The 72,089-nt window shown below is 38.5% G+C and overlaps 1 protein-coding gene across 2 annotated transcripts; it reads right to left on the reverse strand.

Moving 5' to 3' along the window:
- Positions 1–22,257: 22,257 nt before the first annotated feature.
- LOC148019311 (serine/threonine protein phosphatase 2A 55 kDa regulatory subunit B beta isoform-like) lies at positions 22,258–46,931 on the reverse strand. 2 transcript variants are annotated; one of them, XM_087660913.1, is made up of 14 exons: positions 45,532–46,931; positions 33,368–33,471; positions 33,124–33,219; positions 32,837–32,956; positions 31,738–31,947; positions 31,509–31,600; positions 30,648–30,766; positions 25,043–25,166; positions 24,832–24,955; positions 24,308–24,376; positions 23,493–23,584; positions 23,163–23,240; positions 23,002–23,075; positions 22,258–22,923 (listed from the first exon to the last, which is right to left on the reverse strand). In XM_087660913.1, the coding sequence occupies exons 1-14, from the start codon at positions 45,650–45,652 to the stop codon at positions 22,793–22,795; spliced, it is 1,554 nt and encodes a 517-aa protein (XP_087517039.1). In that variant the 5' UTR covers positions 45,653–46,931; the 3' UTR covers positions 22,258–22,792. The 2 variants fall into 2 exon arrangements, with proteins under 2 accessions (XP_087517039.1, XP_087517038.1); XM_087660912.1 differs by having other exon boundaries at positions 31,735–31,947; positions 45,532–46,930.
- Between the last annotated feature and the right edge of the window lie 25,158 nt (positions 46,932–72,089).

The following is a 72,089-nucleotide window of genomic DNA, read 5'->3' on the forward strand; positions in this document are numbered from 1 at the left end:
ATGCTCGGAGAGCTCCCCAACACGAGGAACTAGTTACTGTGCTGAAGCGCAAGCAGAAGTTACCCCCAAATCCATTCAACCCAAAGGACCGATTATTCCACAACAAACCAGGTTGCATTCATAACCCATAATCACAATGGGTGGCCAAATGGAGATAGTCAGATTTAGTATATGAGAAAAGGATTGCTTTTAAGCTATTAACTCTACAACTTCCTAATGAGGGATAAGTTGGTAATGTTAGAAAAGCCCATAGGATAAGTCTCTTGCATAGATTCCAATTAGTTAAAATATACTTAAACTTACAAAAACATGTTAGAGACTTTAATGGTGAGGATACCAAAGTTGAGGTAGATATGAAAGCTTGGATTGATAATATAGATGACTATTTCTCAATTATGGAAAATAGTGAAACAAATAGATCTATGTTAGAATGTTTATGCCATATTGGTGAAACCAAATTGTTGTGGAAATAATGGTGCTTTGATAATGCAATGTCAAAAGGATCAATAACTTGGGATAAGATAAAGATTGTGGAAAGAGAAATATATCTTCCACCATCTTTTGAAACCTTGAAGCTGAATTATTTCTTTTCCCTTCAACAATGTGATCTAATCATGAAGCAATATTACTTGAAGTTTGTTGCCCTTTGAAAGTATGCTCCAAAAATGCCAACAGATTGCAAGGTTTTGCAAACAAGGGTTGAATTTTCCTCATAATCATCATCTTGAATTGATAAGAGCAACCACTTTAGAAGATGTCCTAATGTGAGGTAAGCCCTTGGTCAAAGAAATCAGTAAATATCATAAAAACACTTACATTTCAAGAGGGAATACAAATGATTGTGGTGCAAAATCTACCTCACAATATGGCCATGTTTGCATGATAACATGAACTCAAGGGAAGCGGTGATGTTATAATTATGATAAAGTGGGTCACTTCAAGGAGGAATGCCCAAAAAGAAGGTGCTATAATGGCAATGAGCTCATTCACTTCACATTTGATTGTCCCAACCTCATCATTGGAAAGCTAAGGAGGACTGTTGATGACTAGACCTTGAAGAAGAAGTAATACACAAGCGTTGAATCCAAGCTATATCCTTCGTAGTGGATTAATTTTATTACCCAACAAATATAGATTGGGATATTATCTTTGCAGTTATCCTAACAATAAATTTATAAGTATAGCAAATCACTTTTGAGAATGTATGCCTATATTTTGCCTATTTTCTAAAGGGGGGTGGATGGAATATACCCACCTTAGTACCCTAGTTATTATGTAATATTTAGTGATAAAAGTAATGAAAGATGTTTCTACTTATTGCATATCAATAACTTCAAGAGTAATAACATTTGGGAGTGTTGAAGACTTTCCCTTTATTGATTAATCTGGGATACTCGATTGATTTGTATTTCATATACCTTAGTTTGGTAGGGAGTGCAAAAGATTTGCATTTCACGTGCTCGCTCCACACAAGTGCAAAGGTATTGCATTTTACTTTTTTTGGATTTCTAAGTTTGTAAGGATATGGATAGTCACTACTTTGAGCTAGACCGCTCAAAAAGCACTCAAAATAGCTTTCTTCAAGCTTAAGGAAATCCCCCCTCTCCGTCTATATAAACACACCATGAGGAGCCTCACAGACACACAACTCTCTTAAAAGAGACACCACTCTATAGGTGCGGGCAAAGCTAGAGGGAGAATCTCTCTCTTAGCTTTCTCCCTCTCTTCTACAATTGTGCGAGGGCTCTATCAAAATCTATTGAGCTACTCCCTCTTCTCTATATGTTCAAAGAAGCTTTGTCAAAATCTGCCAAGCTTCTCTCTTCTTCTCCACACGTATGCAAAAGCTTTGCCAAAATCCACCAAGCTTCTCTCCTGTTTCCCACATATTTGTGGAGCTCTATTGAACTTCATCGAGCACCACAACAAAGAATGTAGAAGAAGGCATCAAGGATGTATGCCACATCATGCAAAGTCTTGTTAATCGTATTTGAAATGTTAAATTTTTCTTATTTTTATTTGGATTGAAAGTGTTGCTTTAGTTGAGCTTTTTTATTGATTGAAAAAGATTGTATTGCTTGCTTCGATATGTATGTTTGTAAGAAGCTGGGCAAGAATAAGGATTTAGTGTGTGAATAATATTGATGATATGCCATGTCACACTGACATTGGTATAAAAGGAGAGGACATGTAAATTTTCCTATCTTTTGACACATTAATACATCACTGTCCTTCTTCTCTCACCTTGCTCACAGCTTCAATGGCTTCTTTCTCTTTCCTATCTTTCTCTCTCCTAGTCTAGTCTTTCTCTCTCCTCATCACTCTATTTCTCTCTCTTCTGCATTGTTTCGTCTTCCTTCTACAGTCTTCTCTCTCCTCATTCTCTCTCTCCAGTCCACTTCTTGACAAGTGGTATCAGAGCATTGGTCTTTGATCCATTTTTCCTTCTATTTCAATCCAATTTTTCTCCATCAAAATCAATTTTAGACAAGTACTTGACAAAGACAGTGACTAGTAGAGGGTTGCAGACCATCTATAGTTAGCATGAGACTACATCTTGAGATCTTCAAGGTCAGATATGGAAGTGGGAGGCTAAAGTAGCAGATCTTCATCAAATTTTCATGCGATTTGGAGGTAACTAGGTTAAATGGGAGTTAATCGGGCTTAGTTTGGAGACAAAGTGTGGTTACTTTGAAAAGAGAGGGTTCTCTTTCCCCTTTCTTGGAGCTTCCTGCAGGTTTCATGGAGTCTACCATCAAGATGTTTTCATAACTCTCAAATTCTTGCTCTTCTTGGCCAAGCAACACATGGCATAGTTTCCTTGCTTCAAGATCTTCAAGATGACTATCTATTTGTCATAAAGGAGCTTAGCTATGGAGCCAGAAACAACCCCGAAAAATGTGGCGCATTTTTTGGGCTGATTCCAGCCTGTTCTCTAATGTTCCTACTTCATACTCGGCCTTTGTCACTTCCTCTAATCATTGGCAAATGAAAACACTCAATAATCCTTGAAGATTGTACTCTATTTGTGAATCTTCAGCCCTCCTATAAACCCTAACTATGCAGTCCATGGATAGCCATGAAAGCTTCAGCCCAAGCTTTCATTTCTCAAAAATTTCTTGATGATTCTTCATCAACTCAGTCCATGGGATCATTTTAGTAAGGATTCTTCAACAAATTGCAAGGATTTTAGCTCATGAAGGATATTGGAGCTCATATTGAGGGTTTATTTTTTGGCTTTCCTTCAACAAATTGCAAGGATTTCAGCTCATGGAGGATATTGGATCTCATATTGAGGGTTTATTTTTTGGCTTTCCTTCAAGAGGCTTGAATATTTGGTATTCAAGTGTTCAAGCAAGCTCAAGGAATTGATTCTTTATAGATTTGATCATATTGGAGCTTATATGGACTAATTTTATGGATCTTTCAAGTTTTATGGTTGATTATGGAGAATTCTTCCATTATTTGGATTGGAGTTGACATCTACCATCTTCTTCAAGCTTAATCAAGGTATATTTCTTGCTTAATCTTTGAATCTCTCAATAATCTACTTGCTTATGCTTTTCCACTTGTTAATGAGAGATTATTGATCAATTAATTCTCTGAATTGATCAATAGATCAGAGATTAGTGCTCTTCCTATTAATCCAAACTCATTTCATTGAATTTCAACATTGATTCAATCATATTTCATCATAGATATCCTTTACCAAGTTTGATGCATAACCTTGATTTGATTGTTTGAAATTCTTTTACCCAAGCTGAAATATTGTAAAAGGGTAAGTGCTAGCAATCAATGAGTCACTAAATTGCATTGGTAAGACCCTATTTTTATCCAATCTTTCAAATTTTCCATCCATTTGCATTTCATGAAAGGGGCTAAATGAATATTTCATAAATGCATTTCATGCTGATTGATTAGCATAGAATACTACTGCCATGTTGATATATCCACTGAGGAAAAAGGTGGATGTTGGGGGAGATAGTTAGACAAAAGAGAGGTGACCCTCCCTCACTATTGAAGATCTTGAAGGGGTGCAATCAACCGACCCGGGGGAAACTTTGTCCACCTCCTAGTGATTTGAAGTCCATGTAGGGATCCTATCCTATCATTTTATCCCTCACATAGGTGCAACAACTAGATAATTGAAGATTGAAGTGTTTCCAAAGACTCAAGTACCTTTAGGAGCAAAACAGGGAAAAACAGGGACTTTACAAGACGCTACAGGGAATTTACAAGTCCTTAGAGGTACAAACTTCATTATTGAAATATAGGTGCAGGTACAACAAGGTGCCCACATGTCCTATTCATCCTTCTATAGGGTTTGGTAGCCATTTGGGATTACTATTTTACCTTACAGGGTGGAAACAGGGCATTCACTGGTTAAAATAGTGTGCTGGCATGGATAGCTCGTACTCAAAGATTGAATTGCAAAATTTTTTATCCTAAACCTGTTATAGAGTGCTATAGCTCATCTTAAAGAGGGAATCCTTGGCTTCAATTTGAATCAAAAAAATTTTGAATCAAAATTTCCTAGCCCAAGTTATAGCCATTTTTCTAACAGAGGGTACTTCAAGACTGTACTATTATCGCAGGGCATAAAGAAAAAAAAAGGTCCAAGATGATTATACTCAGTAAATTGGAGATTTTATGTTCGAGAATATACCTCAAGAGAGCCTTGAAGAGCCTCAACAACATGGAGAAATCAATGCACTTAATAATACCTTGTGTGCACATGATCTAAGGCATCACCAACATCATGAGGATTTATTATCAAGAATGGAGCAGATGGTTTTTATCTATTGATCAAACGAAGTCTTCTATTGAGAAATTAGTGGATTCAACTACTCAAACAAAGGCTTCTATTGACAATTTAGTAGAATCTAATGCTCAAATAATGGCTCAATTCTCCCAATGAATGCAAACGCAAATGGGATCTAAAGAAGCAAAGGACAAAGCTTATTCAAACAGTGAGCCCTCAGTCCCACTTCAACCACCTAACCAAAATGGTCAAGGTCATGGGATTATTGGACGAAGGGGTATCCCAATTAGCCAATATGAAGTAGGTGAGACTTCACAAAGGCATGATGACTATTTGGGCAGTTTGAATGGTGCCAACTCCCAAGCTTTTGGGCTGAATACCCAACTCCCTAGAGGTCCTCTACCGACAGGAAGGTTTCATAGCGGTTCTCAACCACCTATTGGGAGATTTCCATCTCATTTTGGGGGTTCAATGCCTGGCACTCATGATCAATCTATTTTGGGACAGCAACCCTTCCATGACAGAGAGCTGAAAGACAAGATAATTTTGGCCAAGTTCAATGGTCAGTCATCTTTGCCATTTGATTTAGAGGGGTGGATCTCTAAAATGGAATCTTAATTTGACATATTTTCTAGAACTGATGACATGAAGATTCATTTTGCTTCCTTGCACTTGGAGGGATTTGCTATACTTGGTGGAGGTATATTAAAAAGGAAAACATACTTGTAGAGAATTGGGAAGCTTTCAAGTCACTTATGGCTGAAGTCTTTGTCTCCCCTCTTGAAAAAGAGAAATTGGCACGAAGATGGTATGGTTTAGAGCAAAGAGGCCTAAGTGTAAGAGAGTACACTGACCAATTTCTCAATCTAACCATGTATATAGAGAGCATTAGTGATGAGGCTAAGCTCCACAAGTACATGTATGGCTTAGAGCCATCCTTATCAACTAATGTCATGGCACAAAAGAGGGTCTTCATTTCAACCTGGTTTTGGACAACCAAAGATTATTTTAAAACAAGGACAAGTTGGTAACATTTATGGAAACAATCATGCGCCAAGTGGAGGCTTAAGAGTGCCAACTTATCCACTATTCAATGCTTCAAGACCTCAAAGTAATTTCAGGACAGCAAGCAATCCTAGAGTTGACTTCAAACAAGGGGACAACAAGCCTCAATCCATTTCAGCCAACATGAATCCTAAGTCAATCCTTATGGACCTTTACAAAGAAAGAAAAAGAAAAGGCTTATGTTTCAAGTATGGGGAAAAGTATGCACATGATCATGCCACAAAGTGTGTATACAAAAATGCCAAAGCCAAACTTCAGAGTATGTTAGTCTTTGAGGATCTTGAAGATGAGATTGATGAAGCTAATGCAGTTGCACCTAATGCTAAAAATGATTATCTTGAGGAAGAAGTTGGGCAAGAGTATTTTTATGATCTAGCCAACTCTTTTCCTTTTGATCCAGGTGGGAGTGTTCCTTTTGATCTAGGTGGGACTTATCATGAGCCACTTGCTTCCACTAGTTGTTATATTTCCATGGATGCTTGAACAGGTTCTAAGAGCCCTAATGCACTCTGTATGAAGAGTAACATTCATGGAAAGGTTGTGTTCATTCTAATAGATAGTGGCAGTATCCATAGTTTTGTAAATAAGTCCATTATGGACAAGCTGAATTGTCTTTCCACTGATTTACATCATCCCATACGAGTTCAAGTGGCCAATGGTGAAGAAGAAATCAGCACACAAATATTCCCACATGTTTCTTTACAATTGGCTGAAATTTTTGAAGCAAAAGTAAACTTGATTACCTTGGAAATGGGCCCTATAGATATTATACTCGGTTGTAATTGGTTGATGACATTAGGAAAATCACTATGGATTTCTCATAGTTATATATGGAGTTTATCTTCAATAGACAGCTCATCCATTTACAAGGAATTCCTAGTAGATCAGATTTTCAGCTTATCACCATTCAACAACTCAAAAGGGAGTATAAGAGGAATTCACATATATTTGTTTTGCATTTAAATAAAGAGATGGAAGATTAGTCCAATAGTTCATCAAGTCATCAAACCTTGACAGCTCTTCTTGAGGAGTATAGGGATTGGTTTGAGGTGCCTACTTCATTACCTTCCAAGAGAGCAGTAGATTGCCCTATTGATTTGGAGCCCAACTCAAAGCCAATCAATAAGCCACCTTACAGATTGTCTAAGTGTGAGTGAGAGGAAGTAGCCAAGCAAATCAAGGAACTCCTGGAGATGGGATTCATCGAACCAAATTTTTCACCTTATGCATCTCCAGTTTTGTTAGTCAAAAAGAAAGATTGATCTTTCAGGATGTGCATTGACTATAGGGATCTTAATAAGATCACAGTGAAGAACATGTATCGAATACCCAGGATTGATGATTTTCTTGATGATCTCAAGGGGGCTCGATTCTTTTCGAAGATTGATTTGAGGTCAAGGTATCATCAGATCTGCATGCGAGAGGGTGATGAAATCAAGACTGCTTTTATGACTGATTGAGGGCTCTATCATTTCTTAATGATGCCATTTGGGCTTACAACTGCTCCAACTACCTTCCAGAGACTCATGAATAAGATTTTGCAACCTTTCCTCTTTCAGTTTTTCTTAGTCTTCTTTGATGACATTCTAATTTACAGTAAGACCCTACAGGATTACTTATAACACGTAAGGAAGGTTTTTGATGTATTGAGACATCACAGGCTTTTTGTTAAGGAGAAAAAATGTTCTTTCATGTACACTGAAGTGGAATACTTGGGACATATTGTCAATGAAAAAGGGATGCATATTGACCCTAAGAAGGTGCAATGTATAAAAGATTGGCCAGCACCTACTACTACTACTTCTCTTAGAGGATTTCTTGGTCTATCTTCATTCTACCGCCGATTCATCAAGCATTATGTGGCTATTGCAGCTCCTTTGACTGACAGGTTGAAGAAGGAAGCTTTCTTTTGGGATGCTCTTGCAGATAGTAGCTTCAATCAGTTAAAGGAACTCCTTGCTTCTGCTCCTATTCTAGTATGCTCAGATTTCGTGAAAGAATTTACCATACAATGTAATGCATGTGGCCATGGCATTGGGGCTGTTTTGTTACAGGAGCATGGAATGGTTGCCTTTGAAAGCCGTAAGCTTACAGATAAAGAAATGGCCATGAATGTTTATGACCAAGAGATGTTGGCTATCTTGCATGCAATAAAGAAATGGCACAATTATTTGTATGGTAGTCAATTCAGAGTCCAAAGTGATCACAGGGTTCTTAAGTATTTCCTTACTCAGTCAATCTTACTCCTAAGTAGCGTAGGTGGGTAGCTATACTGCAAAATTATGATTTTGACATCACTCATATGAGGGGTAAAGACAATATAGTGGTTGATTCTATTTCTCATATGTGGGCTTGCAAAGTTTCAGCAATGAGTGGGCGGCATAATGATTGGATTGAAGAACTACAGGAGGCTTATCTTTTGGATGAAGAGCTCAACCATATTTTTTAGAAATTACATCAAGGTCTCATGGAAGATAATTCACATTATCAGCTTAAAAATGGCCTTATATGGTTAAATGGCAAGATTGTCATTCCTTCTACCTCTTCTTTTACACTGAAAATTATGGAGGAACTACATTCTTCACCTTTAGCTAGACACCTTGGAGTTTTCAAAACCTATGATAGGATCAGTAAAAGTTTCTATTGGAAAGGGCTATGGAAAGATGTTAAGGACTTTGTCATGAAGTGTATGCCTTGTCAACAAAATAAGGACAGCACCCATAAGTCAGGTGGTTTGTTGCAGCCATTACCCATTCCTACAGGTAAATGGACTCACATTGCCATGGATTTCATTACTGGCTTGCCTACTACCAAAAAGCAATGGAATAGTATATATGTAGTGGTGGATAGACTCACCAAGGTAGCCCATTTCATTCTAACCAAGACTCAGTTTCCTGCTTCTCAAGTGGCTAGTCAGTCCATGGAGCAGATTTTTAGACTACATGGATTACCTAGGTGATTGTTCATGATAGAGACTCAAAGTTCATGAGTAACTTTTGGCAGGCGGTATTCATATCCATGGGCACTAAATTGGCTCCCCCTACGGCTTATCATCCACAGATTGATGGATAAACAAAAAGGGTAAATAAATGGTTGGAGACTTATCTTCGTCATTTCTGCTATGATGTCCAAAATTCATGGGATTCTTGGTTACATTTGGCTGAGTTTGCCTACAACAACTCTACTCATGTTAGTATTGGAGTTTCGCCCTTTGAGGCTATGTATGGCTATAAGGCTCCCTTACCCACAATCATCTTTAATGAAAGAATCAACCCTCAAGGGAAAGAGGAGTTGGAAAGAATGCAAACCCTTCTTCAGTAGTGTAAGTTGAATCTTAGGAAAGCTCAAGACCAAATGAAGATGTATGCTGATGAGAAGAGGTGGCCTTTAGAGTTCCAAGAAGGAGAATTGGTTTTATTGAAGGTGCCCAAGTCTAGGTATTCTACTTTGAAAGATGGATCTAGTAACAAGCTTACTCACAAATTTTATGGCCCCTATCGGATATTGAAGCACATTGGAGACTTGGCATATAGATTGGAGCTACCCTCTTCCACAAATATTCATAATGGCTTCCTCATTAGTCAACTCAAGCCTTTCTATGGTGATCCTGTTGATACAATTGATGAGCTGCCTCCTATTGATGAAGAAGGTCTTATTCAGTACATCCCAGAGGCTGTCATAGGTCAGCATGAGAAGAAGCTTTGATCTCGTTTCATCATTGAATATTTGATCAAATGGAGAGGTTTACCACATGAGGAAGCTTCTTGGAGGCCTGATTCTATATTAGATGAGTTTTCTTTCCTAAGGGACACATTGGTGGCTAAAGCCTACTGCCTATGGAGCTAGTTTTGGTGCAGAAACAGGGACATGACAGCATGCTGCTTTAGAACAATTTTTATTGTGCCTAATTTTTATAATTAATACACTTACATGGGGTCAAAGTACTCTTCAAGAGCTACATTTTGACATGTGGCACACCTCATTTGGATACTTCTACTAGAATTTATTGCAGATTTGGTCCAGTAGGGTCTGTTTACACAACAAGCTGTCTACTTCATTCTGGGTTCATCAATTGAAGACTTTATGGCTCCATATACTTTTGAAGCATTCTTGATCATGTATATAGCTGAGGCTTAATTTTTTTCTTTCATTCTAGTCCATATGTCAATCATCTTTCATTCATTTTCCCATTTATAAAGTACTTTGTTCTATCCATCCTTTTCCAGTCTTTATACGTTTGTTTTTTAGGGCAAAAACCTTTGGGATGGGACGGATTGGAAGAAGCTGGGAAGAATAAGGATTTAGTGTGTGAATAATATTGATGATATGCCATATCACGCTGACATTGGTATAAAAGGAGAGGACATGCAATTTTTTTCTATCTTTTGACACATATACATTACTATCCTTCTTCTCTCACCTTGCTCATAGCTTCAATGGTTTCCTTCTCTTTCATGTCTTTCTCTCTCCTAATCTAGTATTTCTCTCTCCTCCTCACTCTATTTCTCTCTCTTCTGCACTCTTTCTTCTTTCTTCTACAGTCTTCTCTCTCTCCAGTCCACTTCTTGACAATGTTTTATGATTTTTCATGTGAATGAATAATAAGATTTAAGAGGATATGTGGTTATTGGATTTGTAGGATAAACAAAAACACGTGTGGCCATTAGATCTGTGGACTCTAACCTAAGGTCCAACAATAATGCTAAAGTGATTGAGATAAACTTGGAAGGACACTGCTTGGTATCCACAACCAAGAGCTAAGTGATGAAAAAGGCCAAGCATGTTGTTACTATATCACCTTAGGCGAAGGAGCTTAAAGGGGCTCAAGCCAATAAATCTGTCTCAATGGCCCCTGTGATAGGGGTGTAGAGCTTCATGATGCCCATCGTTGTTGATTAGAGATGGATGATGTCAAATACTAGTCAAGAGGTGGAGTGACCTTAAGGGTTCAAGAGTCCTTATGAGGAATTGAGGCCTTTTCATGGAAATTGATATCCTTACAGGGATTATAAAAGAATTGAATCCTAATTAAAACAAATCCATTTTTCTTTTATTGTTTATATTATGTGTCTAAATTATGTGCAATAAACCTTGTGTACTGAGATAATAGAAGGAATATGCTTTTATATATTCTCACAATGTGGTAGTATGCTTTGATAATTAGATAACTAAAACAAACCCATCGAGGAAAGTGGGAGGCCTCAATCCTTGACTATTGAGAGTCTATGGTTGGGTGGACTTGATTAGTCAAGTAACTTTCCTAAACATTAGATAGAGCTTTTAGAACACTACTCCCAACTTTGTATAATAGTTACTTAGATGAATACCATTTTTGGGGGTCAAAGCTAAGATTTTACCTTATGGGTAGGGGGATTGAGTTACACTCTCCCCCATCTTTGACTATCTTTGAACCAACTGTGTTGTCCCACTCTCACCTTTGATTGATTACAAAGTGACCGTTCTTAGGTCAGTAATAGACTACTATTAAGGAGGCATTTGTAGTCTAGGAATCGTCATATCGCTCCTTTGTAGTCTAGGAATCCTCGTATTAAGGAGGCATTTGTAGTCTAGGAATCCTCGTATCGCTCCTTTGAGTTGAGCCATTGACGTTTCCCTACAAGATAGACTTGAAGACTACTCAATTAGCAAAGTTTGTGCACCAAATTAGGTTTGGATGGTGCTACTCATAGAGAAGTGTTTGAGCAGCTACTAAACAATGCCTCCTTCAACCTAACTAGGGGTAGGTACATTACACTTAGATAAAGGGATATTTAAGGAAACACTTTTTATATGTTCAAATAATATGGTAGGATCAATTAGACAACTAAAGATGTTTTGGGTGCATATATGGGAAGCAAGTGAGTATCTCCCCCTAGCATAAGTGAGTATCAAATAATATGGTAGGATCAATTAGGCAACTGAAGATGTTTTGGGTGCATATATGGGAAGTAAGTGAGTATCTCCCCCTAGCATAAGTACTTTATGGCTTCTTAGTGGACTTGATTACTTGAGGTTGCTTCCTAACCAAAGTATTAGGATATAGATGAATGGACCTAGCCACCTAAGGTTGTGTCTTAGAACATGATTAACACCATTTTAAGAAACCAAAGTGTGATTATGCTATGACAAAGGAGTTGATGCTTAGCTCTCCCCTCGTCTAACACTCTCTTTGAACCAAAAGTGATGTCAATCCTCTCTTGATCTTAATTGGTTTCAATTTGACGCTTTTAATCGAGTATGAGATTACTATTAGGTGTCTATAGAGATGTGGGAACCCTAGGTCAATCTCATGGTGCAAAACCATGATGTTTTTCTATGGAGCACAACAATCAACAAATGTCATCTCTCTAGCTATATTATGGTAGATATATCTCGTGTGGTATTAGAGTAAAAGATAGCAATAACTTATGGATGTGGACTACCTAATGTTTGACTTTTAAAAACGTCGTCAAAGAACTAGAGATGTTTTGTAAACTCGAGCTAAAGTTATGCTTGGTTGTCATGTGTTTCATGCAAATACTAATGTCAAATGTTAAGAGAATGAGCTTCTCTTGAAACAAGTTAATTTGCTTGAATTTATGGGGGAAAGAAACAATGTTAAGACTGATGCTAAAGTTTAGATTAAAATCCTAGAAGATTATTTCAAAGTGGCAAGAACAAGCCCACCAACTAATCAAGCCATGATATTTAAGTCATAATTGGTTGGTGAGGCATGCTTAAGTTTGCAGGACTAGTGTCAAGTCCACCCTACCACACACAATCCTTCCTCAACTCAAAAGAAATTAAGGAAGTTGTAAGAGGGAGATACCTACTACCCTCCTATTGTTCCATCAAGATGAACAAGCTAGTGTATTGCAACTCCCACATTGCTTGATGGCATGTGAAGGAGTAAGGAAACAAAGCCACAAGAGTAAAGCATGTGTTATAAGTCCACTCAAACAATGATGAAAATCTAGAAATTGACACAACCTTTCAAGATGCATGAGTCTCTAGTAAGTCTCTTAATATTACGTAAACTCGCACATCAAAATCAACACCCATAGTTTTCATTAAGGTAAGGCCATCTAGATTTTTTCAAGGGAAAATGGATGTAGTGGACCCATCTTACTATGTTGATATTATATAATAGTCTCCACAATTATCTTAATAAAAACTATTAACAATGATGTGTGTTTTGTTATACATGAGCTAGATTCTACAATAATAATATTTAGAGATCTTGAGAAAGTAACTAAGATAATTTTAGAGGTTGTTTGCACAATCGCAATGCTTTGAATGGATCTACATTCTAAGCTCCAGATCAAAACTTCTAATTGTTTGAAATTTTTTCTTGTGTGTAGGAATTTTTAAGTGAATGTGAAAGGGCCATTTTTTTCACTTTTGTGTAGTCTCTACTTTGATCTAAATCCCTGAAAAAGAACTTAAATTAGCTTATTTTATGTTCAAATAAAATTTTTGACATGCCATTGCAACCATTATAAATTGAGGCCTATGTAGAGACCACAAATACATCTCTTCTACGTCAACCTTATACACAGTAATACAACAAAAGGAGAGGTTGAGTAAGCCTGAGGGTTAAAGGTCTTGTGAGGCATGGAAGCTCTACCGAAACTAAGCCACGAAGCAAGTATTGAGACATTCGCAAGGAGCACCAAAAACTCAAAGAGATGATGGCCTCATCACTTCAATGTATTGATAATGCTACTCTATCTATAATTTCAAATGGCACATTGGTGTGTGAAAATTTTTTAGCCAAGACATGACATTGAATGTGGACAAATAACGGAGAAGATATAAAGATGACCTGTTTGGCTTCTAGATACATGTTGAAGTAGTAGAGTTTATGCAAGTGACAAGTTTCTAGGTAGTCAATGGTATGTTTTCCACTTGGAAAAAGAAGGGGAATTAGTGAGCAGCCATGTATTGTTAAAAGAGAGGAAAAACATGAAAAAGAGGATTTTGAGAGAGTTTTTTAGTTTGCAAAAGGGAGAAAAATGTGAGAAGAGTGTTTTATATCTCTTGGAGCTGAGAGAGAGAGAGAGAGAGAGAGAGAGAGAGAGAGAGAGAGAGAGAGAGAGAGAGAGAGAGAGAGAGAGAGAGAGAGAGAGAGAGAGAGAGAGAGAGAGAGAGAGAGAGAGAGAGTGTGTGTGTGTGTGTGTGTGTGTGTGTGTGTGTGTGAAGCTTATGGGGCTTAGGGATTTTCGCTTTTAGAGCTCAATGGCAATTCAGATAGAGACAAAGATCTAAAATTGTGTCCACATCCACAATTCCTACATTCTTTGTGTATGACAAGAAGGGATTGTTTCCTTCTCCTTTTCTTTTTGTAGTAGTGAAAGCAAGTTGTCGATGAAGATGCTTGCTCATTGTGTTCTTCTCAATGGTTCAAACTATAGGAATATGTTTTTTTTTTTTTAACAAAAATTTTATGAAGGACAATTTATTGGGGCTCTACTTTTTTGTGACAATGAGAAAAGCAAGTAATGAGATCTTGGACATTACAGGGTTTCAAATTTTATCTACAATTTTGTAATGGCTTTATCAAAGAATAGCTCATTGGAAATGTACCATTTTATGCAAAATTTCAAATCTAAATTTTCAAGAGCAATTTGATAGTCCGATATCCCTATAAATCCAGAAAACCTGCAATTCTATAGTTTCAAGATCCTTGCAATCTTGCATACCTCTAATTTTACAGTCTGAATTGTTGAAAAGTTAAGCAAAGATCTGTCATGAGTAGACTATACAGAAATCGTTTCGATGTATTTGTTATTTTCTCAACTTGGGTGGTTTGTTTTAACTAAGAGATCTTTGTTTTTTGTCTTGTGGTGTGTGGTTGGGATTGTTGAGGCCAATTACCAATTTCACCTACTATAGTTTGGTACCTTCACTAAGAATCTCAGTTTGTTTTAGATAGATAGCAAATTGCATTGGGATCAAAACCCATTCAAATGCAGACTAGCCCATGGCAATGTTTGATTATGAACCATTTACATGTGCTTCAAGAGAGTTGAATGGATGGCTTTCATCAAAAAGAGAGATACAAATGCATACAAGTTAAAAATGATAAATATGCTTCTAGAGGGGTTGGCTAGGTTTTGGTGGGATAACCAATCACAAGAGGTTAAAACTAGCTAGATTGTAGCTAAGACAGGTTTATCCAATAGGTTTGGTTTAGGACCCAAGGGTGTAGTGTTTGTATGTAGTCAGGTAAGTAGATGTGTTGATGTGTCTACTCTTTCCAAGGTTTCAGGTGTATATGATATTGTAGGTAATGTGTTTACATATGAGAGGGTGCTTTCAAGGGTAGAGGATATTCATGTGTGTGAAGAAGTGAGTGTTGATCAAGAGGGTGAGTCTACTTTGCCTTTCAATTGTGAGAGTTTGGATACTATTGCTAGAAGCGACAGAGGAGTGTATGCTAGAAAGTGGTGATGATTGCTTTGATATGCATGATATCCTTGTTGGCAAAACGAATGAAGATGATGGTTTGTGGAATAAATATTGAAGCCATATCATGCATTGGAGCATGATGGCAATTTGGTAGTGATGACACTTGCACATCTTCTTGGACTGATTCAACTAGTACTAAGAGCCAGGTAGACTATAGAGTGAACTCTTTGGATGTTGAGTTGTTGCAAAGCTTTCTCATGCATGTGAAGATCACAAAGCTTTCTCATGCCATGGATGAATGTAATGAAGACATCTTGGACAATTGGAATAGTCTAGCAAATGAGGATCTACATATGGATGGGTTTCTAGATTTCCTTGAATGCACTATTGAATTAACTGATGAGGTTGATTAAAAGGCTAGAAAAAGAGGTTCTGTTGCTTTCAATTTACTGAGCTAGATCATATGCGGTGCGATAGTGAAGAGCATGTCATATCTTGTCTTTGATTGTAAGATATGGGGACTTAAGTTACATATTTAGAAGATATGTTATTTGGTCCAAAAGTGATACATGTCTTTTATGGTACATGGCAACCACTTTGTATGCCATTTGATCTAGGGCAGTGGTTATGAGAAGAAGCTATAAGCAATGTATATACATGTTGCAAAACATGTCATTATAAATAGTAGTTTTGGGTGGCTTTGATGCTCTAAAATTTTGTGTTAATCAAGAAGCTTTTAATTATGAACGGTATATAAAAGGTGTACTTTCACACCTAAGAAACAAGCCTACCAAGTTTGATGGCAAACCAAGTGAGTTTGTGGAAGATACATGCTCATGAAGGTTGATGTATGTAGTAGACTACATGCAACATAACAATACTACATGCTACGTAGAGTTTTTTGGGGCATCATCTTTGTTCCTTTACCTCTAATGTCTTCTGAGAATTTTTAGATTGGAATGTAGGACATATGCCAATTGATCTAAGGTAGTGGTTATTATGGGAACAAGCTATAAGCAATGTATACACATGTTGCAAAACATGTCACTATAAATAGTAGTTTTGAGTGGCTTCAATGCTCTAAAATTTGGTGTTAATCAAGGAGCTTTTAATTATGAATGGTATATTAAAGGTGTACTTTCACACCTAAAAGCAAGCCTACCAAGTTTGGTAGCAAACCAAGCAAGTTTTTGGAAGAAACATGCTCATGAAGGTTAATGTATGTAATAGACTACACGTGGAAATACAATACTACATGCTATGTAGAGTTTTTTGGGGCATCATCTTCGTTACTTTCCCTCTAATGTCTTCTAAAAATTTTTAGATTGGAATGTGGGATACACTACTTTCAGAAAGCTTAATGATCCAAGTTAAGGATCGAAAGTTATGAGCAAATTTATACAAAGTTGCTCTGATTGATAGGTTTTTGAGAGTCAAAAGCATATCTTTGTCAGATGTGGTTTGAGTTTTCCAATAAAGGGTTTCTTCTCACTTGTTCCAAACCAGGGAGTGACTAATCATAGTGTGTGAAAATTTTTTATCAAGAACATAGAATGTGAAAGTATGGAGGATATATAAATATGGTTTGTGTGGTTTCCATACAAAAATTTCCTAAGTGTTCAATGGCATGTTTGCTAGTTAAGAAAAGAAGGGAAATTAATGGGTAGCCATGTATGTGTCAAAAAGAGATTAAAAACATGAAAAAAAGAGTTTTTTAAGAGCTTTTCAATTTTTGCGACAGAAAAAAAACGTGAGAGAAGAGTCTTTGATATGTCATACAACTTATAAAGAGAGAGTGTTTGTGCATGAGAAAAAGCTTACATGGCTAAGGAGTTTTGCTTTTGGGGCTTAATGGTGATTTAGACAAAGCCAAAGCTCCAAAACTGTGTCTGTAACTCACAATTTCAACATTCTATGTGTATGACAAGAAGAGATTGTTTCTTTCTTCTTTTCTCTTCCTACTGATGAAAAAAGTTGATGAAGATGCTTGCTGGTTGTGTTGTTCTTCATCAAGGTTGAAACATAAAGATAAATGTTATATTTTCAAGTAGCAAACAATGTATGATGGATAGCATTATGGGAAATTTGAGGTCAAAAAAAAATCTTCTAAGGGAGTTTGACCAAAATATTCCCTCAAAAAATGAAGGCACGTGAAAATTTTTGTAGATGAACTCCAAACTTGCTAAAGATTGTACTTTTAGAACCTGCTCTTCAAGAGCTTTCCATTAATACATGGGTTATTAGGGTTTGAAAGTGGGAATAGTGAAGCTGTACCAAATGTTCTTTTTTACCTAAGGAATATTATTCTAACTTTTATTGTGCCCCCATTTTAGAGGGAATATTTTGCTTGAACTCCCATACAAGGCTATTTTTTTACCTCAAAACTCTCCTAATGCTTATTGGGGTTGATGGTCTACTATTTTGTAATGGTTATATCAAATAATAGCCTTGTTGGAAATGTGTTGTTTTATGCAAAAATTCTAATCCAAATTTTCAAAGTAATTTGATAGTCTACTATCCCTATAAATCTTGCAAATGTGCAATTATGCAATTCCACAGTTCCAAACATCTTGCAAATTTGAATTGTTGAAAGGGTGAATAAAGATCCATCCTGAGAGTAGGTTATGCAAAAATGGTTTGATAAGTTTGTTGTTGCGTCAACTCAGGTGGTTTGTTACCTTAGAGATCTTTGCCTTTTGTCCTGTGGTATGTGGTTGGGACTATTAGAGATCAATCACCAATCTCAATTGCCACTTCTCTCTTTTTCTCCACCTAAATCTCTAACTAGACATGAAAGATTCACTCTCATGAGTTGAGGCTCTCGTGACGGCCATATACTCCTTGAGTGCTCATTGAGTAGCCAGCATGCACTCAAATTCTTGTAGAATTCTCATCCTTGATGACAAATCAATTAGCTTATGATGGATGACATCCATTGATCACGAAGACAATTTCAATGTATAAGATTTCTAGTACTAAGAAGGTTGTTTGAGGTACAAGTGAGGCATGCACTTTGATAGATAGAAAAGGGAAATTGGTTGAAGTATTCATGATAAAATTATTATTTAGAACCCTCTAGCAAGAATTCATCTTACAATAGAATTGTTGGATTAAGAAATCTTCCTTACATGGTTAGGGGGAAAAAAAACAAACAAAACTCCATCTCTTGTTCAAATAATAGCCTCTAAAGGCCAATGGAAATTGCCTAAAGAGGATGTTGGGGATGATTCTTGAAGGAAAGCTATTACATTTTTCTATTTTACGATAATTAGGTTCCTCTACATTAAGGTGTTCTTAAACACATATGAGGAGTATCTTGTATAGCTCATGACTAATCCTTGACATTGTTTCTCTTCTAGAAGAGGTGCCTTACTTAAGAACATACATTCGAGTATGGAAATGCTCTTGGGACTCTTCAAAAGGGCTAACAAAAAGGTACTGAGTAGAATTGGATTTCTTCATCAATTATTTAGAAGCTTACAAGTCGCCTGTGTAATGATTTGAGGTTGAATAAAATAGGATTGGATATTTGGTGAGAACTAGTTTTCTCCTTAGTTGGATAGTTGTTATTCACAACAATGAGGAAATTGAAAAAAGAGTTCTTGTCCATACTCTTATTATTGTGTTATGTTGAATTGTCGTACTCCTTAAAAAGTGATGTGATGAAATTTCCTTTGTGCAATATCGAATGGATTACTCTTTATGGATTATTAAATGATGTTGCAAAGAGTTGCTTTTGACTTTGCTCCGAAATGATTTTTTTCCAAATAAGTCAAACCAAATTTCCTTGTTTGTGGTTAACTCATAAGAACTTAAGGGGAGGATTTGTTCTTGCTATGAGGCCTATGACTAGTTCAAATGAGAGGATGTTACACGAATAAGTATGAGGACTATACTCTTGATAAAACACAACACTTTATTTTTTAAGACAATTCAAGTGGTGCAACCAATAAATTACATCTTGCCCATATCAATGTTTGTAGTCTTATGGGGAAAGCTGTGATTGATGGATATATGCATCTAAAGTGGAAGGTGTTTGTATCACTATAAGCACACTTCAAAAAGGAGAGCTTGGTATACCATGGAGGACGAAAAAAAAATCTACTATTAAGAACGAGACAGTTAAGATAAGTTATACACATGTATATTCCCATGGGGAAATTTGACTTTCCAAAGAGTTTCATACATCTATGGCTAAAAACACATCAAGTACAAAGGTAATAGTGTCTAGGGAGGCCTCCAATAAGGGCTCTCCAAATACAAACCTCAACCTAATAGTGGATATTTGACTTCCATAACAATCACAATCTATCCTACCATTTTGTACAACCATCCCTTGATGACCACACCTCATTGACCTCATCTTTTATCATCTATCAACATATGGTACATTAAATTTGTTGCATGCTGTCATCAAGACGGTTGAAAGTCCAATCTCACTAAGGACCATACTCCTCAAGATTGAGAAGAGCAATATACTCAACAATATTTTCCATCCTAGACCACACCATCTTGTGATTTTTACATATGCAGAAGTATAACCATTTGTGAGAAATAGCAACTCTCAAATCATATTCAAACCGAATCTACCATACCATTCAATCTATTTGAACAATAATTAATCTCTCTCTCTCTCTCTCTCTCTCTCTCTCTCTCTCTCTCTCTCTCTCTCTCTCTCTCTCTCTCTCTCTACAATGCCATCTTTAACTATATTTTTCAATCATCAAAATACACTCCATTTGTTTCTCCATCACAAACATTTCCACAACAATTTGCTAACTCGTCCCTCTTAACAAATAATACCTACACTAATATTTGTATTTTTGCAATTTTGGTAGCTCTCCCTTTTGTAAAGCTCTATTCACATGCACAAGTAGCAAGAGTTTTCAAAAGCTCTATCACCACCTCCCCCTATGGTTCAAGGGCAACACCTAAAGTGAGGGCAAACTTAAGCTCCTACTATAACCAAATGTACCCAAAATTTTCAACAATCTTCACATCACTACCTAAGCCAAATAGAGAGTCAAGCTCATGGATAGAATATATATGTCAACAAGTTTGAAACTCAAAAGTAAAAAATGTGGTTTTGAAAGCCTCACTTGCCAAAGTGCTCACATGCTTTGTTGAAGTTAAGAGGGGAAGCTTGCGCTAGAGATGGCTAGAACTAGTAAGAAGATTGAAGATGAAGTCAACAAAATGACAAACAAAGACCAAGAGGAGGTGTAGAAGGAAATTGAAACAAGTAGATGAATAGGTACTATGACTTGCACTAACTTTTCTTGTGTTAGTGAAGCAACTTTGCAAAAGCTTGCTATACATATATATGTATAGGAGGCCTCCATAGAGATCATGAAAAAACAAGAGGAACCAAACAATGACACCAAGGATGTTCACAATCAATACATGCCAAAGACCAAACTTAGGCGAATAGTGGAAGGAAAACTAGATTAAATGGTGCTATGAAAAATTACCAAGGCAATAATCTAGCAACTTTGGGGTTTGGAGACACACGAGATAATGTTGAAGTATCTGAAGGGAACCAAATTGTGCATTTTAGATGAACTTACACAAACACAATTCACACACACTGCACGCACATTTCTAATGTGGCATCTCAATGATGTGTTATATCAAGTAGCACTATCACTTGTATTTAAAGGTGACTCATTCTTGACAAGGATTGCTAATAGAGCAAAGGCTTGGGGACCTCCAGAGTGATGCAACAATATCATTCAAACACAAACAATAACAATAGTTTTGGTAAAGCTTTCCATTATTTACGAGTGCTCATTTTACAAAGCCAAACTGCATGACCTTCAAGCCTTGCATTCTAAACCATATCAATGCCCCAAGTGGCTATTATACCATTTCAAATACCATTAACTATGAAGCATTCAAAAGGTCCAAAGATTACTTCTTTAGTTCAGCTTTTCATATGCGAGCTTCACTTTCAACATAAGACCACACTAACCTTGGTAACTCAAGGGTGATTTGTCCAAAACTTGACCTAGTTGAACGACCTTAGATGTAGTAAATGCAAAAGTTATGTAGGAGTCATTGAGAGAAACACAGCTTCCTGTGCTCCACATCGCAAACGGCTTTTCATACTCCATTGTTGAAGCTAAACCCTCGAAAGCTAATTTGGTGAGCTGGACATTGTGCACACCTGTCAACCAAACACATATTAGGTGCAACCACCAAAGATGCCTTGTAGGGCTAATTCAAGAAACTTGAAGCTTCTTTGACTGTGCAAATGGCTCTCAGATTTCTCTGCATAAGTTAAAAGCAAGTCGCATAAGTGTTGTGGTGTGTTGTGTGCAGTTACGAGTTGACCATGAACTTGCATGCACATTGATGCCAAAATTAAAATTTTCATGCCTTGATAGTTTACATGTGAAGAAATTGGCCCAGGTAGTAAGTACCTTGGAAGAGTGAAGTCTAGCACATTACCCAACTGATAAAAGTGAAGAGCAGCTGTACACTGCTATCCAAGCTCATTTGGTAGCTCACAAACTAATACAAATGACAACTTACAACCTCTGCAAATCTGACATACTAGGAGACTGGATTTGATTGCACAATACAAAGGCTTGGGCAACTCTACTCCAAGTATAACACAACTCCGTACCCTTCCTTGAGAGCAACTTTTCCTTGAATTTCACAGTAAAAAGTTAGAACTCTCATCGCCCCAGATTATTTTCAAAATGCCCATACACGCAGAAACATGGATTCAGTAAAAATCTTATTTTAATCAATCACTTTTAGAAAGATGATTTAAGAAGATATAAGCCTTACTTTTCCCACCCATTGTACTCACCATAGGCAAAGGAAACTCACTTTAATGCTTTAAGTTTTGCAACAATATGATGGAGGTTCTAAATTAGTGCACGTCTCATGAAAATTATTATCCGTTTACATGTTAGCTACATTCTACACATTCTCATATGGAGAAGTGTGGCAAAATGAGAGAACAGAAAGAGATCACCTAGCACGAAGGAATCTCTCTTTCAAGGTCAAGTACATGCAACAGGAGCCATTACTAAATCCAATCATGAAACAGCCATCACTTTCTTTGCATGCTATAATGACAAATACATGTTCTCAATCTAAAAAGCTTTAGTATAAGGCAAGCTCTTCAAACAACTCTCTTTGGACTCCTTATTGAAAAATACAACTGCATCTGACTCACTTGAACTTAGCATGCATAGCATTGAGACATTGCCCAAAATTGAGAGAGTCCATGTGATACTAACAAACAAGGTTATGACTAGGCATATTCGCTGCCCTTTCCCAAGGCTACAACAAATTCAGCTCCTTGCATGCTTGAAAGAATCGACATATAACACAGCTTTGCGTGTGCACGCAGGCCTTTCCCCAACCTTGCTGGTAAAGAGGCCAACAAATCATCTCAGAGAGACCCTTCAGAGTCATCATGACTGGGGCCCATTCTACTGGTTAAACTACGTCATGGAGGCTAGACTCACACATCTAGCAATACTGTAAGCTCGCAGGAACGGACCCCACAAAATGTGGAGAAAAAAATTTTGACCCATCCGGATTGAGAAGAGGCATGTCTTATGCATAATACATGTACAAGCTGTTAGATGCAGCACAAGCTATGAGATTTGCACTTGGATGCCATGCCAGATGTAGCAACTTTGAAGAGAAGTATGCTCCATTCAAGTCAGTTCCCGGGCTTTCATTCCCTGCAATATAGCCATCATTTGCAATTTTAAAAAGCCGACATATATAGCTTCCACAACTAAAGTGTGTAGTGAAGGTACCTCTTCGACTTCCACGGCGAGCAAAGCTGGCCAAACCTCTTCCAGTCCTTGAAGGTGTGGTCTGAGCAGGCCGCCTTCAAAACAACCAGAGAGAAAAACACATGCTAATGACGCTCCTTCACAGAAGGTTGACCTTTCCACCAACATTACTTGCATCTTACCGGCTAGGCGTTCTACTGGCTTCCAAAGTAGTGGCCTCCACGCTCCCCGGAACAATGCCAAACACTCGAAAGAGATTACTGTTTCAACCAAGAGAACAGTAAACCAAAACAATTCCTTGGTACAAAGCTTCTCTATGTCTGAACAGTCCACAAGATGCTGTCTGCATTAGATTTGGTCTTTGGCTAGACCATACCAGAAAGGTTTTATTGACATACTCTTACCAGTCTGAAATGACCTACAATGAGGTACTGACGGACTCCAAGAAGTAAAAGTTTTAGATTATCCTCCACACTGCTGCTAGTAAGTATCAAGGAGGCAGTATGGCATACCTGTATGATCCTGTTGCTGCTCTGCTTCCATCCCCACTCAAACAGCATTCAAACTTGTCAAAGATGGAATCGTTTTCATATAGGTCACATAACTGCAACGTTGGAAAAAAACAATAAAAAACAACCATCCATTTACTAGTTCCTGCAAGTGAGAAATGCATGGACATTTCAAAGATAACATTTCTACACCATCATTTTTGTGACTTCTGTCATAATTTTGTACTAAAGTGGGTACATCTGTGGAGCACATGCATCTATGTCCGGTGTCCACACATGTATAAAACATAAGAGAGTATGTAATTACATCTGACATCCTATCATGGAAAGAACACATGCAAACACACTCTTTTTCATAAAGAAGCAAGCGGACACATCCCATGAGAATTTCAGATCATTACCTAATGACACTGAGCCACAAGTTTCAAAAAAAAAAGAACATCAAGGCTATGACATTTCCACTTGCTCCCTTAGGAGTATCAGGTGCCTGTGGCTTTAAGCAAATATCTAAATCATTCTATCTAGAGATTCTAGGAGATTCCAGAAAATAAAATACAAAAGACATAGAACAAGCTAGAATAGCCATTTTAAGACAGGCTTCTGTATAGTCCCAGTCGCTTCTTCATTACTCTTGAATTCACTCTCATGGAAATCCATCCCTGAATCCCCCACTCTATTTCAATTAGAAGTGGTTATATGTTACATGCTATCTCAAGCAGTTTTTGCAGTTAAAAGATGAACTGTTTATTGAAATTGTATCAGAGACCAACCACATGGCACTGGATTTGTTTTGCCACTCATATACATCTAATTAATACCTTGGGGCGTAGATACTCATGCACTTTAAATGTTTCCACAGGAGCAGACTCCATGTTTATATCCCATAGCTGCAAAACAGCCATAAGACCAACACAGGTTGGCAGAGTCAAAACTAGTTAGTAAGTTGCGATGGAAACAGCCATGAGACTGACACACATTCTCGCATAGTCAAAACAATCATGATCCCTACACATTCTCTGACTCAAGACCAGTTTGTAAGTTAAGATGCATAGCATGTGTTTGCGCCATATCTAAAGGAGGATTCAACCACTGATGATGACCAAAACAATTAATCCTCATAATCACACAAGCTGTGTGTCGAAATACATAATGGGCAGAATGCACAGTAGGCATGTTTCACGCTATTTTTGTGCACTGATATAGTTAACAGACATAATTTATCAATGAAATGTGTACGAGAACCTTATTTGAACCTTAGTTAACTTTTATCAAGACATGTCAAACAGGTGTATGTATTTCCACTGGAAAGTCCAAATGCTGAAAGTAAGTGCAATAGCAAAACCTTGAGAGTCATGTAGTCTCTGCTAAGAATATAACGACCACCTCTGGCAAACTTTAAATCTGAAATGGATGCAATAATTTCTGTGAAAAATGACCTTGGCGCTGATCCTTCTGGCTGCTCAAAACTGCATTTGAAACAAAGTTCCCATAAACTAAACTTTAGAAGACTTCAACAGAATGCTAGAGAACATGCAAATATCCAGATCCCTTACAGCTTTGTATGCCTATCACACAAGGCAGATTGCCTCATGTCTACAAGTCGAACAGTGCCTTTAGAGCTGCTGTAAGCTAACGTATTACATTGGGTTGGATGAAACTCTGCAGATGTAATCACCTCTGAACAAATGGAGAGAAAACAGAATCAATTTTGTATCATATAAGAAGTGTCAAAATCCCAGCACACACCTAACTTGGAAAGACAGGCTTCAGCAATAGGATTCAGGACAGTATTAAGAGCTGTTTATGCAAATTCAACATACATGCAGCAGTATATATCTTGACCTATTCTAGAAAAGAGTGTAATTTATGTATTCACGTATGTGCAGATGCTTGTTCATTTGTTTGGGATATAAAAGATGATACTTCCTGTCACTACAGAAAGAGACAAACTTCAGTTCAAAACTGCCACTTACTCTGGAGAAGTAATGAGCACATCGACAACTTAAGTTAAAGGACAGAGACCACTTTCAGAAACATAATTTGTTCCATCTCTACTAATAACTTGTCACAACTACATTCATGTTCAAGATTCTCTGACTTCTATACTTCTTCAAAAGGCGGCAGCAGATCAATACGGCTCCAGTACAAGAAACAAATGGACCAGTACAACAGCTTGGTGGAAGTTGACATTATACCAATGTTTGCTGCTCTTGTCTTCATAACAATTTCTGGTGCATATTCTTAATAGACCTACTGATCTATATATTGCAAATATTCTTGGGCTCCTGATACTATAATTACTGACAATGTCCCAAGCTATGGGATTTAAGATGAAAATGATAATGCACTTGGAACAGGAACTCTGGAGAAAAAATCACATAAAGACAAAACTGGACTGCCATGATCATTGACCATAGTGGACACAACTTTTCAGTTTAAATACACATACTCAGAACATACAAAAACATGTCTGGCCTCTGTACTGTACTGGCTTGTACTTGCTATCATATTTGCAACTATGACTTGCAGTTTGCAGCAGAACCAACCATAGTGCATAATGTCTGCCATACACACTTGATTGCGTCTACATGCCCAAGCCATAGTACAGCATCAGGAAACTAGCATTGAAGTTCAATCATCAACATTCCTCTCTTCCACACTTTGAGACTGATTTGCTAGCATGGTTATAGAGATCATAAATATTATTGGTATAGCTACCGCTAAAGACTGTGCAATGATACTCTGCGAAAATATGCATTAATAAAAGGTGCAAACAAGCAGATTTATTCTACATAAGATTTCCTACATAGGATTTCTGAAATGTGGAATCAATACGATAACGCACCCTGTATTTTGATCGATGCACCACACCTACACTCAAAGCGGGAGCTCATATTGCAAAACAAACCCTCCTGCACCTATGAAGGAGGAGGGCGAAGGGGCAAGCAGGGGAGGGGGTTGCAAATAAGTGACACAAGAATTAAACGGAGTTTCTGCGATACTCATCCAGTTTGGGTGGGCAGAGGGAAGGAAGGTGTTAGCGAACATATGTTTCTATGTCTTCTCTTTGTAAGCTCATCTCCTACCTACTATGAGCCTCAATCTAAGTTATGAGGACATTAGGAGCTCTAACAAAGTCTTTGTCTATCAGTTGATCTCTCCTAGACATAGTACAAGGGACATGTTTTGGGAACGGAAATGGGAATAGGGATGGGAACACGAATTGCCATCCCTTTCACCACAAGAGGGGACTCTAACATGGGGACGAGTAGGATGGGATGAGAACCGGAAGCTAGAAAATGGGTGTCCCGTGTCACTATACTCCTAGACATTTCAGGTGGAGGTCCTTGCCAGTGGCACTCTCTCAGCCCATGTGCATGCCCATGATGGGCAGCATCCCTGAAGAGTCTATTTTCCATCAGCTGGGCAAGCATTTGACTCCATGATCCTTTTCAAATGTTCTCCATGTTCAAAACTTAGGCTACCATCTCCTCTCTATACATGGCCTTACCCAACTCACTTCCGAGGTCTTCATGATCGACCAACCTGTCTTTGTTGAGGATGCTACCTCATGAGCCATTCTTGTGACAAGTTGGCAAGAGAGGGTCGTATCAACTCCATCCTTCCTTTGTGAAGGACCCTCCTAAGCATGTCGCTAGTGTTGCTCCATTCCCATCAATGCACCTCCCATCCAACACTATCTCCTCTAGTGGTTCCCTCACAACCCCATTTCTTTCAAAAGGGGATGATATCAAAGATGCCTTTGTGGAATCACATGCCCTCCTTGTTTGGGAGGTGGATTTCCAAGATCATGAGGAGCTCTTTCGAGGCTAGCAATCTACTTCAAGCCTTTCCTTCATGCAATAATCTCTTTCCTTCAAAATCGAGCCACAATCCACTCCTACTAGCGTACTCATCACCTAGTCCTTAGTCCTTTATGTTCTTTTTTGGCAGGTTTTGGCACCTTAAATCGCTCCCTCGCTATCATCTCTCAATTGGGTCACCAACTTGGCTCACCCATGCCCAACTAGACATCACTTGAGTGATCCATTTCTTGAGAAACCCTTCACCCGCAATTTGCATTTTTGTGTTTCTGCATTTTGCGTTTAGGGTTTGCATTCCCAAAAAGGGGCGCCACCCTAGAATGACTGTGCCTATTTATAGGCCACTCTCTCATCCTCACAGCTGATTCATTCAGTCCATCACCTCCTCTCCAACCTCTCCACTACCCTCGCACCCCTTCAAGAGGACATTGCAGTTCGTGGTTCGTGGCTGTCTTCATCATCCTCCTTGTGCTATGGCACCCTGGTTCCCTTGTATCACATTCACTCCATGATTCAGGTCTTTATCATTCCATTCATCAGAGTTTCTTCTCTCTTCTCCGTGTTTGCCGAGTTCACTCCATGTTCCTCTCCACAAACCCTATTGTCCTGCTAATACATCATCTTTTGACATGGTAGCCTTGGTCACTTGGTTAGCATGGAGCCACCTCCCGAGATCGAGTACGGGCATACCCTTATGGTTCTCGAGACCACACAAAGTCCGACATTCCTCCTATGCATTGCATGTTTTCATCATCTTTGTACTAGGGCGCTTGGGCAAGTGAACAATTTTGCTACGAGGGACACTGTCCAAGTGGCACCTGCTGCATGAGTATTCTTCAACATGTAGCATTGCATCTCCACCTCACTCTTCTCTCGTTTCCCTTTTTGGGCCTGAGAGGGGGTGTTGAGAAAACCTTCACCCGCAGTTTGCGTCTTTGTGTTTCTACATTTTGCGTTTAGGATTTGCAACCCCAAAAAGAGGCTCTACCCTAGACTTACTGTGCCTATTTATAGACCACTCTCTCACTCATTCTTCACAGCTGATTCATTCAGTCCGTCACCTCTTCTCTCCAGCCTCTCCACTACCCTCACACCCCTTCAAGACATTGCGGTTCGTGGTTCGTGGCTGTCTTCATCATCCTCCTTGTGCTACAATACCCTTGTTCCCTTGTATCACATTGACTCCATGATTCATATCTTCATCATTCCATTCATCAAAGTTTCTTCTCTCTTCTCTTCTCTTCTCCATGTTTGCCGAGTTTACTCCGTGTTCCTCCCAGCAAACCCTATTGTCTCGCTAGTACGTCATCTTTTGACACCGTTGAAGGCATATCCACTCCCATTGGCCTATCTTCACCACCCATTGCATCGAGCTTCCATCTCAAAAGGGGGTCACCCTCCTTGGTTGGCTTTCATCATTGACGGACTTCATTGACCATGACACTCTTCCTACCACCTTTGAATCCATCTTTGCTCCTTTAGCCTTCGGCATATTTAGGGCCTAAAAAGGAATGTTAGCAGACATATGTGTCTATGTCTTCTCTTTGTATGGTCATCTCTTGCTTGTGACCCTCGATCTGAGTCACACGAGGACATTCAAAGCTCTGACAGTCTTTCCGTCAGTTCATCTCTCCTAGGTGTTTTACACAAAGGTCATTCCTGCTAGTGGCACTCCCTCAGCTCAAGTGCATGTGCGGATGACAAGCATTCCTCAGCAACCTGTTTTTTCATCAGCTGGGTAGACATTTGAATTGCTAGGCAGGACGAACATTATCAGTATGGGCAGAGGCAAACATGGGTGGCCACATACTGGCTTGGCAGCAACATTGACTGGTTCCACCTGCATTAAATGCAAGTCAGCCAATATGTTGGCAGCACGTCAGTCAACTACATAGTTGCCAAAAACGGGGAAACAAAAGCACATTACAAAGTAGCGAAATGGAGTTTCTGCCTCAACCCAAAATGGCACAACGGGAAAATGGAAACCTGAAAAATGTCAATATAAATGCAAGTGTGTGAGTGTGTGTGTGTGAGTATGTGAGTGTAGTTGTAGCATATTGTCTACTACTTTAGCCTTAACATAATTTATTCCATGCTTACATTGCACCAAAACATAATTAGATGCTTACATTGCCCAGCATACCTGTTACACTCACGATTTTGCAGCTATTGGTTGCTAGCAAGCTGCTTGAGTTAAGAGTTAGTACAACCTTCCTAGTTATGCAAAGCTTATGTGTGACTCCATAAATCCTCTCATTATAGATGACTCTAATGAGGGAAACAAGCATGCAAATGTATGAGATAAAAGTGGAATTTGAAGGCTATAAATGAAATTTGAAACTAAAACACATTGCCTATCAAAAACAAAAACATAGGTAGGTTAAGTTCAACACACCCCCCCCCCCAGGGCACCACCCCAAAGGCAGCCCCCAAGGAATAAAACTTCTTTTTGAAAACCGTTTTTTAAAAACCCCAATAATCCCAAAATGCATTTTGCTTCTGAAAGCTGCTTCAGAATTGCTATTTCAGGCAACTATGGCCAGCTAATAGGGGTATGGCTATCTATTCCCAGTCCCACTCCGCAATGTATTGCATCTTTCAGTCCAACCTCCCCCATCATCATTGTCTTTGTGTTCTATCTCCATCTGGTGGCCTCATTGACATAAACGGACTGCATGAAGGGGCTGACAGTTGCAGCCTTGTGTACTTCATGTTCAGTCAGATTTGTTCCTTCAATTATACTCACAACCAATGCAACCTGAAGGTCAATAAATATCCATGGGAAGCAAAAATTCATCCAACATGCAATCTTCTAAGCCAAACGAAATCCACTATGGTGGCAAATGCTGCCCAGTATTCAGCTCTACAAATTGAGATAGACATCATTGGCTACTTCAAGAAATGCATGCATTGCCAAGAGAGAGAGAATTTCTAGTAATTGACAATCATTTTCCATGATCAATCTGCCCAGCCACTACCTGGGAAAGGATTAGAAATAGAGGAGGAGATGCAATCCGAAGTTTGAGTGCCTTTCAAGGAAAGGTAAAGTTTCACTGCCTATCCATGATAAGTGTCTGGCTTATGCATGAATCTTCTCAACTCAAAGACTGCATATTGAAGATATAACCGCCTATTGCCCAAACAAAACAATCATTCCATTGCCTATCAATAGAGTGAGACGCCAATGGCTTCCAGATCCTCAACTAAAAAACAAAAACATATTTCCACATGGGTAGAGACTAAGCTTGTTGTTTTGTTAAGCAACCCTTGCAGCTTATAAGAAAGAGGGAAGCAAACCAATGAGCAACAAACTGCAATAGACACAAACAAGTACCTGCCAAGTCTTCCATATTTGCTGGCTTAACGTCCACAATATTGAAACTTTGATCGCTTATTTCCAGATTCCAGAGATTGATCCGTAAATCATCAGCTGAGATATATGTTTCTCCATCACTGATACATCAAATAACAGACATAAGCAATTAAGAATAAGTGATAAAGCACAAGTTTGTACTTGGGTGATTGTTCCTTAGACTAAAAATCCAGTTAATTACTGAATAACCACTGGGCCTCGTATACAGTCGGTCAGCAACCTTTTAAAATCATAACAATTACAACCATTTGGATAGCAATTGCCATATTATGGAAGTACAATTGTTGATCTTGAACATAAACTAAAGATTAGCATATCTGCCTTCTAGTTTATATAATGATGATTCTATGCTTATGTGAGGGCCATGGGTAAATTGTTCTAGCTGCTTGGTGAATGCTTGGCTTCCCACAAAGCATAATACGGAATAAAAGAATGTAGTAAACGTTAATGAAAACAAAAGGTGGTTGTTTTCAAGGGAAAACACTAACTAAACATAATAACAAACAGTGTCACTTGGTTTGTGACAATGACTGTTCAAAAGTTCATTTTCGCCATCATATGTTCTTGAATTTCATCACAGTGCACATGCATGTTTTACACCTCAGATATGATAGAAACAACAAGTCAACCTTATGCTATTGTACTACTGTCGAACTAATTCCATGGCTCTATCTGAAGGATCCAATCACTCAAGACATTATAAAGAAATCAAAACAAATAACAGAAACACAGCAAGTCTCAATGATATCTTTTGAGCACATAAACAATCCAATATCCTTAGCTGCCTTACCAAGTAAATGGCTTATAAAGTGTATTCAATACCTGTTGTTTGAAATGGAGTTTATGTGATAATCATGAGCATGGGCAAACACCCTTTTACATCTAGCTACATGAGTAACTTCACTGCTGCTAACCTGCAATACAAACGTAGTCTGGTAAGACAAGCATGTTAACTACTAGAGGATGAGAAAGACAATTGATCCACAAAGTAACATAATTCGGAGGAAAGACCAAACATCTAAGGCAAGAGATTCAGAGTGGGTACAACTACCGTGGGTAGATGGAGTGAGGGGATCCCATCCGATGGAAAGACAAAGTCACTATTTGAGGCTGCACTAGCCCATTGAGAAGAACTCCCATTCATATTCCATGTACTAAACTTGGAGCTCAGGAAGGGGTTGCCTCCTATCGAAGTTCCATTGGCCATCCTTGAAGGATCTAGGTTTGTCTCTACTACTTTTTTCACCCTTTTCTCTGAAACCTGTAAATAAACGGCCCTGCCTTGCTGTCAAATCACAATGAATACATAAATCATTGCAAACCACCACAGCATGTAGGAGAAACTATTGATAGCCTGAACTCATATTACACAGAGGAAGTTGATTATTAAACAAAACCGCAACAAAAACAACAGCCTACACAAAGTCATACAGGGGATCATGCTCCATCTAGCAGCTGACCTGGTTTGAAGACAAGAATGAGGACAAGTATGGGATCCATTGGGGTCATGATGAAAGAAAACAGACAACTGAAATGTGAGCTGGACTCTGAGATAGGATAGTTTATATTTTGCATGTACATGTACCTCAAGATGTAATTAGGAAGAAAAGTGAAGAGCAAGAGGGAAGAGGGTAGAGGAAGGGGAGGAACAGAAAGGGGCAGAGGGAGAGAGGTGGTATAGGGAAAATAGGGTAGGGGAAGGGAGAAAGAAAGAAAGAAAGCTACAGTAATGATTACCAAGGGCGATTGGCCTATGACAGAAATCTGTGTAAAAAAAGATCAACATCCTGAGAGGAATGGGAATGGGATGATGAGAGAGAGTGGAAGAAGAAGATAAAGGAGGAGGAGCAGAAAGAGGAAGGGGAGGAGACGAGGATTAAAAGAAGAGGAAAGGAAGGGAAAGGGGAAAAGGAGGAGGAGGAGGAGGAAGAGGGAAGAAAAAAGAAGTAGAGAAAGTGCTAGGGGGTGGCCAGAAGAAGCTCTTTCAAGAAGGATGGAAATCCCAATACCTGCACCACAACTCCCAACACATTCAAGCGATCCCACTCAAAAGAAACCCAGGGCCTTCCCCTGTACACCCTGCCTTAATGTCAATTCCAGCCACTAAACAGATTGAACCCCACCACCCTCTCAAAGCTGGAAGTAAATACCTTCCATAACTTTATTGTCTTGTCATTTGTTGACAGCAGAAAGAGGGCACCATTGGCACCTTCACACCATCTTATTTTATTGATCTTCTCTTCTATTTCCAAACTCTTTAAATAATCAAACTGGAAACACACAACAAAAAAAAAACCAAACAAAAAGTTATTGCACCACCAAAAATAACCAAGCATAAGAAACAAAGATGAGTTGAACTACCAAGCCCTAAATAAATATACTGCCAAGGCCCAAAATCACCCAATACAACATAAAAAAGATGGTGAACCCATCAAACCTCAGGCTCGTGACTCTGAAACTCTGTCTTGTATCGATACTCCGGATGCCTACTGGTTGAGCTACCTGTCCTTTCCAACTCTCTTCGGCTGCGAGACTGGAAAGAAATCGTGAAAAAGTTCTCATCATATAATCCAAGCCATGATATCATCAGACCAGAACCCTCCTTTTGTGTATGACAGCAATCCGACAAACAACTTATACCACAAACGTGCCAAGCTTAGGCATCATTTATTTAGGCTTACATCTCTACTGTCGGTCCTCTCAAACAGAACAACGCGCCCTCCTCTATCCCCTGTTGCCAAATGCTCACCTGTCTTGTCGAACTCAATTGCAGAAATTATATCCACTGCAAAATGGAAGAAAATTAGATCAGAGCTCAATCTTTGTCTTTATCAAGAGAGTTCCTGAAAAAGAAAGTCCTATGTATTTAAATTTCAGACTTCTTAACACCTTAAAAAAAGAACTAGGAAGCTCTTCCTGTTTCCATAAACAGGAGGAGCATACAGAGTTGAACAAAACAGAAAGTGTATGAATTCGATAAACGGGATAACAGGCCCAGTATCCTGCAGAAAGCTTTAGCAACAAAAACAGCTTCTCAAAATCAGTCACCATTCTCCAATGTAATTGTGCTCTCAATGTCATACCACAGCAAGAAGAGTTTTAAATCTGCAGCTGCCCAAGTTAAGATGTTATGTATTCCAGCTTTTGGCTAGTATTCTATGAGGGATAGTGGCAGTGTTGGTATAGATTGAATTGTGTTTCTGAGGGTTGTTGGTTGAGGCTCTCCTTTTGCATATGCACGTTATGCCATATCAGTTCAATAACCCATCTATAGCAACAACCAGCTATGAATTTTCTTGATTACTGCACAAAAGGCTACGTTTACCCCTCAATCAATAATCATTTCATTTATTGTCTATATAACTATAACAAAGCCTTCACCCACTAGTTAAGATCCTCATTGAAGTTATTTAATATAACTTCTTATAGGCCCTTTTGAAACTCTGATCAAAAGATTAATGAAGCTCTTTTGATAATGCATGAGTAAAAAACCATCGGGTTGGTGATACAATCAGATATTGGTTTCACTTTTGTATCTAGCAACTTAACAGAGACAAGGACAAGAAAAACTTGGATAATCCTACAGATATCTAACCAAGCTTGATTCATTTTAAGTTAGCCTCACAAAATGTCAATGTCACATCGATGAGTCCTTTTGAAACTGTATATCCTTCGATCCAAAGATAGCATTGTTCACAGTTAGTTCTCTTGCTCACTTCCTGCCTGTCAATTAAAAGCAGCCTGTATCTTGCAGCTTGAGCATTCTTTTATCATCATGTGCTTGGTAACCCTATTGCTTTTGCAAAACAGTCGATTATGAGAGATTGCAAGTTGATTCTTATGCCTCACATTACACTGTTACTTGGCCTTCCATTCTGTCCCAGCAGAATATTTGGGTATGGTGGACCTTACATCAGTTTGCGGGGGAGGATGGTGGCTGGCTCAACATTTAAAATGTCCACAAAATTAATGATAAGTATGTGAAGCTACCAAATTATTATGGAAAGGATGGTTGTATTTCCAAAAATGGTAATAAGAGTGTGCACGGGTGACTATAAGCTGCTTACTTATAATGGAAAGGGTGGTAACACAAAACTTGTGACTGCAATCATTTGACATTGGCTTTTAAGAGAGATGCCTGATTGAAAAGTCTCTGTTGCACAAAGAGAAAGCTTTTCCAATAGAAGTGGCAGAGCTGGTATGGAAGTCTTTTCACAAAACACTAGAACTGAAACAGTAGAAAGGATTATGAAAGACTTTCTCAAGGCTGCCAATTCATAACAAGCTGTGATTAAAAAACAGCTTTTAAACTTAAAGGCTGAATTTAACCCTTTCCTCTATCCCTTAATGGAAATATCATTCAAAGTGGCCATATAATATAATATTCATCAAGTGCTGAAGCAAGGGATTTGAAAGGGATGAAGGCAAAACAAAAAAAAAAAAGGAAATGCAAGAAAAGCTCTCTCTCCTTATACCTTCATTATGAACTTGAAAGTGTTGAATCTTTCATAAACCTTAGTCCAATACATTACATGTTTTAACACTCCAACCCCCATGATGCCAACTCATTTCCTGGACATATTTAATGCAGAAGAGACATCACTATCCTCACAACCCTCTGGATAACAAAGATCCTACAGCCACACGTTGAAATGTCATATGACTAGATGTGCACTCCACTATCAACCAACCAAGGCTTCTTGAAAGATAAGAAAGCCACAAGAGAATCATCTACCTAATAAAATGTGAAGAAAAACCAGCTTCATCGCAACAAAAGGGGCAGCGCATGTAGACCCCTTCACTCCATCATTAACACTTGGATGAAGGCAAAAGCACTTTTCCTTTGCACAAGTGATCTTCCCACAGTTGGAACACAAAGTCCTTGGATTTAACCTCTTTGTCATGCTCTAGTACGATGATGCTTTCAATTCGACTTCTTTTCTTCTCCTTTTGTCCTTTTCGGAATAAATGAACCGCAAAAACATGGTTCACTGACTTTGCTCCATCTGCTTTCTAGTGTCAATATCTTAGGAACCAATTTGTCCTAAGTGACCGTGCCCCACACACACACACAAGGGAAGAAAACTAGAATGAAAGATATCGTGCTTCGATAAGGGGAGATGTGACAAAAGGGTCACAGCCATATCCTCTATATCAAAAAACTTCCCAAGTGATGCCAATTCATCACGAATCTCCTCCATCTTGTTGATACAATCCGTCATGGTGGGGAAATGAAACACAAACACTTATCTCACCTTCATCGCCGAGGTGATCCAATGAGCAATGGTTTTACAAGCCTTAATAACCAGTTCCAAATCTCAAGAGGATATAAGAATACACTAAATATATACTAGAACAACATAAATGCCATTCAAAAAAAGTAATGAATGCACACAAGCATTGAGGCAATCCCAAAGAGTTGTCTTATCCACAAAAGTACCTACCTTTGGATCCAAATGGGTTGTGAAGGGGAAGAGTAATTAATTCCCAATGGTCAAACAAATGTATGAGGGCCTCAACTTTGCAACTACAGAGGGAATAGTTTGTAGCACGTGACCACTCTATTGGTAGTGGAGGATTTGACATTGGGGCATGCAATGGACAAGTGTACAAGCTATGTGGTATAAGGGTAGGGCAAAAGAAATGTGGTGCAATGTGAACTTTCATTAGTTTGAAAGTTTGCACCCTGGGATTGATTACATTGAAAGTTTCATCCAATCAGGAGCAACTCACTTAAGTTATAAAGCAAGCCCTAAGCTTTTGTTTGATCTAATGAGCAGCTCACTTATGATTGATGAGCCAAGCACTAATTAGCCCTTAAGCAACAACAAGATTTGATTAGGGACCAATCGGTTACTCATTTAGAAAGCTAAACTTAGCTATTTGGATCTCTCTCTCCTTTGAGAAGCACACGTTTGGAGACAACCATTCTTCTCTTCTTTGCTGCAAAAATTGCAAGTTTCAGCCATGGAACATCAGCTGATAGCGTGTATGGAGTCAGAAGAATAGCCAACTTCTCCTCTCTCCATGAAAAATCCATTGGACAGCTCTATAAATCCAAGGTATGCTCCTATTTTTTACCTATTTCTCCACCCCCCTTTTTTGGGGAAAAACAAGTTATTACAACACTACATGATGGGACCCCCTCTTGTCCTATGAGATCGGATTCAAAAATATTGGCTGTCACTTTTGGAATTTGGGAGGCTCAAGTGTGCATATGCATTTTTGAACACTCTACAATTGATTCGAGGCCAACACTAAAGGTGACAAGGTCATTGTGCATCCATGGCCAATCATTTTGATGTACAACCATTCTATCATGGAAAGTGCATGGGAAACTCTCTTGGTTGCAAGCTCCATCAAAGTCCAACGAAGAGATTGGAGCTCTAACAACCCTTGCATTTCAGTTTTTTGACCTCCAATGAGCAAGCCATGAGCAAGCCAATGCACAAAATACGAAGTGCCATTCCACTTAATATACTCCAACTTCTACTCCATGGCCTTTCACCAATGATCAAACTGTATTGCCTTCTTTATCAATGTCGGCTCCCTATCCTGCATGGGATGGGTCATCAAACCAATGTTAGTGCAAACAAGCTCCATGGACTGTCCCTAGTTCCTTTGAGATAAGCATGGGCCATCTTACAATTGCTGCTCCCCAAGAAGCCCCTCAATCCTGCATCAATACTCTCCCCATTGCTCTACCTCAACCAAAGTCTCCGAACATCCATCGGTAGGGAATTTAGTGGAGAAGCAATCTCCTCATCTATAGATGGAGCCTCAAGAGGCATAGACTCCACACACTCTGGCTCGAGTGCCTAAGTATCAAATGGATCTCCGAGAATAGGGTACTCCCCCTCCCCTCCCCCCCCCCCCCCCCCAACAACCAAAAACTCAACAAACTGTACATCTTGGCTCATATAGACATACCGTGAGATGGGATCATAAATCATGTACCCTTGTGACTTAGAGCTATAGTCAACAAACACCTATATTTTGGCAGCCAACTCAAACTTCTACTTTTGTATCTTTGGGATGTGAAAATATGCATCATACCGGAATACCCCGAAATAAGAAATATCCAATTTTAGTCTAAAATAGAACCCAAAAGGAGTCATACCAGCAACGGAAAATGTGGGTGACCAACGTAGAATATGAGCTGAAATGGCCACTGCTTTGGCCCATAGACAGTGAGATGTCTACCAATGCTACATCATAGTCCAAGCCATCTCAATCACACTCATATTTGCACACTCCAGTATATCATTCTCCTAAGGAGCGTTGGTATTGGCATACTCCTAATGAATCCTTCGATACAAAACTAAGCTAACTCTTCACCCTTGTTGCATCTCATTGTCATAGACTTCCATCTTGAACGGTTCTCCTCAAAGATGGGCCAATCCTTTAAGTAAGAGAAAGCTTTGAATTTCAATGTCAAAAAGTATACCCATATCATCCTATTGTAACCATCCACAATCAACATAAAGTAAAGCCTCTCCTTAAGAGGCTCCGTCTGCATTAGTCCTAACAAATCTCTAAGGACAAGCTCCAATGACTCCTTTGCCCATCTTAAAGCTTGGCTAGGAATTGTATCTCTATGTCGCTTACCTCGAATGTAAGATACACATTGCACATGGCTCACCCCAACATCTAGCAATCCATGCACAAGATAGTCATGAAAAATAAAACCAGCCTTCCTTCTTGAATAGGGTGCTAAATAAGCTAATTTCACGCTAAATATAGCAAGCATAAAAATCATATAAACTGAAAGAGACAAATGTTACCACTTAATCTTAGATATTGGACTCCCCTTATGGTTTCTTTGGCTTGCATTGCTAAAGGTTGAAGTAAACTAAGATTCATCCTGCTCTCCCTCAATCTTCAATACATCTTGATTTCCATAGCAACCAGCAAGCCTTCAAACCAATTTGCCCCTTAGTTTGGTTGGGGATTAGGCTTCAATTTGCTCCTTGGAAGACAAATTATTCCCCCAGCTTAATGTCGCTTGGCTGGCCTCTTGAAATTTTCTTAAAATCCCCAAATTTCAGTTGCTGAATTTGAAGTACGAGCCCCAATTTCTTAGCACCCTTCCCAAGATGATTGGTAAACCCTAATTTTTGTTGTAAATTAGGGTTTAGCAACAAAAATTCTTCAATTATACCCTCTTGGGACTGAATTGGAATGAGATCTCTTGAGAAAGCTATGAATTGGCAAAGATAATGGAGAGGAAGCTGGAGAGAAAATTTTCAAAGTTTCATCGCCAAAATTAGCTGAAATTTCAATGCTACCTTGTTGTAAATGGCTGATTGACTACAACCCACCATCAACAATAGCCCCATGCAAGTCCAAAACTTGTTATCACCTACCTCCAATGGCCTCCTAATCAGCTAGGGCCAACTCTTTGACAACCTCCAATGGTTGGACTGATCACCAATGGTTGGAAATTTGCTGCAACTGGTCTCTCCTCCTCCTCTCCCAACCTCCCCAATGCTGGAATGAGACTCTACCAGCCTCTAATAGCCTTTCCCTCACTTGCATGGGCAAGTTTTGCCAAGTGGCAGCCTTCAAATTGTATTTTTTAGTAATTTTCAACCTAATTAAATTGATTTTCAAATATTAATTCTGAAAATTAATTTAATTATTAATTCTTGCTCAAAATTTAAATATACTAACCAACAATTAAATTGGCTAGGCTAATCTATTATCCAAACAATCATGAGCATTAATTAGTCTTGGCATTAATGAACTAATTAATGCCTAGCTCCTAAATTCACCACTAGTATTAATGGCTAATAAAATCTTCTAGGCGAAAATCTTACACTAGACACCTAGTAGTGGTTGCTCCTTTATCAATAGCTTTTTTACATTCAAAGTTCATTAAGGGATCTTCTTCATAAGATCCATGATGTTGCATTGATAGCCCCATAGTCTCGGGAGTGGATTGTGGATGGTGGCACTTCCTACCATATGACCACTTCTCCAAATGGCATTGTCCATATGTGTTCAATGCATGGGCACATTCTCATTGATGATAGTTTTTCCGCTTCGATATAGAGTAAGGGTGATATGCAATTGATTCATGATGGGTATGGCAATGCCCACACATCAAAGGTTCTTTATGTTCTAGGCTTGGGCTATCACTTACTTGCTATGAATAAGATTTGTGAACTTGGCCGCACCGTTGAGTTCAATAAGGACTCCTTTTAGGTTCTTGATGGAAACACTAGACAAGTGCTTTGCTAAAGCCCTTACTTCTCCTCTTTTCACTTTTTTGTCTTAGAGTGAGTTATGTTATGCTTGATTCAACCACCACAACTATGAGTATCTTTGGAAGATAGTTGGTCACGAGGACGTGAAATGTTGATGCTTTGCTCAGCATTTGATTGAGTTGTTCATCAAACATGCAAGTGTTCTTGAGTCTTTTGTGGTCTTCTCCTCCTCCCCTTTGGTGTCCTTATCCTTATCGAGGCAATCTTTCTTCCAATGACTTGTCTGACCACAAATATGGCAAGTGGACTCCTTGTCTTTCTTCTTATTGTCTTTCTTATTTGGTCCAAGACTATATAAACCAACTCCTCCCACTTAAAGGTCTCCATCCGCCCTAAGGCAATCAAGACAGAATAGAATGTACTAAACAAAGGGGATAACTGCAATGACAAATTAATCTTCATGTCCTTGGAAGGTGATTGTCGTGCCTACATTTTAATCCTACATCTGTAGATTGTCGACGCTTGTTCATATTGCATGCATGGAAACAAACTTGCTTGGGTCCAAAGTCTGCATCTACCCCTCCAAAGAGACCCTCTTCATGATAGTTATCATGCTACAAAGCTAATCTAATTCCAACCATATCTCCCAAGCATTGATCAAATACTTGATATGAGCAATCACAACTAGCATGCAAGAGAGGAATAAGAACAAGTGAATGTCGGCAATCAGCTTGTCCCAATGGACCTGTAACTTTGCGAACTCTACTTTCTCCAAAGAAAAGCATTTGGAAAGATCATTGGTCATTGGATAATTCAGTCACAAGCACTACCAAATCATAACACTCCAAGATCAAATATATATATATATATATATATATATATATATATATATATATATATATATATATATATATATATATCACTTGACTAATGTGCTAGCTCTGCCCATCTAGCTTTTGATCTTGTGAAAAAACCAATAGCACCCAAACCTTATGGTCTATAATAGCTTGGAAATCCACGTCAATTTTTGAAGACATGATCGCTTGAATAACATGCACAAAACAATGGATAGCCCCTCTATCTCTAAAAGGCAGCCTACTAGGACTTCCTCCACTGATCCTAACTTTCTTTAACCGCTGGAGGTGATTAAATCTGAAATCAACTGCGAAAAGGCTAAAAACACAGCCTTTTCTCCTTCTTGAAAAGAAATCCTTCATAAAAACAGTAAAATCACTTCCTTTCCCACAAGGTTGCGCTCACTTCAACCTTGTGTCAATGTGCAACCCTCCCACTCGCCCTCAAATGCTGAAGACTAAAGAGAATGCATGCCAAATACTGAAGGCAGATATGTACAACAGGCTTGTATGTATAAGCAGCCGGAAATCTCCCTCAACCTATACAAAAACAAAGTGATCGTGACCAGAAGGCAGGCCTGCCTAAATACACAGGAAATAATGCAATAAACTGATCAGGTCGGCCAGTGAAAACTGGCCAATTGCTGCATAAAATAGCTGATTGAATGAAGCACAACAAAAGAATAGTAAACTGCTGTGAAAACTCTGCCCAACCTGCCCAACGTACCTGAAATCCTGCCCAAACTGCTGGTGACCACAAAGCTCCTGAATAATCTGCCCCGCACATGCCTATGCCCGTCCTAGAGGCAACCAAATCTCTAAATCACACCCTATTTGCTGAGTTGTTTGCAGGACATGAAGACCAAAGAAGCCCATATCATGATCATGAAGACTAACGAGATTGTCACGAAGATCATCGTGAAGACTATCACAATCAAGATGATCACAAGGATAGACACAAAGAAGACCAAAGATCATATGTGACAAGAATTGAAGATCAAAGCATATTTCGAGCCATGATCGACCTCATTCACCTCCCCTCTCTCTCTCTGTTTCTTCAAGGCTTCCTAGTGAAGGACCTCGTCTGGCCATTATGGCACCCTCTATGCAAGTACTTGTTCTGCATTCACGCCCTGAGAAAGAGGATTTGGATGAATCCAACTACTCCCTTGATCCTACAAAGTGGAGTGTCCATGATGAGTTCAACCTATGGGAGTTTGTCACCCTTCCTATCCACCATCCAATGGTCAACTCGTATGTTGGTTTGTTTAAATCAAGAAGCCCCTTGGGAGCAGCTCACCTCTCAAGCCCCTTCCTTTCTCTTAATGAGCTACCATGATTCAGTCCTTGTACGTCTTCCTTCTCTCTACCAAGTTGAGACCTTTGCACACTACATGACTAAAGAAATGAGGCTACATTAGCTTTTTAGAGCTGACTCTCTAAGTATGAAGGACCATATCAACAAAATGGAGGAGATATGGCATGAGCTTGCACCCGTCAACAAGAAAGTATCATCATAAAACACGGATTTGACATTTTTGACACACCTTCCATCTCCAAAATTTGATGTTTTTGATAGTATTCTTCTTAGTACTTACCTATAGATTTCAAGACACCATTAAATGGTGTGAGCAGCTTCTAATGATGATAATGGAACAAGATGCTAGAGATAAGGAGACTAGTATCAGTGGAGCTGGAACCACCACTTGTGCCTTTACCGCTAGGTCATCTTTCGAGGGGGGAGGCAATCAAAAGCAAAAGAAAGGCAAGAAATACAAGGTGCAAGAGAAGAGGCATGGAAAGTCTAAGGGGAAGACCAAGTGCCCACACTATGGGAAATGTAAAAACCCTCCGGAGAAATATTGGCAAAATTAGTCAAAATTTTAGACATTTAACATATACTGAGAATGACACAAGAGTTTCAAAGACTTAAAATATACTGTGAAAGACTCCAGAATTTCTAGGGATCTGAACCTGCTCTTGGTCCTCAGCTATTAAGTCAATCTTGATTTTAAGATTCAACCGCATCGACCAAGCACTCGTGCGCACATGTTTGAGAGCATTTCATATCAGGATATTGCAGTTAAGCATCAGTTCCACAGTGTGTATCAGGCTTGAATCTAGTTCAGGTTCTCAGCAGGTTCCTAATGCTTGCCACATGTGCAGCTGGACAGCAGGTTACATTTGGTATCAAAGAAGTTTTCAGTATCAGAACTGCTCCAGTTTTGCATTTCCCAGCCCTCCCACCCTCTCATACATGCTGGAGAACAAGGACGGGATAGCTATCAATATTTAGCACTTTCAATCTGTGTTTTCAAATCTGGAGTCCTAGAGAGGCTGTGTATTCCCCATCCAAGATAATGGTAGCAGGGTCTCCAGACATGTATTTGTGTTCCAGGACAGCAACCTAGCAGTTTTCTATTGATTTTATCTACATCATTGCCACCTTCCTGCAGTTTTCCCTGGAGCAAATGTCCATTAGTTTTCTCATCCACGCTCTAGTCTGTCCATGATTCTACAAGAGATGTGCTGACTCAAGCAAAAGACTTCTCAGATAATGCCAAAATGCTACCCAGCATGTCTCGATGGAGATGCCAAGATCAAATCCAACAGATTTCTCAACTTGAATTGAGGATGAGCAGGTTTTCAAAGCAGTACTGTGCCAATCTTTCAAAAAGCCAACCAGTTTTCCACAAAGCCATCGTTTCTCAGGTATTTATCCAAGTTCAATTTTCTGCTTTGGAATCCAAAATCCATTTGTCCCATTATTCATATTCTGACTATAAGGCTTTCAAGGAAGTTATTCCAATAGTTGCATCTCTGTAAACAGACTTCCCAATTTAATAAACAGTCAAAGTTCATTAACATAAGTGTTACCCAAGCTTCATGCTTCAACAAAGGTGTGCAGCTCGCTTCATTTGGTAACAAATCAGCAGTGGCTTCCCTTTATTTTTTGGTACTATTAGGGGATTCCTTCTCATTCTAGATTGTGAGATCATTATGACTTTAACTATTCAACCAGGAGGTTTTTACTTGTCCTCTTCAACTAGACAGCAAAAGGATAGAGTATGACCTGGTTTCCAATCTTCCTCACAACACACGTGGATTATCGAGTAGATTTGGAAGTTGCCAATACAACAGTATTAGCTAATGCCATTTTTCACAGGCTTTCTTTGTCAGCAAGATCCACATTAGTAGCAATTTCTACACTTCTGCCCACCTGGCAATTTCTACACATTAGTGGAAATTTCTCACTGAGCTCCACACAACTTTCCAGCTAGTGAGAACAGATTTTTACAATACAAGTCCATTCAAGTCTCCACCACCTAGCCTTAAGCTCAGTTGGGTGATTTCCAATTTTCAGATTCAAAACCCCGACTCTGTGACTTTCTTAGATTTTCAAATTACAGCTCTAGGCCTCTCGTAGACTTTCAAACTAGTTGCAATGGTCTCGGTTGCAAGTCTACAGTGGTTTTCCGAGTATCAAAAGGACAGCAAAATGACCAATTAGTACAAGATGCTTCTGCAAATCAAAACCTCGATGTTCAGAAGGACTGCCACTTATCAGTCTCAGTACCCACATTTCCAGTAGACAGTTCTGTACCTCAATTAGAGATAAAATAATCCAACTCTGGTTTTACATTCATTTTGTTGCATGCTAGTATGCTGCAGTAGTGATGGTGTTGTAGCACACATCTTACATTTGTAAATCCCTTGACAAAAATTGCAATACTTTTTTTGAATAAGTTAGTTTTGCAATTTATCATGAGATTTTAGCTGCTAACATAATTCAAGAGATTTAAACGGCCATATACCAGCACTTATATAAGGTGTAAGGGATGGATGATAATCTCAGAACACCCCACCCCTCCTTGTTAAGTACATGCAATAAAAAAACTTTTGCTGAATCAAAATATGATAAGTTGGGTAGACCTGTTGATATGCATGTCTAAATCATCTCAAAACAGGGCATATGCAGTTCCCTTCCTTGGAAAAGCTGCCGTATAGTACCACTGTTTCAATTTTTGTCAAGGATTGCTTCGTAAATTTTAAATAACTGTGAATGAAAGTGCCACTTCCTAGGAATATAAGCTTGTGCCTATCCTATGTCTCGAAACTCCCTTGAATAAAAACCATGAGTGACACAAGATAGTTTACATGCTTGTCGAATGCTTACTACACCAAGAACTATAGTTCACACCAAGAGCAAAAAAAAGATATGGAAACGTTTGCTATGACTGTAGGCCTTATTGCATGGAGTATTGTAGACCTCCTTACCACTGCTTATCCATGTCTTCAAGAAGAAAACACGGCACCTCTTCCAAGAGAATAATCTACACTTCAGTCTCTATAAAGCCCTACACATCACGCAACATGTTTACAGTCCAGAAGCAAGTGTACCAATCATCTTCGCTTCTCCATTTCCACCCTGCAACTGCACATGCATAGGTTCCAAAACAGATAGAAGGATTGACACTATGCTGCAGTTGAACTTTTGCACAGCAAAAAATCTGGCAGTGGAGCAGAGTTTTACTAATCGAAGAAAGCATGCTCTTAACATCAGAAGTTCTTAGTTGAAAACAGAAAGCATCCAGCCTTTTTGGATTTCGATGTGAGGCTGGATGTAGTTCTTTACTAGAGTTTCTAATGTACAAGCTAGAACTCCAACTGAATAAAGGGCAATGAAACATCCAGGATCACAATAGCTACAAAAACCACTACATAGAGTGAAACAAAGAGAGAGGACCTGTAGAAGAACGGCCAAATAACAAACTTGCTTACCTTCCTGCACCTCTTCGCCTTCGGCTCTCTCTCCAAACACCTGAGAAAATTTCCAGTCAAGAGGCGGTGACAACTGACCAAACTCAGGTGCAAGCACCCCAACTCCCCCATTAGAGACCATCACTAATTTCCTCCACTGCAACTACTTCTGAGTAGCCCGCCAATTTCTGTGGCTTCCGTGTGTAAAAGGAAGATGGCAGCTTCTTATGGGTGCATAAAGAGTACAGCTTGAAGCCCGTCCTGTGTGATGATATCATCTAGGCGTGTGCGGGTCGGGAAGGGAGAGGATTGGATATTCGAACGGAGAGAGGGATTGCAGAATGGGAGGGAGAATGATGGTGCCTGGCGGGTGGATGGAGAAGCCATGTGCAGAGAGGCTGAGAAATGGAGGTCAGAGGCAATAGTGTGACAGTGGGGAGGATGGATAAGAGGTACTCTCCATTAGGAGAGTGTGATGGAAAAGGGGGATAGAAAGGGAGGCAAAGGGCGACCGGAGAGATGATGATGGAGAAAGGGGCGCTCTGATTCTAGAACAGGGCAGCGAGACTAAGAGGGAGGATCTGGGCAACCACAAAGTAAAGGTCCGGATTGACAAATTAGGCAAGATGGCCTCGGCAAGTTATCGGCGCCTACGGGCTCGCTCCAATGCCTATCTTTTTTGCGATGCCCACTCTTTGTTATGATGTCCTGCTGCTGCAGCTGCTCTGTCTCTCTCACCCAGCCTCTCATTCATTCACCTCTGCCTCCTGCCATGGCAATGTCTCCGCCCTAGGGTTTCCCCTTCGCCTGTGCACACTCCCTGCCTCGCCGCAACGACCGCAATTTCACAAGCTGCTTTTACCGCCCAGCAAATGGGACAATATCTAGGGTTCGCCTCTCTCGCTGCTGCTGCCGGCTAAGGTTTTTTTCTTTGTTCATTCAGCACCTGCTGGCTCTGAAGATGGCACCTGACTGATCCGGAGCTGCCGAACCCGCCATTGTTCCTACTCCGAGCACTGCCCCTGTTTAGGGTTTTCGTCTGTGAAAGGCGGAGGGACTGATCTGATGCTAGGGAGAGCTCTCCAGCGATGGGACCGCGCAAGAAGGCCGTGAGGGGCGATGGCAATCCTGAAAATGGGGGGTACAGGGATGGCTGATCTGAAGAGAGTTGCACGGAGGGATTCTTTCTATGCGAAGCGTGACGATCCACCTCCGAGGAAAGGGAGCTAGCTGGACGGAGGGAGGGAGGCGAACTGTGTGTGGGGAATAAAGGGTAAATTGTTGAGCAAAAGATCCTGCTGACTGTGGAGGCTGATTATGATGAGGAGGGCAGGAGAAGGAAGGATTTGGCCAGGAAGACGATGTAGAGAAGGGAGCCCAGAGAGAGAAGGAGGAGGAGGAGGAGAATGGGGTGTAAAGAGTGTAGAGAGCTACTTGGGTTATATTTTTCCTCATGAGCTCTCTCTCTCTCCCTCTCTCTCTCTCTCTATGTGGGTGGTAAAACCATAGAAAAATACCCCCTACACAAAACAAATCTCTCAATCAAATGGAGGGCCCTTGAGAATCTCAAGTTATTTCAAGCTTTCTTTCACCCATTGCCCCCCCCACCCCCCCAAAAAAACCCAAAGGAAAAACAAATCTTACTCAAATGCTATCATATTTCGATGTGTCAAGAACTCCAAGATCAACAACAAACTAGGGATATCACTGCCTAGCGGTAGCTCAGTCAATAATATGATTGCATGAGAAATCCGTTCGAATCTTGGGTTCTACGGCTCAGTGATGCATGAGAAATCTATGGTCGAGAGTTTGAATCTTGGGTTGAGCGGCTCAACAATACCTTACCTTCAATTCTTGGATTGAGAGGCTCAACGATGCCTTACCTTCGCAACACCTTACCTTGAGGTGCAAAGTTTTGGATGAAGCCCAAAATCAAAGTCATTTCAAAACTAACCCAAAGAAGGGTGGGGATATTGTGATAAAAATAAGAAGAGTTACCAACATCCTTTAATGCAATATTGTAATCACAAAATGCAATAGAATGGACAAGCCCAAGCAATGCATCTCAAACCCATACATCCATGAAGAACTCCCGCTCAAATCTTGGGTTGTGTGGCCCAGCACATCATGAGAAATCCGTGGTCAAGAGTTTCAATCTTGTGTTAAGCAACTCAACAATACCTAACCTTCAATTCTTGGATTGAGAGGCTCAACAATGCCTTACCTTCGCAACACCTTACCTTCAGGTGCAAAGTTTTGGATGAAGCCCAAAATCAAAGTCGTTTCAAAACTAACCCAAAGAAGGGTGGGGATATTGTGATAGAAAGAACAAGAGTTACCAACATCATCTAATGCAATATTGTAATCACAAAATGCAATAATGGACAAGCCCAAGCAATGCATCTTGCATCCATGCATTCATGAGAAGAACTCCACATCAATAGCAACAAAATGTGAAATAATCCAAGAGTAGAAATGCATGTATAGATGTGAATGAGCTCAGTGCACAAGATGTATGGAATCGAAGTCTAAGGCATATCATAGCTAGAAGAGCTTGTGAATACAAGAGTGGGTGTGTGTGTTCAAAACCCAGCTTCCATGAAAAATGGATTGTCCTCATCTTAAAATATGGCTACTTTTGAAAAAACAAGATATATAGAGTAGATGGGGGCAAACTTACATCTCCCACATTGCCTTATAACTATGCCAATAAAATCAAGAAAGAGAATTCATTCATATGACCATATGCAATCATGGATAAAAGCATAAATGCAAAACTAGTAAAGAAAACATAACATGAAGTCAATATTGTCTATTAGCTGCATAGCTGCTACGCGGATGTAAGATCCCATCATGTATGATGAGAATAAATAATGATCATGTATCATTACTTCCTCTCCATAAATCGTGATCATGCATACCCTCTCTAACTCCTGTCTATTCGATTTCATGGCTACCTATGCAACAAGACAGGGATGGCTCTATCAAAGTGGCCATCAATATATTTTCATGAAGCTTGCAAAAGATGCATTGTACATAAGCTTATCGTGTCAATTGTAGGCATATGGCTTCTTTGTATCATTGTTTGAGGCAATTTTGAAAAAGGCATGACATCTTGCTTGGGCTCACTTTAGCCTTGTTAAGTGCTCCTTGATGTAAGGATTGCAATCAATCCACAACTTCAAAATAGCTATTTATTGTCCCTTGAGTGCCTAGTTCATAAATCACTCTTACGACAAGATTAGGTTGTATTTTGGCTCCAATTATAACAAGGCTAACGTTAGTTCAAAGCTGGAACAAGGTTTGAAAATAAAAACAACTCATTCATATTCTCATGAACGTCTATCAATCACAAAGATTTTATCCATGTGTTTGTCATCGTATGTGACTCTTGAATTTTTTAGATAAATATGTGGATGGTGAATGGTGCACATCCTTTTGTGTGTGCAGATATTGTATGCACATAAATCTACTCATTTATCATAAGGATATGTTATCTCATGGAAACACATGAGTTGTGAGTTCTTATCTTTCATTAAGGAAAAGGCAAATCGGAAAAAAAAAAGAAAAAAAGATGTGCAAGCATAGAGAACAAGGCCAAAATATGTATTTGATGCAAGATAATAACAAATGTAAGCAAGCACAACAATCAAGGTTGTAATTAGAATAAAAGTATATCATAGTGGACAACCTATCCCACAATTAAGATCTCTAGATTTTCTTTTCCCATCAAATTAATGACTAAAGTGTGTGCCATTGTGATTTTCTTCAAACATGAAGCATGTTTTGCTGGCTAGATTTGCAAGTATGCTCTTCTTGTATTTAGTGAAACCATGGAGATGTTTTCTAGTAGCCTTAATCCAAAAACACATTAACATGTTACCATATTTGAACAATATGGGCATAAAGGATAGTTTTAGTGGAGTCAACTCACCAAATTGCAAATACACCCTAACTGAGAATGTAGCATGTGATAGCATGTTAATTATTAGCTCATATAACAAACACACAATGCTTGTCTTGATTAAAATTGGTATTCTTACTAGGTGCATCCCTCGATCCCATGATTTATAAGTGAGAGTTATCTCACCATTAATAGGATGCCTAATTATAAGTATCGTACGCATATGTATGCATTTGTGGTTTTATGTGCATCCAATAACAAATGCAAGTTCACCCTTGAAGTGGCAGCCCAGTTAGTTGGGCATGTGGGACATGCACATGCAAGTCTATGGTTCAATACACAGTCTAGCGGCTTGGGGGGACTCCTTCACTAATGTGTGAAGCTAGGACTTGCAAGAAGGGTGACAAAGCGGCCTTGATCCATCAAAGTAAACTTTGTTGTATAGCAACAAAAAATGCATGAAATTATTTTTTTTTAACAAAGGTAAGTTCGCACATTATGTACTTTATCAAGCAACAAAGGACAAAGCCTCCATCTATATCTATGTTTGTGCATACATACATTTGTGTTATTTGATTCAAAATTGTTGTATATGCTTTATTTGATCACTTGTAAGATCGTCAATGCACTCTAGTTTAATTTGTATGCTTATCCTTAGTTCATTATAAATTCTCATACCTCAAAATTTTACTTGCCTCCACAGCCACCAATTGGCTTGAAGTTGTCATTATGCAATAAGCACCTCTCATGATGTTGACATTGTCATTAATTTTTTATAAGTTTTGTGCATATGAATGAGGATACTCTTGTTGTTCTTTCACTCATGTAATTGGTGGCAAGTGAGAACTCCATATTAAACACATGTTACATTATATTTGGTTTCAATTTGACAAATTGACATAGAACATAGTCATAATTAAACATACCTTGAGATTTTTCTACTATCGACATGCATTATGGTTACGTGTGCAGATATCTCCCTTCTTTTAAATTGTTAAATTAAGTTGCTTACAGATGGAAATACTATATGTTGAAATGGGTGCCAACATTTTTGTTTTCTGACCACAAATGTAAATAGTGGCGCATTAGTGAAAGGCTTTTGAAAAATTGACAATATAAGTATGTGCATTAGCATTTCTTGATTTGCATTCAATGGCAAGATATTTCTACTATGTGATGCATATAGGATGGGCTTCTCCAAGCCTCAAATGAATCTCATGATTGTTAAGCATTTGAGTTAGCTCAAAGTTCTTCACTTTTGCCCACTAAAGGAATATGTGTAATAATTTATAGCACTTTGACATTCTAAGTGAAACATGTCATTGTAAGATAAATTCACTAGTAGCTTGCATTCCTTTTGTGCAAGTGCACAACAACCCTTACCCCTCTCCAAAGATGTTATTCCCTTTACAAGCATGCTTACTCATTTTACCAAACTTGCATCTAGTTGGAATCTACAATGGTTTTTCATATATCAAGTAATAAAGTAGTTAAGCTCTAACTGCTTCCTCTCTTTTTTTTCCCAATAAAAGACTAAACAAATTTTTTTGTTTAAACCATTAGAATTTCACCAATAGTACTATGTATGAGATCTTTAATTTTATAAAAATTATTATGTTATTGTCCTAGTCACATAAAATTGTAGTGATCATGGTTTGCTAAAGGATGCTCTTGTTACTACTATCTAAACATATTGAATGTTTGGCATGAATCCCAAGTGCCAATTCAACAATATACAAAGCCATGTGTGTGAATTTAAATGGGTTACTCAAGGAGGATGACCCTAAAGTTGAACATATGTACGAAGTCTCAAGAATTCAAATGGAATAGTGAAGGGGGAGGGAACCCTAGAAGATTGAGCATTCAAATGAAAGCAATGTCACGAAGCATCAAAATGTTCTCAGGTTTAAAACCTATAATATTTTGATTAACTTCTAAAATGTTTGCACTTCTAGGTTCTCTAACTCTTTTAATATGTATACAATTGATGTATGAGTACCTTGGAGCCTAAACTTATCACTCATAAGTTCATTCGCATTTTGTTTAAGGCACCACTCTAGCTTTAAGGTAGTAACTATTAGAAGTCCACAAACCAATGCTCATCTTTTTATCCAAATAGTTTGGACCAAAAGTTCAAGAATTCACACATTAGTATAAGACCTTTAAGCATAAGTGTTGTTATTTTGAGGGAAGGATTTGTGTGGCTAAGGTGGAAATACTCTTTAATGAGTTGCAAGCATATGTAGAACTAAAAGGCCAATTGTGAAATTCTTTATCATAAAAGCCAACTTTTTTGTGGTTGTTTTAGTAACACTTTAATCAAATAACTACACAATGGTGTTGTTAGTAGGATCATAATAAGTATGGATGTTGCATACCTTGTGTACATTGGCGACTAGGGAGAATGATTATTGTCAATGCAATTGGTGATGTTAAGTTTTAGAGCTTAAATCATGGCTTTCTTGAAATGTTGGCAAGGTTAGGTTCTCTATTAAACTTGCACTTATTTGAACAATATGAACCCATTGTTAGGCCATAAACAAAAATCAAGTTTATTTTCTTGTGGTTGTTAGCCTCGAGAGGCAATGAAAACAATAAAGGATCAAAGTTAAAGTTTTGGAAATAATTTTCAAAAATAGATGTTTGTTTCAGACTTCATCATATTAATTTTGGCACCATGCACTTGTAAGGTGTCTATTATATGGAGATGAGGGATCATCGTATAGTTGTAGAAATCGTGTGAGAGTCAGACTTACTCCCATGCAAGTCATAATATCTTCCAAAGTTGAATTTCTTTGAGTCTTCATTATCGCCTACCTTTCATGGGATTTATAGAGAGAGAGAGAGAGAGAGAGAGAGAGAGAGAGAGAGAGAGAGAGAGAGAGAGAGAGAGAGAGAGAGAGAGTGTGTGTGTGTGTGTGTGTGTGTGTGTCTGTGTGCATGCGTGCATGTGTGCTCATGTTGTTGGCTTGGAGCTAGAGTATGAGCCAACTCAATGAGATATAGTTGAGTCATCATAGAGTTGAGCTCTTGAAAGAATATTATTACTGAAATATAGGTTTGAATTAACTCACCAAGGTTCTCATATTATCATTGTGTGTGGTAGAACATGAAGCTTGGGTGCTTGAGTAGGATGGAATGATGAGGAACAAATCTCCCACTTTTGTGCCTCACTTAGTCCCAAACAAGTGTGCTAGATTAGGAGATTGAATCGGTTGTTTATATTATCTAAAGTTTGGTTAAGTAGTGCATATGATAGATTAGGGTAGCATAGGCATCATTGAATAAGAGAAAAAGAAATGCTTAGATAAAACTTAAAAAATTTTAACTCATCAATCCTTTATGACAAGATTGTGCTCAAAAATTCATTTGTTGTTGCGTTAGATTACTCATGCTTTATGAATAATCCATTTGAAAATTTTGTGTGTGTTTGAAGTGAGGGTTAATGAGAAAAAATAGGAAAGGATGGAGCACTCGAACTATCTATGTGTGTAAAGTTGAATCTATCTATGTACTTGAATTTGAGTCTACGTATGGTTAAGCCAGTCTGCATATACTTGAATTCAAGTCTACTTATGAATAGAATAGCTTGTTTGTTGTTCAAACTCACGGAATTCAAATTGCCACCCCCAAGAGCACCCACAATCAAAAGGCCTCAAGCTCATCCATTCAATTAGTCTAATGATCGAATACTAGAACAATAGCATGCTATTGAAGCACCATTTTCCTAATGCCAATGTTGTTACCTAATTAGCCATCGAGGCAATCAATAGCACTTAGCCACGTTCAACATCATTTCTATAGCCTAACCAACATACACTAGCCTACGACTATGATTGGTAAAAGGCAGCCATTGATAACCCATGTGCTTGGTTACATATTTGTTTAACAATTTGGCCTATGAGCCTAACATCTCAAGTGTGCTCATCTATAAGTTGGCATTTGAATATGGCCTACAAGCCTAGCATCCCACTCCCACCTACCATGAGTGTGCTTGCCACAAGGCCTACAACCCATGACTTGGTCTCCCCACTAACAACCATCATCATACGTCCAACCTATGAGTAGCCAACAATGCATGATTAGCCCTATAATAGATATCATCATTATCCTTACAATAAACTTGTAATAAATATAATCATTGTATGTCGTGCAAGCAACCAATGATGCATCCTCGTTGCATGTAGACTACAATAGCATTACGCAAATGATAGCAAGTTTTCCTCATAGCCACATGCCATGCAAGCCATGATTGCAACTCTCGTGGCCTAAAACATGAGCCACATCCCAACCATTAGTGGTGGCAGAGCTTGCCTACAAGCCTATTCACATCAACTACACAACAATGAGCCAACCCTCCTCACAACTCAATGAATAGATAATGATCCATCTAGCCCACAAGCCTATAGTCCAACTCATGGCTTATGTGGCATGCAATTCACCTTGACCAAGTGGCATGTGGCAATGAGTGCAATGCTCAAAACATTGCACAACGCGAGCTACATCCTATCTTCAAGAAGACAACTAGCTCTATGGATCACAACTCCTTAGGCAATCATAGGCAACTACCTTCTCTTTATCCACATGAGTGAAAATGGACGTAAAGATTGCTTTCTCACTTATGGACTTGCACAAGGATATTTACATATAGCAACTTGAGGGTTTTGTTGTGGAAGACAAGGAGCAAATGGTGTGTAAGTTGCCTTAGAGCTTATATGGTTTGAAATATGCTCCCAAGTAATGGCATCGTAAGTTTGATGCCTTTACATGGTCCTAGGGGTACACTAGTAGTGAGAGTAATTACTACTATACATGAGGAAGGCTAGGGATTGTAGCCTTATGATCTCGATTCTTTATGTGGATGTCATGTTGATTTCTAGGAAGTCAATCATGGATGTGGATGCTTTAAAGAAAAGGTTGATGCCTTTACATGGTCTTAGGGGTACACTAGGGGTGAGACTAATTATTGCTATACATGAGGAAGGCTAGGGATGGTAGCCTTACAATCTCGATTCTTTATGTGGATGGCATGTTGATTGCTCGGAAGTTAGTCGTGGATGTGGATGCTTCAAAGAAAAGGTTGCATGAAACCTTTGACATGAAGGGCTTGGGGAATGCTAGTCACATTCTTGGTACATGCATTATGCAAGATTGAGACAAAAATATACTTTATTTATCTCAAAAGGAATACATTGGGAAGGTATTGGAGCATTTCAATCTGGAGAGGGGGAAAGTTATTAGTGTTCTATTACTTAGCCCAAGAGGATAGCCCCAAGTCATATGAGTAGAAGGCTAAAATGGCTAAGGTTCCTTATGCATCTACAATTGGTAGCTTGATATACACCATGGTTGTTATGTGTCTAGAAATTGCCTATGCAGTGGGAGTGATCAACATGTATATGGCAAACCCTAGCAAGAAGCATTGGGAGCCAGTAAAGAGTATCATGAGATACTTAAACATCACTTGATCTATGTGCATATTCTTTCGAAGGAAGGATGCATCTATTATTGGATATGTAGATGCTAGCTTTGTACTGAGTGTAGACTCAACAAGGGCTACTATAGGTTTTGTCTTTGCTTTCACAGGTGGTGCAATCTCTTAGGTCTCTCAATTGTAGCCATGTATGGCTTTATCTACCACCACTGAGGTAGAGTATGTTACAGTCACAAAGGCTTTAAAGGAAGCTGTATGGCATACTCATCTGGTGGGAGGCTTGGGTATTGTAGGAGAGATTCTTGCATTGCACTATGATGGTCATAGTGCCATTTAGTTGGCACAAAACCCTATCTTTCATATAGAAACAAAGCAGATCAAGGTGAATTATTAGTTCATTAGGGAGGTTCTTGAGGACAAGCGCATTGAGCTTGTCAAGATCCATATAATGATAACCCTATAGATCTTCTCATGAAGAGTTTACCTATTGAGCACTTTGCACATTATAGAGTGTTGATGGGCATTGGATAGTATTTTCACTTTGTTCTTATACTTCCATTAAGGTGCATTGGCTTTTAAGTGGGAGATTGTTGGGGTAAAGGCCAATGACCTCGGGCACCCCTTGTATTTGTACACATTATGCAATCATGTTACAAGTGAAGAATAAGGGTACCATCTACTTTGTACCCATATAACTCTCTTGTGTTCTTCTCTCTCTCTCTCTCTCTCTCTCTCTCTCTCTCTCTCTCTCTCTCTCAACCCATGATAATGTAGAGAGAGATTGACATTGTCAAGAGTTGAATCCTAAATTTGAGATCAACATGTCTTCCAATTCTTGTCTAGCAGCAGACCTAGTAATGCCTTCCTAATAGACTAGGAAAAACACCTTGGACTAGAGAACAAACCAAGATTCCCCTGATTGCCAAACAAGTAGAGAAGTATAGAGTGGGAGATGATCCCTATAGCTTTATAGGGTAATTTGGATAGATATATGTGAAAGGTGGAGCTTGAGTGGAACCAGCTATGGTTGATGGAGCAAGAGAGCAAGAGATAGACACACCATATGTGGGAACTCCAACTGTCACAATGTGTGATCGACCTTCCCTTATTCAATAGTCATCGAAAGAATAAGGAATAATGTGATAATGATGGGTTCCCACTACTTGCAATGTACAAGTGTACAAGTACAATGCATAGTAAGTAAATGTGGGTAGCTAGGTATAGGTGCCTTTACCCCTAACAACCTCTTACTTAAAGGAGAATGTGCCTTAGTGAGGAGTGAAAGAAAAAGAGAAAAAAGTACAATGTGTACATAGAGTACAACAGGATGAGAAAGGACGTCATCTCATTCTATCCCCATCATCTTTCTAAGAAAAGTAAAACATTCTATTGAGAAACTTTTAATGAGCAGGTCTACAAGATTCTCATCTATCAAGTTCTTGACAAGCTCAATGGACTTGTCCTCTACCACCTCTCTGATGAAGTGATAGCGCACCTCAATGTACTTTGTTTTCCCATGGAAGACTATATTCTTGGCCAATTGAATAGCACTCATAGAATCCAAATGTAATGTAGGAGTCAATCATACCAAGACTGTAACTAGATGGCCTAACCATAGGGCCTCCTTGTAAGCCTCAATGGCTGCAATATACCTAGCCTTGATAGTAGACAAGGTTGTGTGCATTTCTACACCCTAGACACCCAATAGGTATCATCTCTAACATAGGTAAATATCTATATAGAAGCGAACTTCCTATTGTCTACACGTCTGCATAATCTGGGTTAGTGTAACTCATTACTCCTATATCCTAGCTACCATAGTAAATGCGCATATCTGATGTGCCTTTCAAGTATCTCATGATACCCTTCACAGTGTCCCAATGTTTCCCGGCATGTGTAGCCACATAATGTATAGCAAATCCTATTGTAAATGCATACATTAAGTTGCCTATTGCGGATGCATACGATAGAACCTTGGCCATCTCGGCCCTCTCATCATTTGACTATGGATATTCAACCTGACTAACCTTTGTATGAGAAGGTAAAGGATACCCAATAGGCTTACCATCTTGCATATGCAATCACTCAAGTACTCTATGCATGTACTCCTTTTAGGACAAATAGAGAAGTCCCTTAGAGCGTTTGTGCATAATGTGCATACCAAGTATGTGTGAGGCATGTCCCATATTCTTCATCTCAAAGCTCTTATTGAGGTGAGTCTTTAAAGCATCCAACTCAACATGAGCACTCCCAATGATAAGCATATCATCAACATAAAGCACCAAAATAATAAGGCTACCATCATAGGCCTTCTTCGTATATAGACATAGATCTATATCACTATGAGAATACCCAAGCGAATGTATAAAAGCATCAAACTTATGGTACTACTCCCATGGTGCCTGTTAAGCCAATAAAGACTTTTCTTCAATTTGCACACTAGATGTTCCTTGTATTTCTTTGCAAAGCCCTTGAGCTACTATATATAAATCTCATCATACAAGTCCCCGTGTAAGAAAGTCACCTTAACATCCATCTGATAAAGATCCAAATCCAATTGAGCAACCAAGGCCAAGACAAGTTTGTCATCTTGACTATAGGAGAAAAGACTTTCATTGAAGTCAACACCATACTTCTTCTTAACACCCTTTGTAACCAATCTAGCCTTGTATGAGAGCTTTGGGTAACCAAGGTTACTCTTTAACTTGTACATCCACTTTTATGGTAATGCACATTTCCTATCAGGCAAGGAAACTAAGTTCCATATATGGTTCTTTTGTAACAAACCAAACTCAGATTGCATAGCTCTCTCCCAAGAATGAGAATCGCCTCTATGCATAGCCTCCCCATATGCAAGTGGCTTAGCAGAGTTTGTCATAATGACATAATCCATAGATGGCTCATAGCAATTTGGAGGACATCAAGCTCTAGCAGAGTGCCTCAAGGCTGATTATAGAGCCTTTATGACATATCCTCTCTATCTAATGGCATGATCCTATACAATAGGTTAGATACATTATGAATTGTAGTAAGCTATCTCACTAGGGCTAGCTATATGACAACATGAGGCTCCTCTTAAAAGATCACCATGCATACCTTAACTACCTACTCAGACTATGTAATACTTCCACGCAATTAAAAATTAGTTGGTTAGTTTGAAAGTTAGTTAGCTAGTTAGTAAGTTAGTAAGGTTACTAACTAAAGTAAAAACTAACTAACATTAATAACTAACAATTTTTATTTAATTAAAAATATAAAAAATTGAGAGTCATTATCCGACATTTTTCCTAGCTTGGCAAGGACTGTAGCCACACTTCACGGAAGTTACAATGTGAATGAGAGTTATGAGCCATATTAATCACTAGTGTTAATGTGTATAGTATGGGTGGTCGAAAAATATTAGATTTTTGGGCAAAACTAGCATATTTTAGATATTGTAGATAATACTTATTGTAAATATATTAAAAAGCTATGGAGATTTCTAGAATAGGATGTCATGTTTTAAAAAAAAGCAAGTGGTTTTTTTCAGCTTGTTTTGGAGATTTAATACAAAAAAAGAAGGATTGGCGAAATCATGTGCGTCACGATCGTAGTTTATAGGCAATAAAGAGCACTTCGAATAGGGAGAAGAAGAAGGAGTGATCTGGAAGATTTCTAATCAAGTGTCTTGGGGTTTTATCCCCCTTTCGGAGCCAACGAAACTATCAAAATTGTGATTTGAGCATCATATTTCTGATTTTTCCAAGATCCCCTCCATAAAGAGCTCTTTTTCTCAACCACAATCCTTATTCTCTTGTTTAACTATAAATATGAGACATGGGGAGTAGTTAGAGAAGCACAAGGAGACCCCGAGAGGCTGGGAGAGAGAGGTAGAGAGAGGGAGGTAGAAGGATACCCCTCTAAGAGATTGAGAGAGAGAGAGAGAGAGAGAGAGAGAGAGAGAGAGAGAGAGAGAGAGAGAGAGAGAGAGAGTTACCCCGAGAGGCTATGAGGGAGAGAGTTAGCTCAATTCCCCCTATCTCAGTCTTCGATTAAGCCACCTTCTCTTATGCTCTCTCATCTCAAATCCATTCCTCCTTTATCTCTCGAATCCACTTGCGGACGATGAACCCCAAGCGAAAGATCTCTCCAAAAACTGAAATTACACATAAATTGCATGGAAATTTCACGCTAATATATATATGAAAAGTTTCAAGAATACGCATTAAACTACAATTAAGCTAGATAGATTTTATGCATCCGTATCTATTTGCTTGGTTGAAATAATAGGAAATCCTATTATATCTCACAAAACATAGATTGAACTTGTGATAGAATACGTAGGGTCCTTAGGAAGTTGAAAGAATTTCAAACCCTAAAGAGTTGAAGGATTCTTCTCAAGGCCCATCTTGCTTGAAGCTGAAAGGAATTTAAAGTTCTTAAGTAACTATATGAATTAATGACAAACCCTAGTTCAAATGAATACATAGGATTTCATTGTAGGGAAGCCAATGTTCCAAATTGCAATCAACATTGCAAAGATACTCCTTCATTCAAAAGAACGAGGAAATTAAATTAGGTTATCTCTGGAAATCTCAGATGATGACGGGGATAAAGTCGAGACTAGATGCTATCGCATCAAATCAGAATTTCCTTTGGCAAAGAGAACAAAGAAATGTCTAGTATGTATTGTGCACTTCTACTTGTGTTTGTACTTAGGAACACCTATTTAGAAAAGGAGTCATCTAACAAAGTAATTGATAAGAAGAAAATCTTTCAAATTGGATTTAGGTTGAAACACCTAAGAAAGGCGTGTTGAGCACCCCTAGCTAGCCGCCAACCCTATCTAAGGGGGCTTTTGATAACCACGTCGGGAATGTGGACCGAACCCATCATGAGAGGTCTCTCTATAGAAACATATGTTCATAGGTGGATGCTCGAGTGCCAGGGGGGCTCTTGCTGTAAATCCCTTGCCCCCGGATCCTACTCAGATGGTCTACGTGACTCGGGAAGGAATCTTGAGGCCTTGTTACTAGTGCAAGGGTAGAAACTTGGAGGAAAATAAGATGCATCCTTATGGATTGCGGGAAGGAATCTTGAGGCCTTGTTACTAGTGCAAGGGTAGAAACTTGGAGGAAAATAAGATGCATCCTTATGGATTGCGGGAATTGTCCCATGGATGGGATTTGTATCTTAGTTGAAATTTTAATATAAAGTTTAGTTCCAAGGAATTTGTCTAATTTGTTTTCGTGTCAGTGCATAAAATTACGTAAAGGAACATGTGACTAATAGGTTAATTAAGGAAGCCGCTTGTATGTGTTACCACTAATGTGCCCTTAGGTAAGTAAGAAACTAAAGCTATCAAGGGAAGCGGGTGGGCACAACCCCCGACGGGTTTGTCCTACGACAGGGTGGTCCTAGAGAAATGGGAGGCTTCTCAACATTCAAATTGTGATGACATATTGACCTTAGATAATGTAGGATAGAACCCTGGCTCATATCGTTTTAAGGGATCGGAATGGGACTTTACTTTACGAGTAGAGAGGTCGAGCGATGCATCCCTCTTGTTTCCCATTCTCTTTGAACCAAGTGCAATATGAGTCTGCCTCGGTTTAGATGCTTTGTGCAAAGTAGATCGACGCTAGAAGGTTGTAGAATGACTTGACCATTAGAAACCTAGGAAGATTCAGGTCGATCCTAACAAGGTTGGCCGATACATTTCGTTGTGAAGTAAACTCGAGATCGCTAAGTGACAAACCCTATGACATTCTGTGGGAGTGCCAGGCGGCATCTTTTAGATCAGACTCCCAATGGACTACTAAAATGTGTTGCGACCTAGGCACGTTACAAACTACTTATGCATTTTCTCCTCATAGAAAATCACACCATGGCAACAAATAACCTTTTGAGTCTATGGATCCCAAAGGCAATAGACCATCTCACATGCATCCCCATATCCAAGAAATATACCTTTGATAGACTTAAGATCTAATTTATTACGCTTGTCTTTAGGAATATGGTAGAAAAGCTCACATCCAAAGACCCGCAAATGAGCATATGACAATGGAGGTTTCCCAGACCATATCTCCTTTGCAATCTGATAGGCACGAGCAGTGCATCGAGATCTATAGCAATAGTAACTGCCTTAGTCCAAAAGTACTATGATAAGCCTGCCCAACTAAGCATACTATAGACTCTTTCTTTGATAGTCATGTTCATGCACTCTACTATTCGGGGTGGGGTGTATGGGGTGATCAACTAATGCTTAATACCCCTATCATTGCAAAACTGCTCAAATGCCTTAGAGACATATTCAACCTCATTGTCATGGCCTTAGGTATTTCAACTTGTACCTAGACTAGTTCTCAACAAGAGCAACAAACCATTGAAATGTGGCCAGAACATCTGATTTTTGCTTAATAGGATGAGCCCTAGCCTTACACGAATAATCATTAATAAATGTCCTAAAGTACTCTGATTTTTGCTTAATAGGATGAGTCCAAGCCTTACATGAATAATCATCAATAAATGTCCTAAAGTACTTCATGCTACCCAATGACTAATAGGGCATGGGACCACAAACATCATAATGCACAAAAGCCACTAGCTCACCCATGTGTGTAGAACTAGACTTCTTATGTGAGTTACGAGTCTACTTGCCATAAAGATAATGATCACATGAATCAAGATGCTAGTAATCAAGAGGCGAAAGATACTACGAATGAGTCAATACTTTCATTCCTTTTAAAGACATGCATCTAAGGTAACAATACCATAAAGATGCATGTGGTAAATTAGTCATAGCTAATACATGGTCAATAGACCTAAATATAAATAAAGAATAGAGGTTGCCAACCTCGAGCAAAAACAAGGCAACCATGGGTAATCTTCCATGTAGACTCACCAAAAGGGACATGATATTCTCCGTCATCCAACTATTTATAGCTTATAGCTGAGAGTAGGCTTTTGGTCAAAGTTGATACATGATATACACCATGCAAAACAAAAGATCTACTTGAAACAAACTATAATCCAACATCCCTAATGCCAATGACATCCAATATAGTACCATTTCCCAGAAGTCTCGTAGAGCTTGTAATGCTGCGATAGATATGAAACTAATCCTGATGTGGGGTAGCATGGAAAGAAGCCCTTGAATCAAGTCGCCAACAAATTGAGAGTAAGTAGATGAAGCATCAGTCAACTAAGTAGCATCAAGAGACAAAGCAGCTAAGATATAGTCATCATTAGACTCGATTTGCACTACATTTATCTCTTCAAACTTCACACTGGACTTACTAGGGACAAAGTTATGGTAATCAAACTTTGCATTATCTTACACTTTTCCCTTGTCTTTCTCATTGTGCATATCATTACACATTTTATGGCACTACAATTGAATATGACTCTGTTATCCACAATAATGACATGTCAAAGAGGACTTATGTCCCTGTGGGACTTACTACGAGATTGCCCATGAGATTGAGACTTGCCCCTAATGGGCTGGGAGTCTCTACCATGGTTATTATTGGTATTACCACCATTTCTACCTCTAATAGTTAATGTGTGAGAAGTGCAGGCTACATCAATGTTCTTTCCATTGACCTCTTTGGTTGGTAGAGCACTCTCTACATCACTATACTTAAAACCAACCTCAGGGGATGAGCACTCATAGCAATACAAAAGGTGTCCCATGACTCGGGCAGTATAACAAGAAAGAACAAAGACTTGATATTATATCATATTCAATTTGAATGCCTTGCGATATAAGCTAGTTGAAAATGGAATGAAACTGATTCAAATGAATAGACGCAGCCATACCCTCCTTCATGCAAAGGTCCACAAGTTTCTTTAATCAGTACAACTGAGATGTAGGACTTTGTTTGTCATAATGATCACAAATATTTTTCCATAATGCATAAGCATTGTCCTCAGTGCCAAAATGACATTACAATACACCTAGTTTCTCACGCTTTATGCCCTCTAACTTCAATGGTTTAACTTGTCTCTTTCACATTAAGACTTACCATATCCACATCTTTCAACATTGGAAATTATTGCCATTAAGCTTTTCAATATTGAAAATAGCATTATCGGTTGATGACCCTACCATAATGATTGCAAATGTTTGCAAATGACAAGAGTATGGGATGTTGTAAATTCAACAAAAAATAGCCCTAAAATTGATCCAAAAGAGTGAGAACAGATGAGACTAGATCTATCCACAAACTATAATAAAAAGAGTGCCAAAACAAACTGTTTGCTCTCCAAAAGAATACCAAAAACTATAATTACAACAATGCTAAAATAAATGCAACAATATAAGCAAGACCACTATGGAATAATAATAAAAAATACCAAGCTCTTGCTATTAGGAATATTCGAGTAACAATCGGGATATATAAAAGCAACTAGAAGTGAATAGGCATACAACTGGTACTAAAGTCTATCATAAAGTCAAAGTATAAGTAATCAATACATCCCATAGGCATAGATATCATGCATGTAGAATATCTCAAGAGTAGTGACCAAGATATTCCAAATGCACAACTAACTAAGCAAAGAGTAATGATGCTTATTACATAACCAATATGCATATATGCATCACTAACAAAATACTGACAAAGGTAAGTACTAGTGTCCAAAGTGTATGGAATCAAATTAGCCCATAAGTGGAGGTAACTACATCCACTAGCATAGAATACAACATATATATGAATTAAAAGTCTCTCTATCTCAAATAACCAATCTTTGTCAAGTAAGTACAAGTATCTCCCACTAGAAGCAAATCTAGACTACAAAGTGAGCAAGCAAAGCTCAAGACACAACATCAAAGCATCTGGGGAAGCCCAAGCACATAATAAATACATCCCTAAGTATAAGTATCTAATGAAGCTTTAATGCCCATAAGTGAGTAAGCACAAAAGCTCAAAACAATTGACCAAAGCCCAAATGTAGATCAAATCCAAGTGCCAAAGCATGTCATAACCATATTCGGGCTCATACATCAATGCTAGATATCACTATAGACATATGGCATACCCAAAATACCAAATAGACACAATAGGTATAAAACCTTGTTAGTAAAAGCCTGATGTCCACATTGCTACAACAGTGAATACCCTATCAAAACTAAGCTAATTTAAGCTCAAATGCATCTCAAAAAGTATCTCAAGACATCCATAAATGATCTAGCTTCAAAACATGAGTATATGGGCATCAATAGAAGCATAAGTAAGTTCCAAATCTTGAAGTAAAAGTATCCCAAACCTATATACAATATGTCTACTATATAGTATAGCAAAGATAGAGGTTGGGGAGCTATCAAATGATGCCCAAGAGCAATCACCAATGCCAAGGAAGCTGCCAAAGTATTTGTCAAGTGTTGGAGGATCAAACCATGAGTTGTAGGTGCTAGAGAATGCTAGGGACAAGGAGCTGAAAATTGGCGCAAATCATGCTAATGATGATGGTGTATTTGCTAGTCTTACTGCTCACTTGAAAGCCTCAAGTAATGATGAATGAAATCTCTTGAATCCTTGGAGCAAGCCTTGACAAGCGAGAGTAAGTTGGAAGAAGATAAATGATCTTTGCATACCTCAGGGTAAAGAAGCCATGGTTTCCATGAAACCTTGAGTTGAAGCTTTAAATCCAAGTTGAAGCAAATGGAAAAAGCTCATTGAGTACAAGCTATGATACTGGTTGAAAGGTAGAGCCTAAGTGGAAGCACAAAAGCAAAAGCAAGAGCAAGACAAGTGCTATGGTGGATGGAGTAAGAGAGTAAGAGAAAGACACCCTTGAGATACTGTATTTGGGAACTCCAATTGTCACAACGTGTGATCGGCCTTAAGAGAGTAAGAGAAAGACACCCTTGAGATACTGTATTTGGGAACTCCAATTGTCACAACGTGTGATCGGCCTTCCGTTATTCAATCATCAATGAAAGAATAAAGAATAAAGTGATAATGATGGGTGCTTGCCATTTTGCAGTGTGTAGGTGTGCGGTACATGCAGTACAATGTATAGTGAGTAAATGTGTGTGGCTAGGCACATATGCCTTTGCCCCTAACAATCTGAGGCTAACAACCTCACATTAGACTTGAAAAAAGTGCAAGCCTTTGGATTGTGCTTATGTAAAAAAAATTCAACTCCACTCCCTCCTCTCTCACGTGATTACTAAATTAATATAGTATTGATATTGTTATTATATGAACATATCAACATTTTTATCAACATAATATACTTACATATAAAGTTATTATTCATATTTACTATCAAATTATATTATATGATAAAAGCATCAATGTATCTATTAAAACATTTAAATTATAAGGTAACTATAAATTAAAACATCAAAATAAAAAATATGTTTGTTAGAGAGAGAGAGAGAGAGAGAGAGAGAGAGAGGCACCATTCTACATGGCACACATGCACAACTCAGAGAGAGGCACCATTCTGCATGGCACACATGCACAACTCTCTCTCTCTCTCTCTCTCTCTCTCTCTCTCTCTCTCTCTCTCTCTCTCTCTCTCTCTCTCTCTCTCTCTCTCTCTCTCTCTCTCTCTCTCTCTCTCTCTCTCTCTCTCTCTCTCTCTCTAGCTCCTTCGTTTCATTCGATGCTCCACTCTAGCTCTGTTCATCTGACACTCCACTCCATCTAGCGCTCTGCTCCATCCTCCTCCACCATCTCTTTTGTCTTGTTGCAACCAACTCTTTGCCAGTGGCGCCACCTATGCTAGCTCTCTATCTCTCTCTCTCTCTCTCTCTCTCTCTCTCTCTCTCTCTCTCTCTCTCTCTCTCTCTCCTTTTTTCTCATCCTCCTCCTCTCTCTCCTTTTTGTTTGTTTTTTTGTGTTTTTAAATGTTAATAGTGATAGTTATTTTGCTAATATTAATAACATGATATAACCAAAATTATAATTATTATATAATTACATTTTATATCAATAACATAATATTATGAATAGAATTATGTACTTATGTTAATATCAATAACTATTATATTAGTATTAATAACATAATATAACCAACTTTATGTTATTATGTTATAACTAGAATAGTATGCTATACTGTAATAACAATAAAATAATTACATATTTTTAATAATATTAATGCTAATACTAGTCTATAACCCTATTAATATTAATTTTGGTGCATACATCCACAATATAGTCATATGGTTTTCAATGATGCAAAATTTGATGATATTTTTCTACTTTTTTATATATTAGTTTGTAGTGTAATATAATTGGGGGATTAATAAAATTGATATCAAGAATATCTTCTATGAGACAGAGAACACTTTCAATCACGTTTGTTGTAACACACCAATAGATAGTGGAATCCAAATCCTATAGAGCTTGAGAGTTATGCACAAATGCTTTTGTGTTGGCAGAGAGAGAGAGAGAGAGAGAGAGAGAGAGAGAGAGAGAGAGAGAGAGAGAGAGAGAGAGAGAGAGAGAGAGAGAGAGAGAGAGAGAGAGAGAGAGAGAGAGAGAGAGAGAGAGAGAGAGAGAGTTGAGGGGAGAGGAGGAGGAGGAGGGGAGAATGTGGTGGTGGTGGTGTATAAGATGAAGGTGGTGGTGATGGTGGTAGAAGTGGAAGTGGAGGTGGTCGCAACTAAAGGTGGAAAAAGTCAATTATGTGGAATAAAAATAGAGGGGTTGTAAAAAAAATCTTGCTAAAAATCTTGCTCAAAAAATTCCCTTCTCTCCCTTCCCCTAACAGTGCTTTAACAATGCTTGAAAGCAACCCTATAGTAGTAAAAAGTACTTTGTGAACTATTTAGTAAGAATGGTAGTAAAATGTGTTGAGATGAGAGCAAGACACTAGTACAAGGCTTAATCAAATCTAGAGTGGATAGGCAACACAAGCATAAAAATAGTATTCAATTGTTTATTCAGAATAGAAGGGCATCTTTGGTTACCAAGTACAAGGGATAGGCTAATCCCCAAACCAAACTAGTAGTAAGGAGCTTATTTGACTTTGATATAATGATAGATACAATGTTAAGAGTATGAACACACTCAACACTACTCAATAGTATACCTCTATGGTGCCTATTGTCTACTACCACTCTCATAGTCTAGGACAGAATTGGGCTCTTTTGGGATTGCACTAGGAGTGCTGATAACCATTGTTATTTCTCCTATGAGCGAATCTCAAGCAATCCTTTGGTAGATAGATGCTATATTAAGTGAAAAACAACTCTCCTTCACACTCTAGCATGGGATAATGACTATAACTATAGATATTCAGCTCCTTAGGTAGGTAAGTAGATGTAGTCTTGAATTTTTGCAACTAGATGATCAACCAATTTTGTGGCTTTACTAGAGATGAAATTTGTAAAATCCTAATGGTCAAGTTATAGTACACCAAGAGATGAACATCTTTTTAGTCCACAAGTTAATGGATAGATTTAGAGATATTAACTCTCTGAAATTGCTTCTTGCAAAAGTGGTAACTAGCATTTTCTACTTGATTGAAGGAGACATTTTCACTATCCATGCCCACACGTTGTTTACTATCAAAAGTGCACTCATAGGTCGAATGTATGACCTTAGGTACATTTTTTTACATCACAACATCATCCTTGACCTTTGCTAACCTAAAAGCATTATTTACACTTTGATAAAGAGGTAGTGTGAGCTTGCATACTTTAGCATTCTAATCATGATGTTAGGACAAAAGAAAAGAAGTGGCATGAACCAACCACACAAAATAATTGAGTGTTGGGACTACAATCAACCTGAGCATATGTCAAATAACTGTTTGAAGAAGTAAGAACCTCCCTAAGAAGATAAGGTTGACCCAAGATGTAATGAGTGTGACAGAGCATGTCATAGATGCTCTCATTGATGACGGTTCAAATTTCAATATCCTAACTTATGATGCATGGATCAAGTTCAAACAACCCAAACTTGTACAAACAACAATAACAAATATAACTATCAAATTTTATAGAGGATCCTCATAATCCTTACTAGAAAAGTGTAAATTTCCCATGGTAATAGAAACTAAAAAAGTGCCAATCATGTATTATGTGCTCCAAATTGTGAAGATGTGGGAAAAGAAGTCTTGTTTGGAAGAACTTTCAAGCTATGATCAAGTGTGATGTTAATAATGAAGCACAACATGTACACCTAAGCCTACCAAGTGTCAAGATAATTAAAGCTTTTAGTAAAGGCAATCTTGCTTATGCTCAAGAGAAAGGAAAGAATATGGTCTCAAAAGTAGTTAAAACCCTAGTGCGGATGTATACCCACCAACTTAAGCAAGGAACAAGATTCTAGCACTTCATCGAAAGTAGATGCAAAACCTAAGTAAGAGATAACAACCAACACATCAACTACTAAGATGTGCTCTTCTTGACCAAAATTTCTAGCAAACTTTAAACCCAAATTGATCACAAGATGTCTCATTTAAATGGTAGAAAAAAGTGCACAAAAAGAAAAACCCAAAAAGTAGGTTCCACAAAGAAATTGACGACATGCAATGTTAGTTGCTTGAGTGTATGCTCAAGTTGACATTTGGTTAAGCATGAACAACTTCTAGTGTTATCGGTGACATGGAAAGAGCAATAGTACTCATCATCTAAAAGATGTGACCCATTAGAGTCTCTGGGTAGATGCATCATTACCATTTAAGAACTACTTCTTCCCCTTGTCATTACTTAGAATACTATTGGATATACTTGAAAATGAGGAACTGCTTCTTAGTCTCTTAGACCAATCACTAATTGTAGATCTACTACCAGGTGATGTGTTTGGTCTAGTAAGGGTTCATAATTCATGCTTTTCTATCTACACACGACTATCATGACAATGATGATCATCCACTGCATCTCCAGTGGATGCATACTAACTACTCATCTCATAAAAAACAACTTCCTTGTGCACTCTAAACTCACTGGTGATAGGGTTATAATAAGATAACCTTTTTGCTCTATAGAGTATCCAACAAATATATATTTTTAAGCCTTTGGATCAAGATTCTTATTTAACTCATCATGAACATGAATACACATAATATAACCAAACACTTTCAAGTGTGACACAACAAGCTTCTTGCCTATAAAATGTTCTTTAGGGATCATACTACAAATTTTAGAAGTTTTGCTCATAATATATATTTATATATATAACCTTAGACAAAAAATACATTGGCATATTCTTCTCAATCACTATCAATGCTCATGCAACTTCTATAATATGCATATATTTCCTTTTTGTAGCCCCATTTTGCTGTGGTATATTCTTACATCTAAATTCTTGCTTTATTCCATAAGACCTCAAAAAATAAGTAAACTCATTAGAGAGGTATTCTCCCCATGCATTTGATTTCAACCATGAGTGGAGGGGGCTAAATATTAACCTTAAGAGACAATGAAGAAAATAAAGGATGAAAAGTCAAAAAATTTATTTGCGAATAAATAGTTCTTCCAAACTTTATCATAATATTTAGGTACCCTCCACTCTTAAGGTGCATTTGTAATTTATCCCATCTATTTATGTGGATGAGAGATCATCGTATTTTTGTAAAACTTATGTGAGAGGTGGGTCACTTGCTGTAAGTTTTATTATCTCATGGAGTTACATTAGATGAGCCACAATGGAGGTGAGAGTTATGGGCAATTTCTATTCTCTTTTACTTAGACTAGGTATAATTAAACTTAGTTGTATGCATGAATTGAGAGGACTAGTCTAGAGCCAAAAAGAGGAGTGGGCCATGCAACTTTACATGGGAAAGCATAACCCTAACTCTAGCATATAAAATGTAAAAATATCAATAGAAAACTCATTCTTTTGTGTGCAACTTTGTGAGTTCAAGCTTCTCCTTATCCACCATTGAGAGAGAGAGAGAGAGAGAGAGAGAGAGAGAGAGAGAGAGAGAGAGAGAGAGAGAGAGAGAGAGAGAGAGAGAGAGAGAGAGAGAGAGAGAGAGAGAGAGAGAGAGAGAGAGAGAGAGAGAGAGAAGCTTGGAGCTAGAGTATGAGCCAATTAGATGAGAGGTAATTGGTTCGTTGTAGAGTAAAGCTCTTGAAAGAACAAAAGTGTCTCTCCAATCTCTTGCCATTGAGCTCTTGTTGAGGCCAATAGCGGTAATGTGACATACACTATTAGTTTGCGTATTAGGTTTATAAGATAAATTAGTCTCTTGATTGTAGGATATTGTGCATGAAAATAGTGGTAACACCATTTAAGGGCAATTGGGCTTTCATTTTGCATAAGAGGAATGATATTGTTACTATATGGTATTGTCCATGAAAATAGTGGTAACACCATTTGAGGGCAATTGGGCTATCATTTTGCATAAGAGGAATGGCATTGTGACTATATGGTATTGTGCACGAGAGTAATGGAAAATGGCCCTTGTTGGCCTAAAGCAAAAACTTGGATATAAAATGGACATAACATCAATTTTGCACATAATGTGCAATTGTTGTTATAGAGCATGGTATGATGGGTTGATCTATGCTCACATAATGCACAACCATCCTTGGAGAGTCATCCAAAATAGAAGTTGTAGATGCATGAGACGGCCTTAGTCACCTCTACAAGAAAAGAAAGGGAGCAAGAGTTGGAAACTTTATCATTCATCTACTCACCAGAAGAGAAAGGAAAGAGGAAGCCACCCCATTGCATTCAGGATTGTTGCTTCATTGTGGGGCTTCGATAATGATTCTAGCTAGCATGGTGATAAGTTTTAGCCTTCCACACAATCCCATTGTATTCGCTTGCTTCTTTGATGTAGAGTTTTCCAATGATTCTAGTAGCATGGTACTATTGTAGCCTGCCACATAAAGGATCTCAAAAGTGGATAATATATGAGAAGCTCAATGTTTAGTACCTTTCCCTCCCTAACAGGTTTGTTATTATTACTTCACTCCATCTTGTAGGCAATAACTATGTACATAATCAACTAACAACCAATTAGTAGAGGTGGATTTAGTGGAAATAGTGCCTCACATGTCTTGTTGACTACTCTTACTGCAAATAGGTTGTTAACCATGGTGAATAGTTACAAATATGCTTAATCATCCTCACTTGATGCAGGGTTAATATAATGAAAGCATTAATGAAATCTTGGTAAAAAAAAGTGGTGCACTCTTAAGCAAAGGCTTGACATGGGGATGAAGGGCATGTATGCAACCAAATATTGCACTAAGATTCATGTCTATCATGCAAGTTACTGATGACTCAAACATATGTTTGATTTGGGGTTTACTCTATAGCTTATTACAAAGCTACATTGGATAGTCTAAGACATGGATCGTGCTAATGGTGGCGATTAAAAAAAAAAAGGACCCATACTACCTAGATGGTTGTTGATGGTTGTGAAATTAGAACTTTTGCAACACAAGAGTGAAACTTTGGCATAATAAAACAATTAGTTGCTTTATTGTGTTCTTAAGATGGAGCTTGAGGTATAGGGCCAAAGTATGCATGCTATAAATTTTATGGGAAATAGAATTAGATAAATATAGCCTAGAGATAAAACATCATAGTTTTGAATGGGGAAGAGTTTGCGTACAAATTAGCTTGATGGAAGTTTTTCATGTCAACTCAGATTCAACATGTTTTTTGATGGGCACTTTTATGTATCAAATGGGAAGTATAGAGGGAGCTAGGGGCATAAGGAATTGTGTGGAGTGTAATAACTAAATAAGTGGATGTAGAAAACTCTTAGAGACCTCAATGACAAGGTTGACATGGTGGAGTAGCGGAAAACTTTCAAGATGGTGGTACTTGTGGAGGCACCCTAACATTGTATCACTATCCCATTGAGATAGAGAAGGCAAAATGCATTGTAAAAGTTTTTCAAATTTCAATGCTACTACATTAGTTGAATAGTAGTCTTATTTGGGGCTTTCTAATCACTTCTAAACTTGGAAACTCATGAAGAGCAAAAGTAAGTGCCTTCATTGCCATTGCTTGGCTTATTTTCTCATGCTTAGCTTTAGATGGAGCATATTTAAACTTTTGATGAATTGGAGCCCTTGAGAGCTTGGCCAAGAAAAAAGTATGGCTATACATTGATGGTGTTAGATTTTTTGCCAAAAACAAAACCCTTGGAAAATCATGAAGACCAAAAGTAAGTGCCTTCACTGTCATTACTTGGTTGTGGAACATAAGCTCTTGATGATTGCAGTCCTTGAGAATTCGGCCAACAAAAAGTATTGCTACAACTTGATGTTGTTAGATTTTTTGCCAAAAACAAAACCCTTAAAGTCTATAACTAACATATCAAGAAACCTAGATA

Source organism: Lygodium microphyllum, chromosome 20 (genome assembly GCF_053477565.2).
Source record: "Lygodium microphyllum isolate KBCC chromosome 20, Lygodium_microphyllum_v1.1.10, whole genome shotgun sequence".
Taxonomy (NCBI): domain Eukaryota; kingdom Viridiplantae; phylum Streptophyta; class Polypodiopsida; order Schizaeales; family Lygodiaceae; genus Lygodium; species Lygodium microphyllum.

Coding starts and splice junctions, on each gene's coding strand:
- LOC148019311 (XM_087660912.1), bottom strand. CDS start 45,652: ATGGTCTCTAATGGGGGAGTTGGGGTGCTTGCACCTGAGTTTGGTCAG. Junction 30,767..31,508: donor AACTCCATTTCAAACAACAG/GTATTGAATACA, acceptor TTGATGTATCAG/TGATGGAGAAACATATATCT. Junction 24,377..24,831: donor GAGACTACATGACTCTCAAG/GTTTTGCTATTG, acceptor GCTGTTTTGCAG/CTATGGGATATAAACATGGA.